This window comes from Protomyctophum parallelum (genome assembly GCF_964188405.1).
Source record: "Protomyctophum parallelum genome assembly, chromosome: 21".
Lineage (NCBI taxonomy): Eukaryota > Metazoa > Chordata > Actinopteri > Myctophiformes > Myctophidae > Protomyctophum > Protomyctophum parallelum.
The window spans coordinates 28,614,586-28,668,127 of NC_139713.1; the positions used below are offsets into that span (position 1 = coordinate 28,614,586).

Here is a 53,542-nt window from a genome sequence, read left to right on the forward strand (position 1 = left end):
TTCAGCCAGCCAGATGTGACCATGTGTTTGTGACGAAAATCTACACTAATAGCTGAATAATAGGAGGTGAGAGGCTAGCGCCTGAAGTGTGAAGTGAGGGGCGCTCTTGATACATCATCATACATCATCTCATTCTGGCCAATCACAATTTGCGTCCTCACCTTCGTCTTCAATGTTTGTGTTACACAATCTTTGTGTTTACACAAACACTCAAAGCTGGCCATTTATTGTCAATGGCATTCAATGTTTGTGTTTGCACAAACACTCAATGCTGGCCATTCATTGTCAATGGCAAATGTTTGTGTTAGGACAATGTTTGTGCACTGTTTACACAAACCCTCAAAGCTGGACATAGGAGGGGCTAGTGCCCCTCAATAATTTTAGTAATGTCCACAGAATTTGAGGATGAAAAATGATGATTTGGTAAGAAACAGACACAAAAAACAGGAACCAACCAAGCATAAATCAATACAGCACGCTTTGCAAGGAATGAATCACAGGTGACTAAGAGCATGAAGGAATTAAAGGTGGAATTAAAATCTCCAGCCTTTACATCAATAAATAATACATCCTGTTTTCTCTCCCCAGGGCACCACTGAGCAGAGCTTTGGAAGAGGATTTGAAGGTTTATTTTTTTTAATGACAATGATATAGTAATCTGAGAAACCTAACAAATTGTGGCTTATTCTTTTGCCTTTATGGGACTCCTCATATATGTACAGTACATATAATGGTCACGCCCCTAAGATATGTGAGAGCGCTCACACGTGTCTGCAACCAAACTGAGGGTGACAGCTAGAGTCAGGGGGGAGGGAGTCAAGGAAGGAGGATGAGAGAGAGAGAGAGAGAGAGAGAGAGAGAGAGAGAGAGAGAGAGAGATGCCAGGAAATTAAACAGGGGAAAACAGGGGAAGAAAATCGTCAGGAAATGAAATAGACAGGGAAAACAAGCATCCTCATGGAGGCATACAAATTAATAGGACATCTGCACTGCCCTGGTTGTCTATTTAAATTGCTATTATCTTTGACCTTATACCATCATCGTCTTCGTCATCATCACTACCAGCATCATCACTGCCACCATCGCCACCAACATCATCATCATCATCATTATAAGACAATGAAATAGCGATTAAAACAAATTTACAAATTTAGCCATTTTAAGCATTTTCCTATGGCAGGTTGCAAACATCAAACACCGTCCGACGGTGTAATGGTGCACTTATAGTCGGCTACAAAACAAAACGAAATAGGCATCAGCATTTCACCAGAATAGAAAAATAAATTAAAAAGTGAAACGCAACGCACCTCTTTCTTCACATTGCGCAGCAATTTCTGACGTGTCTCGGCCTCTGTCACAGAAGAAAACATGTGAGGATTCAATGACCATATAGGATAGCCTAACTAACAATTATCCCATGGAAATAAAATAATAATAATAATGCCATACCTCCCATTGCGTCCGTCTACAGCAGATCAGAACGAAGATAGCTTGTTTGACGATTGTCCTCTGTGCACTGTAGCAGGTAAGACTGGTTGAAGGCGTGAGGATGCGGATTGTCGGCTGTATTCTAGCGACTAGCTCTAAACCTACTACCTCTCTGGACCAACACCCCCCTTAAAGCAACAGTGATCGGTGCCCAAAACCAAATAGGCTACAGATGAGATTGCTAACAGATTGCCAGATCTACCGTCCATAAATGATAGGCTTTATATATTTTTTCTTTTTGTTTGGCTTATTATGGGAGCGTGACATTGTTTCCAAATTCTCCATACATCAAGTTGCCATAAAAACAAGTTCCCAAAGATGTTAACAACAAATAAAATAAATAATGTATTAATTCCGGGGGTCATCGCCATGTTAATGGCTTGGTCTGGTGGACATTTTTGTCAACATTCCATTTTTGCCACGGACATACAAAATGAGTGGAAAATAATAATGACCAGAAACACATAATAGATAGCCCTGAATGACCATAACAGGTCTGTAACTCTGAGAGTGTTGGAATTGAACCAAATGGACCCTTACAGGTCTGTAACTCTGAGAGTGTTGAAATGGAACCAAATGGACCCTTACAGGTAAATTTTGTTCCATTTGAACACTCAGAGTTAAGGAGGTCCTTGCAAATAAAATATTTTTAGAACCACTAGTAGGCCTACTAGTTGGACTCATAATGTACCATAGTGTCGTAAAGAATAATTGCCATACATATTCAGAAAACCTGGAGACTTGACATTCAATAAGTGATCAAAATGAGAACATTATAATGGTGTGAAAAAGTAAAATGGACAAGACCAAGTCTTTGCCTGCACGGACACATTTGTCCGGGTATGATGGTGACCCCTGATTAATTCATTAAATTAAATAGCCTAAAAACAGCAGGTTGTAGAGCTATATAATAGGCTATATAATATCCTCAAATAATAAAAGAAGACACATTTAAATAATTTGAATTAAAATACATATGGCATTAATTCCACTCAAACGCTGAAAGCAGCTTAATGTATAGGCCTATATGTGGCCCTTATAAGGACGGAGCATGGTGTGCTGTGCAAATCCATCCGTGGTTTAGGTTTACCAAACATTAGCCTCCCCTAAACTAAAGATTATTTGATAAAATAACATAAATATATGCTCACACACTTTAATGAGCATTATAATTTTGTACTGTAAAAACAAGTAACGGCATCGGCGCTTAATGCGATTTCTCCCACGTTTCCGTTGTCTCCTATCATCCTATGCTTTATGCATCTTTGAAACATCTCACCAACACCCGCAGGCCCGCACGGCGTGAACGGAGGGTATGTACATCTGCATCCCATGGAGAGTGGAATAAGTACCCAGGGACCCTGGGGTAATAAGCGACGTCCGAACTTCAGAAAAGCTTAACCGAGGGTTCCAAAAGGGGCTAGGTGACGTCCAAGTAAGACACAACTACTGAACAATGAACAATGAACAATGAACAATGCATTCCAGAAACGGAACATTGTTATTGCCTGTTGTATTGTGATGACCACAACAGGCTTCTATTTATTACGGTATGTACTTTTTGTAAGACTTAAAATGTGCATGTTTTATTTATTTTAATGTACTTTGTTTAATTGCAATTATTAGGCTTATTTTATTTGTATTAATATTATTATTCATATTTTATTTGTATTATTACATGAGTGTATTTGACTGTCAGCTAATATGGTAAAGAATTGTGGATTATTATTTCCCCCCCACCTCAAACTAATCAGTCAAGGAAGGAAGGAATGAAGGATGCACCGAAGGAGGTAGCGAACAAGGACGAAACGGAGTAGGTGAACTTGTCGGTGTTCGAATGAGACCCTTGCTTTGTTACAGAGCGTAGGGGAGGGGATTTGGTAGTTAGTTTGGTAAAACGCTAGCTAGTACTTTATAGGCGTCTGGCATATCCTGTTCTGTTGATGGCTGTCTAAATAACTTATCTCGCAAATATTTGTCTTGACCGGAGGCTTTTCATCGGCAGAGAGAGATGTCAAAGCGGCTGCGAAACAGGGAGGTCTGCGCTGATTGCAGCGCCCTGGGTATGATGTCAAACAAGCTACATGTAGCATTAGCTACACGGCTAACATAGTAACACCACTAGTCGTCTGTCTCCAACTAATAATCAAACGGATCAGCATTCAGCAGCGGATAGGAAGCTGCATTGCTAACAGGACTACATGAGCTCATTTGTTGAAATATGATTACAGATTTGTGTTACACAATGTCAACCAGGTCAGATCCAGCTGCTACATCTGTCAGTGCACTAGTATCAATTTGAATCAATGAGTTTAATTCTTCTACCGTAACCATACCTCTAAATTACTTCCACATGATTCGTTAGGATATGTGATTAATAACACAAGTAAATAAGACATTAAGTTAGCTAATAGCACATCATTATTTTCATTTGAGCGTTATTTTCTAGAGAGAGTTTATTTTATCTTGATTGTTTTGTTCTACTTTTGCTTTGGCAATGTAAATGTTTTCTCATGCCAACAAAGCTCCTTTGAATTGAATTGAAGTGAGAGAGAAAACCACTTGCATACAGTTGTATTAATTCTGGTGTGATATTGGATGTGTGTTGGACTTGTCACTTGAGAGATATTATAGTTAATATTTGTTTCTTAATGATGTTTGTTGGTATACCATGATGGCACACACATAGTTGCAGTTGATATTATAATAATCAGTGTTGAATTGATTGAGGTGTTGTTCCTGCTTTCAGAACCACACTGGGCCTCTGTGAATCGCGGTGTGTTGATCTGTGATGAGTGCTGCAGCATCCATCGAGGTCTGGGGAGACACAGCTCTCAAGTCCGACATCTGACTCATACACCATGGCCTCCCTCCCAATTACAGGTTAGAGGAGTCATACAGTCAACAGTAGCCTACATTCTAAATCAACTGTGATGTACGGTTGTCACTGGTTGGGTGATACTGATTGTTTTAGTCACTGGCAATGAAGATCACAAATTGACCGAACCACTGTTTTAGACCGAACCAATTGTTTTTCATTATTATATATATTTTTGGGTGTAGATGGTCCAGACATTATATGGCAATGGAGCCAACTCCATATGGGAGCATAGCCTTCTGGATCCGTCTTCTATGATGAGTGGGAAACGCAAGGCCAACCCACAGGATAGGGTGCAGTGAGTGTGTTTTTATATATAAATAGTTTGCATTGTGTACATATGAACCTGTTCAATTTCCATGGCATTCATTTGTAACATTGTTTCCAGTCCCATCAAGACTGAATTCATCAAGGCCAAATATCAGATGTTGGCGTTTGTTCATCGTATGCCATGCCGTGAAGATGATAATGTCACTACAAAAGACCTAAGCAAAGTAAGAGATAACTTTCAAACCCATTTGTTTTTAAGTTGTGCAACCACTTCCTTAAGTGACTATGTGTGTGGCTGGGTCGGTGGCTGGGTAGCTGGGTGCCTGGTTATGAGCACGAAAATAGCATGGTTGTTCCTCACCACCTGTGCGCAACCTAACAAACACACACGCACATTAACTGCACCACTTACTTCACACGGATGTGATTTTCACTTAAAAACATTTGTGTCAAAAGAAGCCAAAAATCTGTAGAAGCGGCGTTATTTGTAGCTCACAAGAAAAGATCTTCTAGGTGAAACAAGTGAATGAGTAACACATTCCCCTCGCTTAAATAGTTTTTTTCTTGCAATTTAGTCATTCAAATTCTAGTGCCTTGTCACTGCTAACTCAACAATGGAAAGAAGCTCCTGTGGATTTTTGTGTTATCCTTTTAGTAGGGATGCACCGAATATTCAGCCACCGAAACTATTCGGTCGAATATTCGGTTCGGTTGATTTTAGAGCTTAAACGGAATAGACAAAGAAACAGGGTTACCTTTTGTAAGTTGTAACCTACTGTTTTGTTTTTGTTTGTAATCATGTCTTTTGCCATTATCATGTAGCTCTACAACAAAGGTACGGCCACAAAAACTGGTCAAATAAAAAATAAATTATATATAATATGAATCCTATTCGGTTTCGGCCAAGAATTTTTCATTCTGTAAATCCCTACCTGCTGTATTGTTAGCAATCTTGTTAATGAATAAATCATTCAACCAATCACAGTTGGTCCTTGTTCCACCCCACTGAACAGGCTGTAAATAAGGGGCACGTTGTGAGCTTGTAGATTGCCTATTGTCTAGTATAAGAGCATGGGGGACCCCGGACAATTTTACGGTTTAATTGGCTAAAAATCAAGTAGAGTGAAACTTTTACTCATTTTCCTGACAGCAACTCCATTCGAGTGTTCGGACTGGAAACCTGGAGACTTGTCTAAGACTCTTATCCTTGGGAGCACAGGCCAACTTCTTCCATCCTGTAAGTTGGATGAACAATAAAACTAAAAAGTAGCTGTCAGAATTCCATAATTTATTTGGCTCAGATTTATGTAATCTTAATCTTATATATAATTCTGTTGTATCTCTTCTTGGTTTCTTCCCCAGGAGAAAGGAAACACACCATTGCACATAGCAGCAAAAGCCGGACAAATGCTCCAAGCTGAACTTTTGGCAGTATATGGAGCTGACCCTGGCGCGCTGGACAGTAGTGGGAAAACCCCCGTCGATTATGCAAGGTAAAATACCTTTTGGTTCATCCTACTGAAGTTTTGAGGGCTTTTTATGTAGCAAGCCTGTACTGTATTTCACTAGTCAGCCTTCAAGTGTGTGTGTGTGTGTGTGTGTGTGTGTGTGTGTGTGTGTGTGTGTGTGTGTGTGTGTGTGTGTGTGTGTGTCTGTGTCTGTGTCTGTCTGTCTGTGTCCTTTATTTCTAAATGCATATTTGGCTAATTTTTGTTTTTCCATCCAACTGTTTATTCACAATTCTTACAGACAAGCTGGACATCATGAGCTTGGAGACAGGCTAGTGGAGATCCAGTATGAGCTCACTGACCGGCTAACATTTTACCTTTGTGGGAGAAGGCCAGGTAAGCAGAGCTATTACTGTGTGTATATATAAGAATTATTTTGGTGGTTTGCAACCAGTCCTCTCTCATTGGCTGTTTGTTTTCTAGATCATAGAAATGGACAACATTTTATTATTCCACAAATGGCAGACAGGTAAGTGTGTGTCTTACTTTACATCATAGTAGGAATACCTCTGCAACTTGTGGTTTCTCTGTATGTGTACATGGTAGTATAGATTTGTTACAATGTAATTACAAATTAATATTTTTCCTATGCTGCATTGTCCTGATGGATAAGAAATAAGTAAGTTTGTTTTGTGTCATTATCATAATACTTGGTATTTACTGTATGTTGAAATGGGTTGTCTGCCAGACATGTAAGATAAGTGTGTTCTGTAGCAGCCTGGATTTGTCTGAATTTGCAAAAGCTGCAAAGAAGAAACTCCAGTCGGTAAGAAAGATTTGTACTTCATCTAAAATATGGGTCTGTTTGTGTGTCAATTATTTCAGAATTGCACCAGTGTGTCTCTCTTGTATTTTCTTCTAGCTAAGTAACCATCAATTTGAAGAACTGGCCATGGACGTTTATGATGAAGTTGACAGAAGAGAAACAGATGCAGGTGAACTAATATGTATAATCTAACTATGTCTATTGTAGGATTAAAATGTGTAAATGGTGTAGACAAAAATAAATACATGAATGTAAGTATTGAATCCTGTCATATCTCATTTGCTGCTGTTTCAGTGTGGTTAGCTACTCAGAACCACAGCACACTGGTAACGGACACAACAGTGGTGCCTTTTCTGCCTGTCAACCCAGAGTACTCTTCTACCAGGAATCAGGTAAGTTGCATTGTTTTTGTTTTATAAATGATTCAGTTATGGTCAATATACATGCTCCTTCCGACATCTAAAAAATAAATAAATAAAAGCTTTTCGAATGTTTTTTCTAGTTCAGAACAGTCAGGACAACTCGGTGTCTGAAAATAATGTCGAAAAGAGCACGTATTGCGCTTTAGTTGGCAAAGGATGTCATTTTAAGTAAATTTCTATGCCAATGATTAGCATCCCCACTATAGTTCAAAGTTACCATTTAGCTTTAGCTAAGGTAATTTTCCATCTAAAGATTTAAACATTGCTGCCATGTTTACCCTGTCCTGCCTGTATATACATGTATTTCTCAGGGCCGTCAAAAACTGGCAAGATTCAATGCTCATGAATTTGCCACACTTGTCATTGATATTCTAACTGATGCCAAACGTCGGCAGTGGGGTAATTCCTGTGAAAATCCCAAAGGTACAATATTTATTATTCAAATCTAATCAGTTTTGGTTGTCATTTTAAGTTACATCATAATTTGAACTTTAATAATTTAAATTTAGCTTTGCCATTTGAATTAGTTAGACAGCCGTTTTTAGCCAGCAGAGCTTGTGTGATTCTCTTATTTGTCCTCTTGTCTACAGAGGATGTAGAACTCATCCTGAAGGGAATGGGCAGTTGCCATGGCAGTGAGAGCCAGGACAACGACCAGCCAGATTATGACAGTGTGGCATCGGATGAAGACCTAGAGAGGGAGGCCACTTCTGGGGATAATTGCAATGATGGGAGGGCCAAGGCAAGTGGTGGTTGTTATGATACAACTCTTATATCTTATAATCTTATTATAATAGAAAACGTTCCAAACATTCTTTCCTGTTGCAGAGCTCAGAGTCTTCTGACCTCTCTGATGGGCCAATCACAGTGCAGGAATTCATGGAAGTGAAGACTGCCCTCACTGCCTCGGAAGCCAAAATACAACAGCTTCTTAAAGTCAACTGTCACCTGAGCGAAGAGCTGCGAATGATGCAGAGCAAGGTTGGCTTCTATTCACCTGAGTTTTTGGAATGACTCATTCATGTCAAGTCACAAGTGTAACCTAATAAGGAATTGCAAGACGGAAACCTCTTCCCTCACTTGAACCAGACATGTGATGTGTGCAAACTGTGCATATCTCAAGGTCTAGTGTAATGTAGGGACAGGTACAGAGAACCGGTACCAATTTGGTGACAGTTCCTGATTGGTTAGAACCAGTGAGCTCCTCGTATTTAATGACAGTCAGGTCTTTCTATCAAACTTACCGAATACCGAAAAAAGTACAGAATATATTTGAAGACTCATTCTATTTCTATATTCTGTCTAAGGAGTTTCTCTAGAACAATATGCAGCTACTAGAAAGAAGAGAGTCTCTACTTTCATCGGGGGGGGGGGGGGGGGGGGGGAGAAGAGTGTGTAGTTATTGGCAGTTGAATATAGCTTGTTTTCACCGAAAACACTGGGAACAGAAAGCAGATATATATTTTTTGAATAGGATTTGATAGGTGATGACTCATGTTTTTTCTGGTTGTCCTCTGAGGAAGACATAGATTAACTCACAGGTTGCGGAAGAGCGCCCTCTATCGTAAACACCTATGTTGGTAGCTTCAACTACAATAATATGATTGTCATGTGCAGAAACACCGGTGTGAAAACCGGTTGCTCTTCCCTAACTCTTCCCTAAACGTAACCATAACCTCACAAATACTATGACTAACCTCACCGCAAATATGCCTAAACCTATCCTCAAAACCACACCCATCTGGGCGAACACCTGGGAAAGGGAGAGTCCAACTGCTCACAGGGCTTCTTGCTCCCATGTTTTTGTAAATAAGGGGAACCTGTTCTACAACCTATTCTGCAGAGATTGTGCTTGAGTGGCCGTTGATTTTTATCAGTATATTGTTGACATTTTGTCTTGGAAAGGAATGAGCCTTATATTCTCATTAGAACAATGGGAGAGATGTGTGCTTCAATAACGGACCACTGCTATAATTAGAAAAGGAAGTGCAGCTGCAGTGATAGAGCAGATCGCTCTGCAGGAGTCTAGGCCAGGAGGTTTCAAAGCCTGAGACAGTGGCTTCCCCTCCCTTTCCTATGACATTATTATTAGGCTACTATCTTTGCTGGCTAATATGTAAAGACTTAAATGTGTTTACTTGTGTATTTAATCGGGCTCCATGCCAAAAAGTTATATAACTACTAAAATGCAGGAAGCTACAGTTCAGCATTAATGTCAATATCGGTCTAAAAATGATTATTACAGAGAGAAAATAAAGACCTATCAGACCGGTCTACCAAGGCCTCGTCTCCATTATGTAAACTGATACCTCCAATTAAAATAAGTTTGCTATGCTACTACATAGCATGTACCACTGCAAACTTTAAGATTACACAAATGCAAAGATACCGTTGCAGATTAATGAGCATGAGAGGAAGTAGGAGAGCTGTAAATAATAGAGACCAAAAGTAAGAACTGCTCCTACTTTTCATTGTTTGTATGCTATATTTAGCCAAATTTATATTCTAACTTCAGATTGATCATCCCAACTAGCTGTCTCCCTGTGCCTCACAATTTAAAAAACCCTGGCCGCTGTCTCGCCAAAGCTTTTGTAAGGAGATCATCCCCCATTGAGAGTTGATGGGAATTTGTCTATATTTTTGTCTTTGTTCCCTTCAGCTAAACTCTCTGCAGACTGAAAACTCAACACTGCGATGGCAAACCCCCAGTGGTCTACAGCACTCACAGGAGCCCTCTATTCGACCCCCAATCCGTGGAGGCCGCCCCATGTCCATGTATGAGACAGGTTCTGGTATAAGGCAGTATCCCCACAGAGGTGAAACACGTCGCCATGAGGATGGACTCATTTTACAACCCCTCCCAAGCAACGTAAGTATACAGCTCCCCATGGCTTTTCTGTCCTCACAATCGGAACCAACGGTACCTCTATAGGTTTTTTTTTTCTCCATTCATTCAATCATTCCCCCAGTAGAGTATGTTGTAACTTGGTTTGACCCTTTTCTAGATTGGGAGGGGTCCTTTGGGTACGGCATCCTCCTCCCTCCCTACCTTCCCCTCTTCCCTGTCCTGGTCGTGGGATGAGAGATCTCGAAGGGTTAAGTACCGAAACTCAGCTCAGAGGCAGCCCCAGGGGATGGGAAATACTGCCCCTTTGCTTGTCCCATATTCTCTCCACTCTTTACCTGTCTTATAACTGTGCCTTCACTGCCTCTCAGCATAGCCTGCATGCCTGCATGCACTACTGTGCATCTGCTGCAGCTCACTGATCTGAACTCCTTCCTGCTGTCCAGCAACAGTTAACCCAAACATCTTTAGGCTCACGTAAACATATCGGAACTGCTTTGTGTATAGTTCCCAAACCTGTCTAAAATAAAGAAACGAGGAAATCTGATATCCAACGAAGAGAAAATAAGGTAATGAATTACGATGGTATGATGATCGGTCACGGCCTTGGGGCACAATTTGACATTGGCATTCTTTCAGATCTACTAACGGCATCCACTGCTGTGCATACTGCATTACACAACAAGGATCCATCCACTGCTGTGCATACTGCATTACGCAACAAGGATCCATCCACTGGTTTCACATTTCTTCCCCAACTACTTGGAAACCAAATGACGTCTGATAATATCAACATTGTTTTCTTTTCTTTTCGTTTTTTTTTTGTCAGAAATGCATGATTCTGATTCAATTTGCATCATAATTAACTATCATTAAGTAATTGCTGCTCATACTTAAAATTATTTGTAAACCTTGTCAATGTATAATTGAAGATAATCAGCTGTTCTCATTTCTAATATTATCTATCTACTGTGTGTGTGTGTGTGTGTGTGTGTGTGTGTGTGTGTGTGTGTGTGTCTCCCCACACCATTATAGGGCTGCAGTCTAGAAGGACAGAGTAGCATGCTGGAGAATGATTATGACAATACACCCAATCACACAGAACTGGACGACACTAGGTAAGAATTTCTCAAGTATAAATAACCCATGTTCCCATGCATGTGACAAGGCATGAACACGACTAAGGGCCTTATTTAGAATATTTCTGGTGCACGGAACAAGCACCCTGGGGGCATGTCAAACTCCAGTTTTGCTAGTTAGATGGAGCATAATCTGAGTGCAAAGTAAGGTGCAAGGCACAAAGGGGTTGAATTAAGCATGGGTGTGTTTTGGGCATAACAAATTCAATCAATCTGTATCATCTCCCGTTGCCTTTAATTCACCATTTGTCAGCCTTCTAATTGGTCCCTGACTGACTAACCAGCAGGCTGTCTGCCTTGTTCCGCACTGGTTCTGCCTTGTTTATGTTGAATTAGCTAAAACATAGTTTTTGGAAAAAACAAACATGATTTGCCCAGTCACCATTCTGCACCTGTGATGTTCCTTTTTACTGACACCAAGTTTAAAATAAGAATTTAATGCACAGAATATCAATACGAAGCAACTGAAAAACACCTTATTTCAATGGTAGTGGATGGAGAGAGAGGATTTTTGTCCAACCACGAAACGGAAACCAATGGGCACGACCACAGGCGGGATTTGACAAAGGGTGAATTATTTAACAGCCGAAGCCGCGATATCTCACGTCTTTGTAATCAAGACCCGGTGTCTGCTGAAGTCGCAACTTTATAAGCTTTATATCAATATGAAACGGCTACACTGAAAATCAACCTTTAGACCTGTCCCAGTTGCTAGGCGATGCCTTTGTAACCCCCAGCACAAGGACGAGTATGTGCACACACCATAGGGACTCATTCAAAGTAGAATCTTTTTTTGGCTGTTATCTCTGAAAAATGTGGCACTGTCCGTGTTTTTTTATTTATTTTATGTTCTTTTGTGGCTTTCGCATTTATTTTGCATTTAATGGGGAGAGAGATGGGGGGAAGACATGCAGTAAAGGCCGTTGGGATCGGGAGTCGAACCTGCGGCACCCTGCCAGACTGCCATGGTGCCTGGACCACTGAGCCATGGCCCAGGCTGCTGTCCGTGGTTTTGACCAGTCAACCGAGTTCGGATGTGATTTGTGATTTTCCATCGCATAGCTACTGCTAACATAAGCTGCTTCACCAAAAGCAGTAGGGTTTATTAATTGTATGGAGAGCATGAAGTTGCACATTCCATGGCAAGTCGTTTTTCTGATATTTTCTTTGGGATCGAAATGTTTGTTGGACAGACCAATATATTGCTTACTAATATTTTCAGAACCCTGGTGCTAGCAGCTCAAACGAAATATAGAAATTGCAGTATTGACTGCTAGTGCTGCACACCATTATGGAAAAAGTGTTACCGGTAAATCCAAAGATAACCATCTTGTAAAAGGAGAGTAGTCTACCCACCTTTTTGTATTTCTTTCTTTATTAAGGCAAACAACTGTGAAACTTGGAGAGGTCTGCATGACGTTAGTTCCACCTAAAGGCTGAGGAGTATTTCGTTGACACTAAAAATACTTGCCCAGGCCAGGGTCGGACAATGTCAGGTCTCTGCTCTCTATGTAAAGTATCTTGAGACAACTTGTGATTTAGCACTATAATAAATTGGAGTTGAACTGAAGAGAGAATGAGTGTCTATTCATCAGGTCAAAAATATAACGGTGAATATTAAGCATAACCTGTTTAACATTTTGAAGAAAAAACAAAATTGTATAGAAAAACACCTGTCCTCATTCAAATCAAAATGTCCAAAATCAATGTTTTCAATTGCCCAATAAGTCACTACATTGCAATGCTTTATGGTTCACCTTTTCATGCAACATGACTGGTATTCATGATTCATCATAGTGAAATATTGACCTAAACATTATACATTTTGTTTTCATCTTTGTCATACAGTCCGAGCTCAGCCTCAGAGACGTTGGAGCCAGAGGAACAGGCAGAGGCGGATGCCACACTGCCAGGTACTGAGGACGTCATCTGTAAGACAGAACAGATTACCAAGAACATACAGGAGCTTCTGAGAGCTGCCCAGGAGAACAAACATGACAGGTATTCTAGAACAGTGATTCTCAGCCTTTTTAATTTAAAGGACCCCCAGTTTGATATTCCACAGACCTTCATATACGTGGGGTCCCTGGACCCTACATTGAGAACCAGTGTCCTATAAAACCTGAATCTATTTAAGTGGCGTCTTAGCCAGCCTATTTCCCTGATTTCCTGCTCTCCTCTGTTACCATTAGGAAATGAATTCACTCTTTGTTTCCACTTTGCTTCTATACCCCCCACCCTCATGCGCTTACCTCCCTCATCTTAATGATTTCCTAGATGTTGGGTTGTTTTGGTCAGGGCTGTTTTTCTGGCCTCCCCTGTGCTGTGAGAAGGCTGGACAGCATTGTTCTCCAGCCTCAGTGCCCAGCTCTGACAGAGTTGCTGACCGTCAGAGCTGTCTTTGTGTTCTACTGCCCCACACTGACAGAAGGGCAAATGGTTTTCCCTCCTACTTCCCAGCTCATACTAGCTCCCGGTACTCTGACCCTCTTTCCCAGACTGTGTTTGTGTTTTGGGGGTGGGATTTTATTAAAGGCAGCTGGCAGAAAACGGAGCACGTGATGATGATAAAAAACCCTTATGAGGTGTCAGAAACGCCATTCAGCGCCACTGCGGTCTATTGGCCAGATTTAAGTAATTTATTTGTTTTTTCTGTGTGCTGCTGAACAATTTCCTATAGTGTTTTTTTTTGTCTCTAGTGTTGGTTAGGGTCTCTAGTGTTGCCTAACTTCTAAATGAGAAATATTCCTGGGCAGCTCTGCCTTGTCTTATTTCTCTAAAACATTAAAGGAATTCTCATTGTCATTGGCCCTTTTTACAGGTCACCTTGTTCTGTGTATACCAGTAAAATACTGAGACAGAATGCAGGGTCATTTTTGTGCTGTCTTTATAAAAGTCACCATCTTGTGTAGTCTAACGTCCTTTGGATTCAAATGGTTTAGCATAAAGCCTTCAGACCTTCCCCCGTTTGCTACGTACTAATCCAGTGTGGTATTTGTTCTGCTTTTGCACTTATGTGCTGAATCTCACTCCATGCTGGTTATCTCATAGGAACTTTGTGGCTTACTGTTACTTCTGCTTTACTTTACTATTTTTATCATTTGTAAATTGTGTCCTAAATAGCCGTTAGCTGATCTACAAGATGTGATGCGTTGTGAGCTTGTTGATGATCTTTGTTGTGATCTTTAAAAATAAATAAATAATAGTAGTAGTAGTAGAAGTGTTGTGCTACTAAGCCTGTATGTTGATGTTCATACTTAATATTTTGGATGTTTATCATTATTTCCTAAGATTATCCGAGTTATAATCGAATACAAGAACAATGCTAAACTTTATCTGTAAAATACACGCTACTTTGCTATGTAACTATTGGCCTTATCCCCGAATTTATTGGTCATATTATATAATTCATGTGAAATATGGTTTGGTTTTCATTCATTCAAAACTGAAGTGAAGTGACAGATTTTATACCAAAACTTTTCTGTTTGGTCATTCTTAGGAACTTAAGGGCTGCTTTTGTTTTTTATTATGGAGGACTTTGTTGTCTCCACCAGGCCGAAGGCATGGGGAGAGAGTATGTTTTGCACTCCGTCCGTGCGTCCGTCTGTGTACAGCTAATCTCCGGCACCGTCTGCCCGGCCGCTGCTGTGCACACACACTCCCTGGATGCCAACGACTAAGTTCTGCCCCAAGTTTTCCACAATGGCCTGTTATAGCGCCACCATGAGGCCGATTTTAGCTAAACACATTTCTTTATATTACTCGTACAGAATTTATCCATACATCACGCAAATCACTATACACTATCTACAGATTATTGCACAAAAACAAACTTAACACATGTTCATATTACTCCTACACATTTTGTCCAACCATCACAAACGCTATTATCCCGGTGGAGATATTGATCAAAAGCAAGAAAAACATTCAGCACTCGAGACAATGGCTGCTACAACATGTTTATGGTCGGAGAAAATGACTATTTTCTATTTTATTTTGCTACCAATCTCAATCTTAGTTGCAAAAATATTAGATCTAGCTCACAATGCGAGATTGCCAATCAAGTATAAATAAAGCTTTGCATTTCCACTCTGCAGCTTTCTGCCATGCTCAGAACGGATTCATGTGGCTGTGAAGGAGATGGCCATCCTGTTTCCTAAGGTAAGCTGACTCCCACCAACAGCAGGGAACCCCTACCCTGTGTTCAAGGGATTCAGCATTTGTTTTGTAAACGGCCAAAGGGGGATCCAAAATAACTTGTGTGAATGGTAAAAGCCTCATTAGCGACTCAGTTTTGTGGTTACACATAAGCACACACATGCTATACAGTATACAGTGTTTCTATAGTCATTATGGTGACAAAGGCTAAAGATATGGCATTTATTGTGTCAAATAAATTGTAAATGGTGCATTTATCTAGCGCCTTTCTCCAGGGTGCTTTAAAATGTCCTTCACATACACCCTTACATTCACACTGATGGTGGCGGAAACGATGCAAGGTGATGGTGAAACCAGCTGATGAATTTGAGAACCAAAGTCAACGATGGCTATTTTAGTGTGTACTTTAGCGTTACCCTTATTGCGTTTACTTTCTTTTGCTTACAGAGGCCATCCTCAGACATGGTGCGAGGGTCTCTTTTCCTGCTCACTTCAAGTGCCAGCCGGCTTCATGTCGAGTGCCAGAAGGCCACGCCTCACTGCCCCTGTCCCTCTGACATGCAGCTGGTCACGCAGCAGGTCATCCAGTGTGCCTATGACATTGCCAAAGCTGCCAAACAACTTGTCACAGTAACAACCAAAGAAAACAACAACTGATTTAATTCCAAAGACATAACATTATTTCAGATATTCAAAAGTTGCTACTTTTCAACTTTTATCAGTGTTACCATTTTAGTTTGATTGAATTATGTAACACTCAAGGTGTGTGTGTGTGTGTGTGTGTGTGTGTGTGTGTGTGTGTGTGTGTGTGTGTGTGTGTGTGTGTGTGTGTGTGTGTGTGTGTGTGTGTGTGTGTGAGAGAGTGACAGACAAATTCAGTGCACAATGGCACATCAATCCAAAGCTTTATTTATTTTCATATCATGATAATGGAGAAGGAAGTTTGGTCTTTGAAGGCGAATGAGATAATATCTTACTGCGTATTATTGCCTCAGAAAAGACAAGAGGGTTGTATTCAGATAAGGATTTCCAAAGTGCTCTGTTATACAGTACATACTGTATTTAACAGTAATGTCAAGTAATGCTTTGGTGTGTGACGTTGACGTTAGTCTCTTTTCATTTAGCCATTTTTAAACAATGCAAGGTTATCTTGATCTGATATGTATTTTGTACCCCTCTTGAGAGTTAAACGTTTTGTTGAGTAAGCAGGTTCTCCTATACGTTTCGTATACTAAACACCATGTAAACAGCCAGTGGAGCATCACCTACCTAAGCTGGATTTATACTCAAAGCATGAAGGCGTTGCTTCTTTTTGGCAACCGACAAAATGCTTTGGTGTATAAATTTGGCTTTGTGTTCAAGACTTTTCTCTTAACTCTGTGTAACTGGTGCAGGTAAAATGTTGAAGCCATAAGTTCAGTTCAATGTATATTCAGCTTCCATAGCTTCTTGTTTAATATAGGCCTACCATGTTGATTTTGTGATATATAATGGAATCGTATGGAAAGGCTTTCTGGCCAATTTTAATTCCATTGTGAATTTTATATGTATGCAAATGTAAAAATATAAATTGTGTATCCGATTAATCCCAATACTATTATATTTATAAACTCATACCTCTAACAAAATGTCAACATTTATTTTTCATAAAACTTGTTTAACATTAAGCATCTTATAGGCTTGTTTGTTGGGAACATCTCTGCTGGCAATTAGTTTGTATAGACTATTGAGCAACCTTTTGTGATACAATATGTTTAGTTTGGTGCTCACCCCTGTTTACTCTTGTGCTGCTAGTTGTCATCAGTTATGTGAAGCTACAATTAAGTAATTACAGGCTACCCTAGGAGAAGGGGTACTTACTTTACTTGTGGAAGTTGGGGTTATCTGATGATATGGTGTCGAATGTCATGATGAGCCAGACAAAACCCTGGGATTTCCCCCGTAAGATATATTGCCACTGTGGTTGAAAACAATCCTTGCCTTTAGGAAATAAAGTGTAATTCATAACCCAGCGGTATCGTGGTTTTGGTGTTTTTAATCCGTGTCTGTTGCGTACACTACCTGTTGCGTATACACTACCCCCTGGCTCTGTTGTTTGTGTTTGTTTGTTTGTTTGTTTGTCTTGTATTGTAACAGTATATCATGACTGACTGACTGGATTTGTTAATAAAAAAAACGGGGAAAAAACAAAACTAAAAAAATAACTGCCCACCTGCTGAACAGAAGAAACTGATATAGGGGCGCGTCCATGGATGTGGGCGCGTCTCGCGTCAGCCTGAATGTCGTCGTACGACGGTGTACCGCGCCGATAATATCCGATCTTCAAGCTCACAGCGCGTCTCATCGCGACGCTTTGTAAGCTTGTAGATCGGATAGATCGGATGTTTTCGGACTATGTTCCATGAGACACGAGGGACGACAGTTCCGGGTTCCTCTAATCGAAAGCTATTTATCTACTGTTCGTTACTTCTCTACGAGGGCTTCAAGGTTTTAGTTCCAGTTGCACTATGGCTCTTTTACTGGACAACCAATTCAAAGAGCTGCCTGCTGATCATGTACTTGACACAAAGTTGTTTCTGGAGTCAGTATCTCATCTTCCACCTTTCTTTGGTAAGTACACCTGGAATTGCGACTATATCCCTTCGAACCGTGCAGCCTTAGCGAATAATACACTGCCATTGACTCCCCGCCTTAAAAACGTATTTATCAATAAAAAACAAATGTTCCCACCAGTTTATTGCTATATACGCGGCGTAACAATGTAATACATGCATAGGGTACCAGAAAATACATGTGGGAGAGACAGATGTGAATTCTTTGAGTGCTTTTTTGTAGTGAACATCGCAATGATCGCACTGAACAGAAGCCTACAGTACACACATTGGCGTCATTGTGACTTTAGCCTGTGAAAGGACCCTTTATTGACCCCCAGATGATTCGCTGCATTCTTCACTGGTTTCTAGTCAGCAGCCCCCATGGCACATCCCACTGGCCTGGGTATTGTGAGGACTCATTCATATTTAATTGTATTTGGCTCAAATGTCTCTGTTCTGTTCCTCTTTCAGACTGTCTAGGGTCAGCAGTATTTGCACCCATTAAATCAGACATTAATGGCAACATAACGGTAAGACCCTGGAACGCATACATATGAATTACAGTGTTCATTATAGTAGTAGCTTACTGCTATATGAACACTACACTGTAATTCCTATAGTATACATGCGTAATAACAGTAGCCTACTACTAGTTGGCTACTGTTATGATAGCAATCTGAGTCTTATTTATGTTATAACAATCTGTATGGCAGAGTATTTTAATAGAATATAACTAGCACCACTGCAATGATTTTCCCTACTCTTCCTTCCATTGATAAATATAGATCCCATGTTGCCAGGTAGAACACATAGTTGACAAGCAGTACTGCCTGAAGCTTATAAGCACAGTGTTTCTGTTTGCCTCCTGGTTGAGTTGTAGATATTTGGTCTCTCACATGGCAGATCCATGGGCAGACCTGGGTTCATATGACTATATAGAACATATAAAAGATACTGAATTGCAGTTTTAATATCTATGTCTTCTGACTTTGGGGTGAATTTAGGAAAATGTACTAGTCAATACATGTTTGTGTACTGGTGTATACATTTTCAGAAAATCAGGGGAGTTTACAACAAGGATCCTGCCAAGTATGCAACTCTCCAGCAGATTCTGGAGAGCGAGAAGGAAACCCATGGAGCAGAATGGCCAAAGGTTGGAGCGACCTTAGCCCTCATGTGGCTGAAGAGGTGGGTAGCCTGCAGTGTGTAGAGCCTGTGTGGTGTGTGTTGAATGTTAAACTGAGTGCACTTCCCAAAGGCACATTATCATCAACTGTGAAACAAACAGCATGTCTGGACTACAAGTCTAGTAAAATCAAATATCACAATATTTTATATACCGGTATATAATATAACATGTCATCTGCTATTTTTGAAGACTTTTTGAAAGTATAAAGCTATTAAAATAACACCATGATTACAAGCAGTCATATGATATCATGATAACAAAAATCTCAGATGAAAGTCTCATATCACGAATTGTGATGGTGTATGTATTGCCTAATGCCTCGCTGTAGCTAAACTTTATGACCAAAGATGCTGTTCTCTTGCAGGGGTCTCCGTTTCATCCAGATCCTGCTGCAGAGTTTAGCAGATGGAGAGAGAGATGAAAACAACCCAAACCTTATCCGTGTCAACATCACCAAAGCTTATGAACAGGCCCTGAAGAGATATCATGGCTGGATAGTCCAGAAGGTCTTCAAGGTGAGTACCATGGTCCAGACTCCATATTACAATTTACAATTACAATTTAGGCATTTAGCAGACGCTCTTAATCCAGAGCGATTTACATAAGGTAAGAACAAAAAAGCATGGCAATACATCACATACATAAAGAGTAATATTCAAGAAACATGCGTAAGCTAGGAACGTGACAGTGGAATCTCTATATAATGAAACTATACATATATACTATACTATACTTATATACTATAAAGTGCTATGACTACATACAATGCAATTCTAGTGCTGTCTACATCACATGCAAAAGTCTGTATAAAATGCTATCCAAGTCTACAAAAGTGCTATCTAAGGGGCTAGGGTAAGTGCTACGGGCCGTGATGGAGTCTGAACAGGTGGGTTTTCAGACTACGGCGGAAGATCGGGAGTGAGGTTGCAGTTCTGATTGTAATGGGAAGTGCATTCCATAGTTTTGGAGCCAGAAGGGAGAACAGTTTGGGACGTGTCGAGCGTTGTCCCGGCGTTTTTAGTGAGGGTACTTCCAGCTTCCCTGCGTTGGCTGATCTGAGTGCGCGGGAGGGTTTGTAGGGTTCGATCATACTTGCAAGATATGGGGGAGCCATACCTTTGGTTGCTTTGAATGCCAGCATCAGAGTTTTGTATTCTGTGCGGGCAGCGACCGGGAGCCAATCAGACATAACGTGCAGTTTTCTTGTTTCGTATACTCTTATCCATTCGTTGTATTGCTTCTATTGTTGTACTTTTACATGGTATAATAAGGCATACTCTGCCTCTGCCCTTTCAGGCCAAAGAGAACTTCAGATATACCTATTGTAATATTATCAATAGCTCACTGTAGGTATATCTGATCTTAACCAATTTCAACCTGAAGTCCGTATTTAGGGCATGTCATTGTAAATCTTTAAGCTACTAATAACTAAGAGCTTGTTTGTAAATCTGTTATTTTCACCATGAGACACCATTGTATGAAAAATAAGCCTTATGACACCCACGGTAGATTTTGTAGTTTGTTTTCCAATTCAGATTAACGAAAAACGACAGCAAAGTAATAACACGCCAATCAGTGTATTCTGTTTAAGACTGACCTTATAGTGATCAGGATGAAATACGGTACTGTAATAACCTTATAGTAATCATGATTTAAGCAACACAGCTGTAGCCAATAAGTTTAATAATGGGTTAGATTTAGTTGTGCAAATATTAATTGACAATACTACTATCTCTACACACTCACACTGGCGCACCCATGGCTCGTCTATGCACACCTAACAATCACACTGGCACACCCATTATTAATTTGATTAGCTGCAGCCATGTTGGACTTAACACGCTTCAGTGCCGCGAACTCGATGCAACGGGACACTCCAGACCTTTACTCCCATGTAATGGAAGCGAACAGGGAAGTTGCTGCGTCTGATGTGTGACCGGCCTTGTTAACCTGAACTGGAAAACAATCTAACAACATCAGCCTATGGTTCCATGCACCTTTTAAGTCTTTAGATAAGATCTATAAACACTGGGTTTGTGCTTTGCAGGCAGCGTTGCTCGCCGCACCCTACAGATCAGATTTCCTCAAGGCACTGTCAAAGGGTGAGGAGGTGAACGAGGAGGACTGCTTGGCCGATGTGCGTCAGTTCTTGATCAACTATACCGCCACAGTAGATGCCATTTATGGGATGTACTCGGCTCTAAATGCAGAGCTGGACTATGCTGTTTGATGTCACCGGGCGGACATACTGGACTGGACTGGAGTATCCTGCATAATTCATTCTCACAAGCCTCTTGTTTTGACCCCTCTCAGGTGTCACAGCATAGTCCAGGATTGTCAGGATCAAAGTGTTTCCATAAGAATTTATTTTGGTTCCACTCAGTTTTAACATTTATTTTTTACCACATCCCTCCTATACAAAATATCAATACCTTTGTTCTTAAAATGGTATTGGAATGTGTATGTTACACCAGAAATGTGTGTCTTTTGGTTTTTGTGTGAAGTATAGATACAACTGCAGGACTTTCACAGCTATGGTGTAGCTGTGTAACACATTGTGTAGCCTGCTGCTCAGTCACAGCAAGCTGTTTGAATATTACATAATGAGAACCAAACTGTGTTATTCCAGGTGCTATCTTAGGGAGAGTCAGCATCAATCAGATAGAAAACTCCATATCTCCATATGACAGTTTTTCCCCAATAATTCAAGTTAGTATATCTGTACTATGTGGAGATGTTAACATCCTCATGCAATCAGGAGCTCATTTGATTATTCTAATCCAGTTAGTGCCTTTTGTGAAATTGCTGCTCCATGATGTGAGATTCACTGAGTTATAGTGAACGAATCAATAGTTGAATGTAGTGTTTTGTCCTTGCGTTATCTTGCTAATTGAGAAAACTGCTTACATTTACCCTCAACTCTAAACTCTATGTTGGCAACTCTATGTTGCCAAGATGGCAATATAACCTCCGTTCTTAATCACTGGCTGCTCAGTGTCATCATGCACATTTCAAGCCCAGAATGCACATTTAAAGGACCATGTCACCCATTTTCAACCTATCTTCATATAATTTCTCCTCACTCATGCTCATTATTAGATGGAACCACTTCTGTCTACTCACTGCTCTGTGTCTCAGAGGAGGGCTATATACTGTATGGACAGTTCAGAAACCTGTATACCAGTGACATCATTGGTAGGCAGGTTTGGTAATTGACTAATTTTGTTATTATTATAGCCAGAACAATGGCTTCTATTAGCTTGGATGGAATCACCATCAATTATGTCATTGGTAGGCAGGTTTTTGGAACTGTCCATACCTCACCAATGAGACACAGAATGAGGGTGAGGGCCAATTATACAAAAATAGGTGAAGTGCTCCTTTAATGTACTGTTACATACATTGGCTACACTAGAAAGCATTTCTCAGTTGAATAGAAAACATGTTCAATGAATGAATTTATTTATTTATTTATTGGTGTGATACAGGCCTTTGTTTTTCTTTATACATGCTTGTACTTCACTTATGTATGTGTTTGTAAAAAACGAAGTAATTTTTAAATCGATTAAATATTTTGTGCAATTTTAAGAATAAAATAGATTTATTTGAAATTAAGTAGTTAATTTAGTCTGTCTACTACTACTCTAACCGAAACACAAGCAATTCACTTTTCATCCTCTGGGAGGAGACATTTGCTTGGTTTTCCATTTACTGGATGAATACCATGGCATGGATGTTTCCATAATAACTTGCCTAGTTTAAAGAGATTGCAGTTTGTTTGCACCTTTTTTATTTTCTGTGTTTAGGTGAGACATGACCTTTGACATGATCCCATTTCTCGTTTGACATGAGTTTTGACCTAAAGGTCAAGATTCAATTCATCCCCTGCAAGCAGGCAAGCTCTATTATCAGTGGTAAAGATTTCAGCACTTGCACATTTACACAAGGGTTCAAATCCGATGTAGAACATGAAAGTTACATAGATAGTGCCGCTTTAAAGCAGTGCCAGTTAGTGCCAATAGACTATTGCTGCCGTACTGTATATTAGGTGGCCTTGAACAATGTTTTTAGTGTGTCAGTTTGACTTAAACCTCGGCCTGCGGCTAAATGGCAGCAAAAGTTGATGTTGCACAACAACGTAATTTGACCAGACGACATTTCAAAGAAACTATAGATAACTGGGGGAAATCCATCCACTTCAAACTCTTCTGTCCTAATCTTCCAGATCAACAATCCTCTTCCTCCCCTGACTCTCTTCCCAATCTTCTCCTGTTATCTGGGGTGCAGATCTACACTGCGGGCCCCACTGGGACTGTTTTGCTGCAGGCCAGAGCCGCTCCTGTTTTCCTCCCAAAGGGATCCAGGCAGCCAATGCCTAATTAAGGCCTTAGGCCACATCATACCACGGTGTCGCGAGCTGAAAATAGCTGATCTTCAAGCTTACGATGTGTCGCATCCGCGATACATTGTGAGTTTATAGATCGTCTATGTTCGGCACTGCGACACCGTTGTACGACAAAGAATTACATCAGGCTTTAATCTTTACTGACTCTGAGCGGGAGGAGCATGGCCTGTATTCCTGCAGTTTTATCAGCAGCACAGCTGCCTCTAGGCCCGGTCTGAACAGTCTGGCACATAGGATGAAGAGAGGCCCCCGAGCAAAGCCAGGAGACAATAGGCCTAAAGACAGGAATTCAATTACAGAAACGTCTCAGTGACAAACTGAGACTTGACACCAAATCACACTAAAGATATACAGTACATTGTCAGGCATTCAAGGAGACAGCCCTATTTTATTCTAAATTGTGCATCTAATTATAATATTAAAGATTCAATCCATAACTTTTTGTGTGAATAAAATGTATGATAGTGTAGTATGCTAATGCTACTAACACGGCGGTCCATACTCTTTTGAGACCTTTACATCCTGTAGTTGGGTATAGGGCCACTGTCGGTTGACAAGAGGTATTGTCTAAAACTCAAATGGAAATATCTCACCTACCTAAATATGTTCCCGTTTTTGTTGATCCAAAACCAAAAGGCATCTTAGCCAGTGCTGCTTATAGCAGGTACATTTATGAGCACATTCAAAAGAAGCAAACACATATGATCAATATTCAAAGCCTGATTTATGCTTCAGTGCCACTCAGCAAAAATAAATAAAAAAATGTTCAATTGAAAATGTTAATTTCCAGTTGAAAATCTTATTTTTGTGGAAAAAAAAAAAAGTGAATCATGACAATTTGTCGCCAAAGCATAAATCTGGTTTTAGTATTCAATAGCTGAGATGTCATTTCTGAATAATGGGATTGGGATGATATATATTATTAAAAGTAATATATTCTTGCACATTTATCCTGAGGGATTTCATACAGAAATGCAAAACCACAGAAAGAGGAGATGGCCTTCCCATTTCCATATATATGATTCTTTCAAGGTTTCACTGGCTCCTGCCCCAAGCAAATATGCATCTATTCTAGACTATGATAATGAAGTCACTGTAGGGAATAAATTCCTCCTTCCCACTAATATCAAAATAGAAACAAATTTTCAGTGTGATTCAAATAGTCAATAGAATCAAATCATATGGTAATATGATTTGCCTAGTTATTATTGGGACCGTAGGTCGCATTTACTATGACAACGTGCATTTCCCCTCAGTTAGTTAGTCCGTCACCCCCAGGCAGGTCATGCCTCGTGACATCACAAGACATCAGAAATGGAGATCCCTGATGTCATCAATATTAAGCCCATATATGGGAATGCCCATATGTGGAGATCCCTGATGTCATCAATATTGGCCAGAATTTTACATCTGACCTCAAACCCTTAGATCTCCATATATGGAGCTGACCTGTTCTAGCATTCCATATGTATGTTCTCCCATTTGACTGATACCTGTCCATTTAAACTCTAGACGTGACTGCCCCAAAGTTATTTTAATTGTGCAGCCGCGTCCGGCAGCCGGCGAAAAGTTCTCAACAGGCCCGGCCCTACCTGTGCCCTGTCTGGAGTGTACAGGGTTTGATGAGGGGCCCTCATCAAACCCTGTACACTTAAGACACTGCCCCCGCTGCCACCCTTAGATATCCATATATGGAGCTGACCTGTTCTGACATTACATATGTTGATTTGACCTCATCAAACCCTGTACACTCAAGACACGCTCCATATATGGCCAGTACAGAATTAATTCCATATGTTGATCTGACCCCCATGCCCTACCATTATACAAAATTGCTCAAAAATGTATTCCTGTTCTGACTGAAATGTAATGTTGTGTATAATGTAATAACCATAACATGACATGTACATAGCTTAGAAAAATGTATTTATTTGACAATCTTAATTAAGAATAGGCAAGTGGGTAAGGGACTAGGGTCATACATTGCAAATGTAATAATTTTAACAACATACTCTATGGAGAGGGCTCACATGTATAATAATTGCACTTTGTAATCATGGAGACAGTCTGCCATTTAACAGAGCTCAATAGGCTGATGAATAGTCAGCATTATTGAACTAGTGCAGAGACAAAGATCTACTCAGTCATACAGTTCAAGCCATCAAGTCTAATTTTATACTTGCTATACTCCATGTCACTCGACGAAAATAACTGGACTTCAACTGAAAATCAGTAATTTGACACAATGACATCACATTTCCGGCTGAAAATAATGTATTTTCATTGAGCGAGGCTGCGTAGGGCTGGGCAATTAACCGGGAATTTATAGAAACCAGCATTTAGAACTAAAAATGGACTTAATAGTGCTCATGTAGGCTAATCAAATAATCAAGAAACAGGTTTTTTAAATATATTTTATTTTATTTCTTATTATATCAACATGAAAACATTCTAATAGATTTGTTACAGTATAATCGACTAAATCGACTTGTCTGATTAACCACCCTGTGTTATTAGCGCAAATAGCAGATCTACAAGCTCTCAATGCATCACAATAGGATGTGTTGTGAGCCCTGCTATTTGTCATTAATTAATTGTAATCGAGTTTGAACTAATTGTGACATTGATTTGAAGTTCATATCGCCCAGCCCTAGCGAAGTGGTCATATGACGATTGTACAGATTAGCTGTCAGCCTGTCACGTATATAGCCCTACAAAGAAGGTATTGTCAATGATTGGGAAGGCCTGAGCTCTCCAGTGTGGCACTCCAGTGTGTCAAGGTGTTGTGAGACAGTTTTGGTCACAACGATCCAGTGAAATACATCTGATGAAAGGAAAATAAGACAATATACCTATTGGCCATGCTTTTACCTTCAACAAAAACAAAAAGATACCGGTAATCAAATGAAATGGCAGATCCTGCATGAACTCAATGCCACGGCATTGATTTGAGTATGGATGTGTTACAAATAATATCCTGTGCTGTGCACCACTCCGTCGTTTTAAATTATAAATGGCTTAAATTTGACCATAACTACCTAACTGATCAAACATGACAATCCTGGATGCTCAGCCTCACATGTCACACAAATAACTTAAAACAAGTAAAATATTACAAAGGTCAGCAGCACCTTCTGCAATGGCTAATTTAAGGAACTAGACTGCAGTTTGACTGGTATGCCAGGAATCAGAGAAGCCAACAAAACATAAACAACATGCAACAATGAAGCAAAACAAAATTAAGTTAAATTACTAATAAAAAGAAATGTCCTCTAAAAGTAGCTGCATAAAAAGACGTACCGGTATGTCAAAACATATTCACATTTTTCATATGTATTAAACAATTACGAGACAAAATTCCCATATTTAAGTTAAGTTTCAATTTCATTGAAATGCACAATTGACCATCACTGATTATTGTTTAAAAGATGAGGAATATATATGCCAAACTGCACTCTGTCGAGACGCCAACTCGCGCCTTTCACACAAGTAGACCATGTATGGGCTACTTGTGTGCAAGCAGAGCATGCCAAGGGGTGCGCACACCACTGGCATCACCGCTTGATAAATTATGATATATTGTGTCACCATCAACAGCCAATAAGAGAGCACCATTCTTGATGACGTAACCAAATGATGCTGGTCCCTAATTGGGCAAGAGAGGACACCGACATACATACTGTACGTACATACATACATACCCAGCTGATCGCAGTATACTTTATTAGATATTGAAGCCTGGAGTTCTGTCCATTTCATCCCATAAATGAATGTTTATTATGGCACCCTATGAAGAACTACAGAGGCATTGCCTGCAAATAATCTATAGCCATAGAGTTTCTAAAGACCGAAAACGGCAAAACAAAAAAAGTTTCATACTGACTTGGTGCACAGCACTGGGATTAGGAAATGCAAGCAGGCATACAGTATATGAAAGGTCATCCAAAATATACAAACAAGAATAAAATCTTGAAATAAACCTGTCCCTTGAGTCATGATTAGCATTTACCTTTTCAGGTTTGTAACATACTGTAGAACCAGCTTCTACAAATACATGCACAAATAAAGGATGTCTTATTCTAGGATGGTCTTCCAAAATTGATACTCTTCTGCCCATAAAGTATGTGAAATATTTATCTTTTTCTGTGCTGCAGTACCAGGTCTTATCTGTAGACAGGAAGTTGAATGTGGTTTTGCTGGTGGTGCTCCATTAGTGGAGGTATCCCCATGACTTCGTACCCGCGGCCCAGCATGCGCTCTTTGATGCAAGGAGGGTGGATCTCACTGATCAGGCACTCCAGAGACTGCAAGCTGCTGCTAAGCACTGAGGCATGGCACAGGCTTGTGCTGGGCATCCCACAACAGAGGCTTTGGTCTGTGCTGTAAGCCAGAGGATGAGTAGGCGGGTGGAGCTGGGGCTGCTGATGTGGGTGGTGGTGGTGGTGATTTGGATGAGGCTGTGGGTGGGAAAGCCCTACTACATCTCTAGGCCTTCCCATTGAGTGACTGAGCTCCTGAGAAGTGTAACAGTCACTGACAGGGGTTGCCAACACACTGTTCCATGGAGGAGCAAAGTACTGTCCAACGGAGAACTCCCCATGCATAGCAGCACAGTTCAGAGGGGAGGAGCTGCCTCGCTCCTGCCCAGCCCCGTTGGTGTCTGCACTGAGGGTGTGTGGCCTGTATGATAGCTGTGTGGAGAGGGCCAAAGGGAGGCAGGTTTCAGGAGAGCGGCAAACCGTAGCCTCCGTGCCACTGCGCCTTTGAGCATTGTTGTACATCCTCAGTGTCCCCTGTTGATAGTGTTGTTGTTGCTGTCGTTGCTGCTGAATTTGATGTTGTGGCTTCTGCTGCCACAGTCTGTAGTCTCTTTCATCTAGGTACCGAGCTTTGGCCATATCGGCACTCTGGGTAGGTAGCACTGCACCTGAGAACGCCAGGCTGCTCTGGTGTGGCACTCCCAAAACATAGCCAGGGTCTGAGCAGGCCACAGCTGCTACAGCTTGGAGTGAGGGGCTGGCTTGTGACTCTCTAACTGGCTGCATGGCCTGGCTGTGTGGTACTCGGTTCATCTGTCTCATTAGGCTATGTACCTCTGCTAGCTCAGATTGGGGAGCCAAGCTCTGATCTCCCGAGGTCATGATAGCATTGGAGGAAAGTGTCTCATTAGGGACATCACAGCGCTTACAGGAGCCTATATGATAGGCCTTATGCTCATGTCTGGTAACTGTGTAGCTGTTGTTCAAAGGATTGTTATATGGTGCAGCTGCAGTCTGGGCTGGGGAATGTTTAGTCCTCTTCCCTTCACAATTTTTCACCACACCCTTAACCATCACAGAAGCATTGATAACGGCCAACAAACCTCCTGAGTAGGATTGTAAATAGGGGCTGTAATGTGTGCCTGTGGTGTCTAAGCCATTCACTGTCCTGTTAAGATGTTTGTGCTGGGGTACCCGGATATTGGATGGAAAGATTTTGATGGATAGAGGGCTGCTGGCTGTCTTCTGGGCGAAGGCATCCAATTCGGCAGGAGATGGGTACCGAGAAGTCATGGATTCTGGCTCACCTGAAACACAAGCAGAGGGAGATCATTATTGCTGGGCTGATAAGTTGACAAAGGTCATTATAATTTCATATAGAGGAGATAGTGAGCCTAACCAAAATTTCTGATTTCTGACATTAATTTGTCACAAAGGAATTCAATAGAGGGGCGCTTTACCAACATCACATATGATATAATATGACATCAATTTAACATCAGAAAATAGCAGTTTATAAGAATCGTGGTCCCTTATCGGCAGAGGTTTTCCTCTGACATGCATATGCCGATTTGCTCAGTGACAGACAAAACAAACATTAAACTCTGTTAGTGTTCATTGTTAATGGCATTTAATGTTTGTGTTGGAGACGAAACTAACATTAAACTCTGTCCATTGTCATTTTTTATGTTTGTCTAGACAAGACAAACATTAAACCTAGCGCCCCTCAATAAATACTACAATAAAACCTTTATCATTGTTATGGAACCTTTTCTATTTTTACCTCCCTCCCTCCCCTAAATCCTTTTAAGAGAGGAATAGGAGACATCTGAATCTCTTTTAAACTCATTTGGAGGAGGGGGTTACCTCTGGCACTGTTTGATCAGTACTTTATTAAATTAATTCAGACTCATTTCAACCCAGAATCTGATTACCCAGGGAAATCAGAGAGGGTAGCAGAGGCAACAAGGGAGGAGCTAATTTTACCATTGGCTCAAGTGGGATTCATTTGGAGATATCAAGCCACTCATCATAGGGCAGCCTAACGCCTGAATTATACTTACAACTTACGTACAACTGTGTATACATTAGGCATAAGTGGAACTTGATGCTGCTAAACGTGAGAAGAAATAGCAAATGTTGTCTAAAAGTGGTAATTAACTTTGTATCTCAATGGAATATGTGGAAAAACATTGCAATTCGTTAAATCATGACTGAAGCCATTATGAGCTTGGCTGAAGCAGGCTAATAGTTTTGACTGATCATTTCTTGCATCTGACATGCACTATTATAGAGTACCAAAACGCTGTAGTTCCAATAAGGTTATCCACACATATAAAAATACATATATTTTTCATAAAATAAATGTATATGTTGTTTGCTTATACTAGTGTTTTCTCAACGGGGCGGTACAGCACCCCCATGTAAGATCTGATATTTGGAACTCGATGAGATGTTTTCTAATTTACATACTGTAAAGAACACAATACAAAATAAAGCTAAGGGGGGTAAGGGACGTGGGTAAGGGACGTGGATATTGGATAGGTGGCACTGGCCCAAAAAAGGTTGAGAAACATGGACTTATACCAAGCTTTCTCTTAAGTATTCATCAAGTGCAAATACTTTGTGTTCAAACATCAAATCTGAGTTTTGACACTTAATTATTAAATATTTATTATTATTATTATTATTATATATTTTTGGATGCGATAGAACACAAAGCGGAACTCATTCTCAACTGATTTCACAACAGCAAATCGGCTCTTCCTCTATAACCCCTGATAATGGTCAACATGGCGTCCCGATTCTGGGAATATCGACTCATATGTGAAGATTAAAAATATATATCATTTATATACACAGCTAAAACAGCAGATGTACAAGCTCATACAGTGTTTGATGCTTTGCATTGTAAGCTTGTGGATCTGCTATTATCACTTCGTCGTACGACTAAGTATGAAATACAGCTTAAGTGGTTAATCCTTCTATGAACCTGAATTGACACTAATGTAAAAGCCTGGAGCTTTAGCTGAGGAAGAAGTTGCAACAGACCAGCAGGAGAACTGCTATTGAATGGTGTACGGGAAAGCTGAGGGGACAAACCTAGATTGGATTTAAACACCATTATTCAGGCAATTTCATGGCTGCTTAACTCACAGCGACAAAGGAGAGGCGGAAAAGGCGCTCCATTTAAAAGCAATAAATCACCTGGCAGAAATTACCACCACCCTTCAGAACGACACTTTTATGGAATTCCTGACATGAAAAGTAAAAGTGCCGAAATTAACCTAGATTACACCATAGTCAGCGGAAATCATGGCAGTGAAGAGAACAAAGCAGTAATCTGCAATAAAAGGAAAATGTGGTGTGGGAAAAACACAACATTTCGTTTTTAATAACAAAATCCATTTGAAGAGGTACTTCAGCGATGCAGGGGGAGAGCTCAATTGTTGTTCCTGTTTGAAATTGATTTGGGGGTTCATTTCATTTCAGGCCCACAACGAGCCTCCAACTGTGAAAATGATTCAATCTACAAGATCCATCTCATGAAGGAAATAAATTGGGTGTTTAAAATGGAAGAAAGAGGTGAGGTGGAGTGTTCAAGCCATCCAGCCGTCTCCCAGTGGAGAATGAAGAACCGCAGCATGGTGCCAGCAGCATGAGTGAATTCCTCAGAGAAATACAGCACAGCAAAACACTGCTTATTTATGTATCACAATATAGCACTGCCACAGAAAACAAGGGCATCTGGGAGTGTGTAGAACAGATGTCTACACAACCCTAATATACCAACGCAAATGACTGTACAGTCTCACACCTAATCTGCCAATGGAGATAGTGGTGGGAAGGAGGAACAGGAAGAAACCAGTGAATTATTTTAGATAAAGTGTGGTCTATGCCATTTAGCTATCTGTATACACAATTTACAGATGGTGGATTCACTGGTACAGGTCAGGTACAATTGATTATTATAATGTATTTCCATGCTGCACAGCACAACCACAGTAACTTGGTAAATTGCCTAGATTTTCAACTACATCCCAACTCATTAGCCTCTTAAGTTTCACTTTTATTTGGGAAATGTAGGCTTTCATGGCCAGAGTGCTTCTGTTTTGTGGCATCATGCATGTAGTAGCAACTAGCAAGACTTGATTTGCCTACTTCATGATGGGACATACTCTACATACCATCCATCCGTCCATCTATCCCTCTATAACATACATCCATACATACATGTGAGATATTTGGTTTACTAGTCTTAATAAGAGAAGGTGACATCACCCACCTCTACTTCTAAATGGAGTAAAATTAAGATTTCTGCTTCAATACTAACCACCAGCACACACAATCATACATAATCTGCCATGGATCATCTCACCCAATTACCACAGAGAAATAAATACTCTAAAAACGAATCCTGTCATTCGTGCCACCCGTCATTCACTAGAGTTTTAGTGTTTAGCCCTGAGCTGTGAGATTGGCTTGATGTTCCATAAACACTTCAAACAGTTTGAATACTAACTCATCTTCAAAGGGTGTCTCACTCCTTAAATCCAGAGATTACAGTGTCAGTGCCATGGAGACACATCTCAGCTGTACCACCCACTGTGGCTAGCTTAATGTAGCGGTACAGAAATCTCATTGGTTACACTTTCCCCATTTAACAATCACATATTTATCATTTTCAAAAACACACTGGAATACTTTTCGATTTGATTAGAAAAGCCTAATCTCTTCTCAATGTCATGATGAATAAATATGAAGATCGTCGCCATTATATCCTACAGTATATAGGATCACTCTGTCAAAACAAATAGATACATTTAATTATTGTATTTTCTGAAAGTCATGTCACCAGTTCATATGACACTTTACTACACATAAATAGAGAAACAATTAAGGTGCAGCAGCCACTGTACAATATTATTAGTTATTACATTTAATTTAAGCCAAGTTGTCAGCTCTGTAAGACAGAAATGTACTGTGGAAATGGCTGAAGTCTAACTTCAAATAACTCATAACATAAGGGTGCATAGCACAGCTCGCCAATTCAATTAAATGATGAATGATAATACAAAAGTGAGGAAAATATGCTGTCTAGAAGGAGCCCCTGGCCTTTACTTCCAGTGCTAAAATGTATGGACCTTTGTCATAAGCAAAGATACAAATAACAAATACAGTAAATGAAGATAACTGTTGCTGCAATACAACTGCTTTGTTTGGAATATTGATGACAACGTTCTCTATAAAGTCAGGTGTCAGGTGCGCACGCACGCACGCACGCACGCACGCACGCACGCACGCACGCACGCACGCACGCACGCACGCACGCACGCACACACACACACACACACACACACACACACACACACACACACACACACATTACACACCAGGTTTGTATTGTTGGGTAAGACAGAGGAGGTAATTAGTATTCTGATCTTAAGCAGTTAATCACCTGTAGGACAGACCACAGTCTCATACTTGAAGTCCTCTCCACAGTCAAATCCATTACTGAATTTAAAATAAATAATATTGTAGATTCTATATATTATATATAGAATCACTTGTTTAGCAGTCAACCTTGGCTGAGGGCATCATTTTGCACTTACACATTTCATTTCATTGCAATACCCATTGCCTTTTCTCACCCAGATTAGCATGTGCCATGTACATGCAGGGTTTTTTTTCTTTTAAAATGTATCCCAATTTTAGTCCTTAACCCAAGCCTCATTCTTTCATTTAGTAGTCCCCCCCCCCTATTGGCTGGGTCTAAACAACCCATGTGTCTCCTCCAATACTCATGCCATCATCAGCAACTTCTTTCACCGTGAGGACGTAATGCACGCTGAGGAATGCTATTCCTCTCAGCTCTGCTCCGTCATGTCACAAACCCCTAGGAGTTGCTAATGCAGTCCTCCTCGCCTGATTTCCCACCCGCGAACACGGCCATTTGTGCCCGTCCATGACTCCTTTCATGTCCTACCCTCCAGGTAAGACATGAAAGTTGAGGATTGCAGCTTTAAATGAACACTCAACTATGTTCTTCTGATACGAAGGCATGTACTGCACAGTATGTATATTCTCTCTGAAGTATCAGCGTAATGACACTGATGCATGCCTCTAGGTCAGGGGTCCCCAAACTTTTTCCTGTGAGGGCCACATAACCTTTCCCTTCTCTGATGGGGGCCGGGGTCAGTTTGTAACAGAAAAAGTGTGACGATCGCAGGGGTGCCTAAACGTAAACATTTATTGTTTTCTAGAAATCCACACATAACCACACTGTACATGCAGCTCTACAGGGCTGCATAGTGCTTGTACTGTACATGCAGCTCTACAGGGCTGCATAGTGCTTGTACTGTACATGCAGCTCTACAGGGCTGCATAGTGCTTGTACTGTACATGCAGCTCTACAGGGCTGCATAGTGCTTGTACTGTACATGCAGCTCTACAGGGCTGCATAGTGCTTGTACTGTACATGCAGCTCTACAGGGCTGCATAGTGCTTGTACTGTACATGCAGCTCTACAGGGCTGCATAGTGCTTGTACTGTACATGCAGCTCTACAGGGCTGCATAGTGCTTGTACTGTACATGCAGCACTACAGGGCTGCATAGTGCTTGTACTGTACATGCAGCACTACAGGGCTGCATAGTGCACGTACTTCTTCACAGAAAAAGGTCAGGAAATAAACAACACTATTTGTGAAATAAATAATAACCAAATGACCCTCCCTGGGTTCTTCTCAGAAAAAATAAAGTCAGGAAATATATATAATAACACTATTTATGAAATAAATAATAACCAAATGACCCTCTCTGGGTTCTTCACAGAGAAAATAAAGTCAGGAAATATATAATGACACTATTTATGAAATAAATAATAACCAAATTACCCTCTCTGGGTTCTTCACAGAAAAAATAAAGTCAGGAAATATATAATAACACTATTTATGAAATAAATAATAACCAAATTACCCTCTCTGGGTTCTTCACAGAAAAAAAGTCCATTGAACATTAACTTTCTGTTGTGCCGTGCACAATCTTAACAGGTAAAGTTCAGCTTAGTTATCAGAGCAGAATCTCTTACTTAACTCTTCCATCGCCACTAGGGGGCGCAAAAAGGCCCTGACTGCCAGTTTCGATAACATTTTTTATTGTATTTTTTAGATTAATACATTTAAGATTTCAGCTATTTGGCCTTGAATGTTTCTTGGTTGGGAGGGGCCCTCCGGCCCTGAGCAAGAAACCTGCTGCTTAATAACTGTTGTGGCACCATGCTGAGTAAAACTGGCAGGCTTTCACACAAAACACCCAATACTGACTTCTTCTGTCCATGCAGGGAAGAATGTCCTTGGAGAAAGAAGTTTGGGAGTGGGGGCCAATCCCCAATTACACAAGCAGTGCATATGAACAGTTCTCAGAGTACAGATGCAGAATATCTGCATGAAAAATAATAAAATAAATTATATATATATATATATATATATATATATATATATAATAAATAGCAGATCTACAAGCTCATAGCGCGCGCTATTTTTTAAAAATCGATGAACGACTGACATGGAAACGTAGCCTTTTCTGAAAACTGTCAGGATGTAGAAGACATTTTTAGAATCTGATCTCAGGTCAAAATTGGATATATATATATATATATATATATATATATATAGAGAGAGAGAGAGAGAGTATATACATATACATACAGTATATATATATATATATATATATATATATATATAGAGAGAGAGAGAGAGAGAGAGAGAGAGAGAGAGAGAGAGAGAGAGAGAGAGAGAGAGAGAGAGAGAGAGAGAGAGAGAGAGAGAGAGAGAATAATGAATGGCCGTAACACACTGGAGGGATGGAGTACAGCATCTAGCATTCATCATACCATCCATAGATCTATGGTCTTTCATAACCCCTGAATCCACCCCCATGCAATCCCACACAGCGCTTTCTGTCACGGTAAGCTGGCTAATCTTTTTTCCCATGGTCACACTTAAAGCAATTCCCCACAGATTGGAGTGGAGACCTCATTGTTTTGGAGCGGTTTGAGTTAATCACTGATTTATGGGCAAAACAAGCCCCTGAGCCATGGGCTAAAAACAGGAGTTGGACTGGCTCATTGCATTTCCACACCATGACTTCTCTCCTGCCTCAAATTCCTTACACACCCAAAAGACCAGCATGAGGAGACAAGCACAATGACCACTATTTTTGCAATATCCATCCAAAAACATTGTCAAACATAAATTTAAGCTGCAAGCAGTGATGACCTGTGTCTGTGCATGTTACGGGCAAATGTCAACCAATCAGAACTGGGAGCAGAGCTAAGTAACTCTAATGAAGGAGAAGTATTTTCACCAGTGAGGTGACTCATGTCTCTGTACAAAAAACTGTTCAAAGGTTATGGCAAAAGATATAGATGTGAAATATTGATCAATCAGAATAGGAGGCATGTCAATGTAATAAAGAACAAGGACTTTAAACCGAGTCCAATGAGGTGACCCACAAGTAGCTACAACAAACTGTTCAAATGTGATGGCAAATGATGGACGACAAGGAATTTAAATCGAATCAAGTCTGTACGACAAACCGTTGAAAAGTAACGGTTGAAAAGTAATAGCGCCCACTGTGCCTTTAACCCGTTAGATGGGCGGGTTCACCATGGGGTGTGTGTCACAATGAGTGACACACAGTGACATAGGGAACACAGGTGCAACAAGCCAGGTTGATGGTTTGGAAGGTATGGGCACAGGCTAGAGATCACACGGTTTTTACCGTCTCATTTTATTTTGCATAAAGAAAACTGCTGTAATACCTAATGTGTTGAATAAATGGGAACCTCACACTACAGCAGTCAGTGCCTGGACATTATAATTTGAACGCGTCAAAAAGGGTTTCTATATACATGCATGTGCCCAGCCGAGTGGCAAAGTTTGTTTGAGCTTGCTTGTACACTACACTACACTACAGCTAAGAGCCATTGATCTGATCACACAGATGTTTGGAGGGAGATCTTGTAGGGTAAGTAGGCACACAATTTTTGATTTGTGTTCACACATTATTATTGACTGACACCGTCACGCCCCCCACCACACGTATAAAATGCTAAACTGGTAGACACTGGTAGACATAGACAAGATTTTTCCGTCAGATGAAAAGAAATATCCCTTTCTGGCCAAAAGGTGCATTTTATACATGTGGTAGGGGGCTCAGAGTGCGTCCATTAAGGAAAGTAGGCTTTCTAATGACGCAACCTATCTTTGTATTGGTGAGTGAGTAGGTAAAATGTTCTTTAGATTTTCACTACAGAGGAGAGGCTGGTCTGCATTTCATGAGAGCTAGAAGCCATCAGTCCCATAGCCTTAATGCAAGGCAGAATTAAGCATTAGGGCTATGTGGACCAGAGCTACTCCAACGTATGGCTTTCAAAATTACGTCATATGGCAGCCAAGTCTATGTACTTTTAATGTTTGTTTACAGCACCTTAAACAAACATTACCAGGCACTTCATTTAAAATTTAAATGTTGAGTGAAAAGTTAATAGTCTGTTGGTATTGAAGGTGAACTAAACCTATACTTTTTAGCCTTTATGTTGCATGTTGTGTGTATTTGTTTTAAGTGTTAGTTGTTTAATCCAAATCTGTTTATGTTCATGCTGATTATTTTCTAATTGGATGTTAATTCCTGCCTTTATTTTCCAATCCTACTATATAATAACAAAATCTCAGTCAGCCAGCCAGTCACTGTCTTTTCCACATGCTCAGTGGCTTGAGCAGTTGGTGTATTAAGGTGACTTCAGACCAAACAAACTTGTTCAGACTAGTCAAAGACTACTTAAAACTGCCAGATTGCAGCATTTTTTTATCTGCACAAAACTAGTCTGCCAACGAAACATTATTTTCCCCCATGTAAATTGCAGAAAGCAGCCCGCGACGGGAGCTTCTCGTCGGGAGTCTCCTGTCGACAACCTCGCGACGCTTCCAAGCTGGCCGACAGCCGACCGTCGGTGCAATGTGGAGGTAGCTTTAGGGTAAGTAGTCGGACAACGCGCTTCCGTCGCTGTCAAAACAGTAGCCATGACCAAAGCACAGAATGCTACTGAGATCTTGGTAGTGTTACTGGTACTGTTCACACCAGTGATATACTCTTATTTTGTTATTTACCACAAGAATATTCCTAATGTTTTAATGTTTTGTGTGGCTCAACTTCACAAGATGGCACTCAATACGTGAAAAGCAAAGTCTCTGTTCCCATGACAACGGTTTCTATGAACACATTAGTTCTCGATAACCCCACTCATTAGAACAATGTAACTAATTGACCCTACCTTCGTTCTGTTGTTAGAGACCATATACTGAGCAGGCAGAACAAGGAGATGTATTGACTTCAATTCAGACTACCAGTGCAAGTGGAATGTTTTTCATTTAATTTGTATAATTTCTTGCAATATCAGTCAATGACGTTCAGCTGTTTTATTTCATCTCTATGTGAAATCCTGACCCAGACAATGTTCCAAGCATTTGGTCTCCATAGTCAAACATTTTGTGCAGTGCGGCACCTCACCCTGTAGAGGCCTGTGCCCTAACAGAGTTAGTATTGCCATTAAGATGCACTACTAGCGTTTTTCTTCATATTAATGTATCCACATAAAGAGGCGTTAATATTAATGCCCTGGGTTAGCCGGGGCCTGCCAACTGGAGCCTCCGTGGGGAACATAAAAGAGACCGGGGAGGGTGGGGGGCAGAAAGAGACGGAGAGAAAGAGAAGGGTTGTGGGAGAGCGAGAGAGCGACCTCGAGTGCTAGGCTACTTGCTAAACATCCATGAGAGTCCTTTTCAGTTCAGTGGGGTAACTGCTCAACCTGGCAATCCAGTGTAGCCATTAGAGAGATAGAGAGATGTTGGAACAGAGAAAAGACATACAGGATGTACTATAACACCAGAACACTCACTCCCACTAAGCACTTCATTCACTCCGGCCCTTCCGTGAACACACTCAAGTACGTGTACACACACACACACACACACACACACACTCACACTCACACTCACACTCACACTCATTCGCCCCTTTTTCTATCCTTCCCTCTCTCCATCTCAGCAATCTTTTCATCGAGGGGGTGTTGGGTTCGCAGAGCTGAGTAGCCTCAGGATTGAGCATTTAGATATGTGTGTTAAGAGGAGATTCAGGCAGATACGTCTTTACACCTTTGTCACTCCTCGTTTGTTTATGTGGACCTTTACTCAGTTCGGGGAAAGTGCTTGTCTCAAAAGAAAGCCTGCAGGAAGCACAGGCCAGTAGCGTGGGAAGAAACCATTCCCAGTCACCACACTCAAGCACAGAGATATACAGTAGTGTTAGGGTTACGTGGTATGCAGAACTTTGCACAATGAATACTGGAATCCTGTTATTTCTTCCTCAGCACTTGACCCCTAGCGTCCCTCCCTATTCTGGGCATGTCATATAGCCGAACATTCTGTGAAAATAGCAGATCTTCAAGCTCACAACTGTTGTGAAGTGCTGCGAGTTTGTAGATTGGCAGTACTTTTTCTCCCATCTGGCAATGTTTGAATTGTCAGGGTGATGCTGGAGGCAAATGGGTGCTGTTTAACTTTTAACACACAGTGGAAGCTCAGGGGAGAATGGGCCCTGCAGGTAAACAGGATGAGAAAAGCGCTCCTGGTTCTGCCTAAGGCAAACTAGGCCCCTCTGTTCTAGCGTTTAGTAGACAAGTGCTCCACTGATTCCCAATTAATATTTAATAAAAGAAGAGACAAAAAGGCATTTCCCCCCAGGGTAGAAATGAAGACATGGGGGTAATGGATGTAGGAAAGTCAACCTCTGAAATTTGAGCACAGCTGAGGATATAAGCCAAGGCAAGATGTTGGTTATTTATCTTCCTGTCACTATTAACCATAAAATGCCAAGAAGATCATAGATGACGTTATGCTAAAAAGTGTTACTCTAGCCTAGGTATTATGATCTTTAATCTATTCTTACCATTCAGGTCCACAAAAATATGTCATACTGTTAAGATGTATCAAGTTGCATACCCAAGGAAAAGTACATGATGAAGCTTAACTCAAAATGGCTAATGGCTAACTCAAAATTAATACTTTAATAATATTTAGAATATCACAATGAGAACCACTGGTTTGATATGAAATATCACATTACATAAGAATGATTCATGAACATGGTCCAATGACTCCATATGTGCACATGTGGTTTTATATTTCAGTGCAATTGAAAAAAAGGTATTTTTTTCAGGGAGGACAGGGTGTTTATAGAGGTTGATATCAAATGTTCCTAAACATAACTCTCAATATGTTTTGTCTTTTTATATGCATGTCAAAGTGGCTTGGCATTGTTCTCCAAGAAGGAATTACAGCCTGGGTATAGCCAAAGTGTACTGACTAGGCCTGAATCAATTTTTATAGTGTGGCACTGAAGTGCCCTAGTCCTTTAGAACAGAGTTGTATGTAACCTATCTCTATATCTCTGTCCTCACAAAAGTAAACTGATGCGACACGCAGCAAAGGCCGTCAGGACTTGTGACTCGCCATCAGGCTGAAAGAGATGTGCGCCTTAACCACTAGGCCATCGGTGCCCCAGGCAACATTATCAACGTTAGCACAGAAAGCTCATAATATTAGTATGCTAGCACATCATGGGTGATCAGGTTGTTCAGGATATGCATACCATATCACCGTAGCCCAATGTAAAAGGACATTGGTAAAGCAATTCTCCCACTGCAGTACAACCGAAGAAATGTTTGCAATTGCCATGTAAACTATACGTATGTAAGGGATGAAATTTGGCTGATAAATATTAACTATTACGAAAGCTATGTTGTGGTATATACTGTATACCAATTCATAGATTTATCATTTATGGTAATGAAAGCAAGAAAGTACCCTGCCTTAGTGCAAGCCCTGTGTACTTGACAATTTTATACAAATCTTGGAAACAATCGATCATTTGTATGACTGTACTCTTGATTGGCAACAAATTCAACACTTGTCACCAAATGATCAAGCTCACGCAAATATAGACTTAGAAAAAGGCCAGCACAACAGTCATAATCCAGGTCGAGCTAAACACTTTCCTTGTTCGTGTGTCTCTGTGAAATGACAAACCGTACATTTGTACACAAATGGAAACAAGTAGGCCACATAGCCTACTTGTGCGCAAGCATGGCGCGCATTCCGTGCAAGTACTGCTACTAACTACTGTCTATTACAACTGCTGTTCTAAATCCTTTAGACACATTATTGACATTATACCAACCTTGAAACGTACTAGTTACGTCCCCATCAACAGCCAATAAGGGACCACCATTCTTACCCTGACATACATACATACATACTAGAGACCAGCGGATGGTAAATGGTGCATTTATATAGCGCCTTTATCCAAGGCGCTTTACATGGATGGCGGATTTAGCCGCGGATGCCATGGTTAACCGCAGTTTAGGGTCGGTTTATGGTCAATGGAATATATTATTAATTAATATTGGATAAACCGCGGGTGAAATAATGCTGGAAATAAATTAATGGCATCCATCTATAGGTTTTATAACTTTTAATATTTTCCATCAGGCACAAATTAGACGCCTATATTGGCTAAGGAAGGAGTATGAAATAAACTTACAACTAACTGAAACAGAAGGGAAGAATATAAGTTTGGCGTGGGACTCGGTGCCATGGGAGCGAGGGCTGGATATATGCCACATGAAAAGACGTTCGTTGCGAACGTGAATGACTGAACGGACGGCAGCCTTGTTGCCATGGAAATGGGAATATACAACCCTAACTTTGGTGAACTGTCGGCAGTGGTGAGTGACACAACTTATAAATAGCCGATCTACAAGCTCACAACGCGTCGCAGCGAGCCAGCGACGCGTTGTGAGCTTGTAGATTGGCTATCCCTGCAGCGGATTTTGGGTTGTTGCGGATATATAAATTGGATTAATTAATGAATGCGGTCGGATAACGGGCAGATTATAAATATGCACACTCGGATTCGGGTGACAAAAAAGCTCATCCGCTGATCTCTAATACATACATACCCAGCCGATCACCAAACATACCTTAGTCACGTCATCAAGAATGGTGGTCCCCTATTGGCCGGTGGACAACACCGACATACGCAGCCGATTACAGTATTTGCGCGCTCTGCTTGTGCAAGTAACGAGAATTTGAAAAGCTCATAACACATCGCTGTTTGCTATTCATCACATAAAATATATGCTGTAGATCCTAAATAGTAGCAATTCTAGCAACAGCTATAAATGTCACTGCACAGTGCTGACAGACACTGTCTTGTCTAGGTTATAAAAATCATCTGATATGGCCTCACCTTTGTGAGCACAGGGCTGTGGTGTTTGTACAGGTAGCGACAGTGCTAGAGATGGGACATCCAGGATTTTGGGAGTGCAGACCAGATGCTGGGATGCCAGGTTCTGTTGTCTCTGGATGCATGCCAGCATAGTGGCTCACTGAGGCTCTAGCTGCTGACAGCTTTAGGGAACCTGCTGGGTGAAAGGAAAGAAACTGTTACTTTCCGTCTAGTCTCTCGAGACAGAGTTGTTGGCTCACACAATTTTCAAACGCTTCCACCTTACAGTCTGTACATGGGAAGTGCTGAGAATACGTAGGAAATGCAGTGCATGCCCCCCCTCCCCCACTTCCATTTCGCCTTTGCAGTCACATAAAGTCCTACTGGAACCCAAATTAGTTGAACCCTATCTACCTTGCTGTTTAGCAGAAATGCTCATTTGAAATATTTTTAGACAGATTATTTTGTGGGACTTTTACGAGGCGGATGTACAAACTCTGTATGTTTTAACGAAGAAGAGTGGAAGAGTTCTGGCTTGAGAGACTACTTTATGGCCCCAACAACAGAATGCTGACCTTAAAAGTTGATAATTATGTTGATTAAAATAAAAAAGTGATATTGCAACTCAACCACAAACTAATTTAATGCACAGATGCATTAAATTATATTCTCTTGAAAAGATCTCTCTTTTACTTAACCACACAAATAAAGCATTGTGAGCTTGTAGATCATATATTTTCAGTTTCACTATTCATCATACAAGGTCTTAAGTAGATATTAAACCGCTTACATAAAACTAAGCACCCACTTTGGGTGCTTATCTTATTAAAAGTGAGGATCCCCCCCCCCCCCTGTGAGCTGCTACAAAGTAATTATCATTTAATAGTTTCTATTTCCTCCATATGCTTAGTTGTTATGATGGCAATTTCCCGTTTTCAACCTTGTTCTGTCAGTTTCTGTAACACAGATCATTTACAAGGCCTTCTGTAGCCTACAGTAAGGCTGTGCCCTTCAATCTCTCCCTAGCCTGGAGCGCTGGGCTTCTTAAATTGCTGTATGAATTGATAGCTGTATTGATCAGCAGTGAAAGCCAAAAGTGGCAGGTTCTCTAAAACGGGTTGTGCTATTTGCAGAGTTAAGTATTGTCAGAGGTAATGAGTGGCTATGTCTGACAGAGCTGCGGGCTCTTCTCAGCAGTGCTGAGAGAGACTATCATTCTAAATAGAGAGCTGCGTATTATCTGAACCTGTCATAGATAAGTGCATCTACAACACCCCCTTTGATCATCTGATAGAGTCAGCAATTCTATGTGCTAGCATGGCAAATGTAAAGAACTACCGGTATCTACAGTAGGGCCATCTCAAACCAGGCATACTGCACCTGATTGATGCCCCTTGTAGATAGACAGCTGCTAACTGCAAACTATGCAAAATATTACAGCCAAAGCCATACCCATGCTATCAAAAGATGATCTCTTAGGGGGAGCAATTCATACACTTGCATTGAAACAAACTACTTTCATTCTGTTGAAGTAAGCTAATAGGAGCCTGCAGCACACAGCTGCCAGACTGCCTTTGCATCTCTCATATTCGTTTTTGTCTGTTTCTACTGTTTTATTTTCTCCCTCAAGGACCAGAGGGCAGCTTAAGTGAGTCAACCACAGGATGGAGTGCTCAGTGACTAGCTGCAGAAACATGATTACCTCCATGTCAAAAGAATAAAGGAACAGTGTTTTTTTTATTTATTCTCGCTTCCCTTTTTCTTAAGGCTGAGTTACACTTAGTTGCATGCAGGTTTTGGCCACCGAAAATAGCCGATCTACAAGCTCACACGGCAACACTTGGTGAGCTTGTAGATCGGATATTTTCAGTTCACAACACCAGCACGCAACCAAATATATATCAGGCTTTACGCTTCCACGCCTTCTGCCCCTCAGTGACAAGCTCACTTCAAACTGCTCAGCTTTTCTCATCTGATCACACACACATGGCAACCTAAAAGCCTTGGTATAGTCAGACTTTTGAAAAGCAAACCAATTTCACAACGACCCTTCCATTACCACACAATTTGTCAAAAAGAGGTATGAGCAGAAAAAGCAAAGAGAACAGAGGAAAGTGGAAAGGTATCTCCGGGGAAAAGCATTCAGTATTTTACTGGCAAAGAAATTAGACGAGAGTCAAAATACCTTCCATTACCCTCCAATTTGTTCCTATATGAAAATAAATCAAGGTTGGGACTAATGAAGTATACCATGGGGGTGCCCAGGACGTCTGTACACGTCTTAGGGAGAAACCCCCCTCCCTTTTTTTCTTTTTTTTTTTTAATCGGATAGGCACCACAGGTTTTGAAAGAATGAAAGGGCGAAAAAGATTTCACTGAAACCAGAAAAGTGAAAATAAAAAACATGTAGAAAAGTTTATTTTCAATCCCCTGTCATCTAAAGATGTTTTGTGAAAACGTATGCCTAATTCATACTAGGCTACTAGTCGCATGACAGTGTGACTAGTTGCTTGCTTGAAAATAGCTTGAAAATCAGTGATTTTCTGTGAACGAGACATGCAACAAAGTACAAATTTGGCTTTGGGCTTACAATTGCCTTTCCTGACTAATGACAAAGGGACCTGCGATCAAAGTAATGTGAGAGAGTAGAATGACAGTATCATCTAAGATCTCTGTGATGCCATATTTGTTGTGCAACACATTTTGTGGAGTGCTGGATGGCGCCCTCCAGGAAATGTGTTGCACAACAAAAGCAAGCTCCATGCCTTAGTTATATTCCTTGATGTATGGTACTTTATTATATTATGTCTCTTCCACTGTAATTGGCAAACTGATATCTCAATTCAGCTTGTGATAAGTAACTACAGAAGTAACTACAGACATTTTTCTGCAATGGTAAGAAGATAATATTCTCTGGCAGTCACAAGCATAGCTCAATTAAAATTTAAATAAGGCTACTAACACACAAATGTGCCAACTGTTAAGCCATGTTGCATTGTATCTCATTTTGTTGCACTGCCCAAAAAGCCTTCCACATTTCAAACAGCAGCAAATCTTCATTTGCTCCTGATGGGATACAATCTCCATTTGTTCAGCTCTTTCAGCACTTTTCTGTGACCGTTATTAAGCTTTAATTTCCATTTCCTATAAGCTAACATCTGCAAGCTAGGTTTCCACAGTCATGGATAATAGGAAAATAGGACAAAGTTTAAGCTGCAAGGACATTCAATCCTTGCCAGTTTGGGGTGACATCAGAGTGGCTGATAAGCAGCGTTATCAAACATGATGTGGTTCACTGAGGGTCTGCCAGAGAGATAAGGACCCTGCACTCTGCAGTCCATCTTTTGTCTCCCAAGGTTTTCTGATAATGACGCTCTGGCAGACAAATTGGCTCTTTCCATCAGTGATAGACTCTGGGGTCTCTGGGAAAATGGCATGAAACGTAAAATGTCTCATTTTTATAACCCATTGTCATCCTTGGGCTCAGGACAGGACTAGGCATGAGAAGATATAACAAGGTCAGTGCAGGAGCAACAAGGGAAGTGATGAAGAGACTAGATGATGGTTGTGATCGTTCAAATAGGCAGGAAACTGATCCTTCCTCTTAAAGACTAACAGAAAGCAGATGGCTACCCCTAAGGACCTTCAGAGAATACCATTGACACAGCTTTTGATAAGACATAAACAACCATATATCTCTTTGAAATACAAAATAAATGGCTTCAGGTAAAATATAATGTAATGTAAATGTAAAATATATTGAAGTACAGCCATACATGGCAACTTGATGTACTGTAACAATAAAGAGACAATATGATGTAAATGACACATTATGAAGAAATTCACCCAACCTGCCTGTAGAAAAAAACAGGGATGTTACTGAGCATCATGAAGGTACCGAAAGACCCACTCACCTCAGAAATCGACAACATTATGAAAATTACAAAAATATAATTGTCCGGGTGAACATTAACCATGTTTAGTGTTCTAGGGTTAAGATTTAATTTCTATTCACTTTAAAATGTCTTGTCCCCTTTCCTTGGCTGACAATCTAGGCTGAAATTGAATCACGTTTCTGAGGAAATAGTTGGCCATATGCACTAATACCCGGCTAGTGCAGCACTCTTTCTTCCTCCCAAAATGCAGCAGAGACATATTTAGATAGTGGTAAACATATCAAAGTGGGGCATAAAAATGTGTAAAGCTAAAGCATGACACCCTCCTAAAAGCTCCAAATTACTCATGGGCCTGACCTTCAACAATCTTTCTTCTACCACTAAACGGCCTCATGGGTATGAGCTGGAGTAGCCCAGGAGACAGTGTTTGAAATTATTTGGCACTTACATTTTGTTTGGGTCCTGGAGCAAAACTATATTTGTCCATGTATGCCCTGCCCCTACTGTTTGGTCTTCACTCTTGACTCTTGGGAAGGGGTAGACAGTAGACACGTGTCTGTTCCGATATATTATATGCATGGAGTCACCAGCCACTTCTTAAAGTTAAAGTGACAATGAGGACTTTCAAAGGGAGGGTATAATGCATGCAGAGGAACACGCTATACTTCTTAGTTCCACTCCCTGCTAAACGGCACCCCCACCAACCTGTAGGATACGCTAGTAACAGAAAATGACTTCCCCAACTGCTTCCCACCCACGAACACCCCAATTGTGTTCACTGGAGTGTCCGGCCAAGATGGCACTGTGAAGGATTCAAATCCCAGTCTCCACAGGGGTGGACAGGAAACATACCCCTGTGCCACTCAGGGAAAAAAACAAAGCCCCAGTTCCCCATATTCTATATAGCATTTTCCTTTAAAAGTTTAGGCCTTCTCGCTGATAATAACCAAAGTCACATTTTTGATGACTTACATGTGCAAGCATGCCAACGATGTGGTCTGTATGAAAATTGAAGCACAAAGTACGCTACAGGAACACCTTCGTTAATCTGTTATAATGCTAGAGACAAAACAAAACCTGTGATCATCACAGTTAAAGATGATTCTAATTCCAGAGGTGCATTTTGCTGTGAGTTCAATAAATACATGCATATTGAGCAATAGTAAAAACACAAAGCATTTAATTCACTTTGTGGGGCTAAAATGGGGCAACTATAATTACAATAACGTAACTGCGTACAATTGCCAATTGCATTTTGTGTTATTATTTAAAGTGTACTATTGAGTAATACAGGAGACAAGTGAGTCTGACAGACAGACCTAGAAAGCAGGCAGTGATGCTGGAGATGTTGCGTTCATCTCAACACACTCGTCCACACCAGCTACCCCCACCCTCTCATACATTTTTTATAGATTCTATTACTCTAGGATTAGGATGATAAGAGCCAGCCTGGTTAAATTCTCTATTAGTTTGCATAATTGGTATCAGAGCACCATATAAGAGAGACCTAGATTTCTCTCTTATGTTCTCCCTCTCAGAAAATACAAAGGCACAAAGGTTGAAATGCAGAACATCCAAACATCCCAGAGCCTCTCTGCCCTACACAATAACCACGCTCAAGGCCTGCCACTGATAACAATGAGACTCATTTCCATTGAGATTAGCTCCTGTAAAAGGTATTACAACAGTGTTAAGCAGGGCTTTCTATACAATTCATGCAAATGCTCAAAATACATCAAATAAATACAATGACTGCCTCTAAAGTCTAAACTCCCAGAGACGTAACATTCAAGGTTCGATTTGCAGGGGGATGAGGGTCAAATCCATGCTTCTGCGTTTGATATACCACACATGTCTCCTTTGGTCATTCATTTTTATCGACAGTTGGGATATGCAGTATCACTGAGAAGCTGTTGTGCTACTTTCAGTAAAACAGGTATTTTGAGTAGAGTATCAAAAATGTTTACACATCACACATCCCGTAGACTAGAGCAATAAGAGGAATAATTAGTGCACAAGATTCAGGAATGCATAACTAACTAGAAAAAGTGCCCTTCCGGGCACAGGTCTCCACCAGGTTATCCACAGATCCGTGCAGTTAGAGGTAAAAACACTTTTCGGCCAGTTATAGCGCCACCTTGAGGCTGAGTTGAAATTGTTCATGTGGCATTTCGTCCTCGGCCTAGTGGGAATGTGGGTGCACAATTTCACGGAAATCACGCGATGTGTTCATGATTTGCAGCATTTTGTTTGAAACTGAGCACTCCTGTGAACTTTGGAAGCCAATCTTAACCAATCAGGATGGAGTCTGATAAATCTGAAAGACCCGTTTCGTTGAATGGCTCTAGAGAGACTGTGTACCAATTTGCGTGATGTTTGGACAAAATCTGTAGGTGTACTGTGCAAAAACTTGTTTTGCACAAAGCGGCCTCCTGGTGGCGCTATAACAGGCCGTTCTGGAAAGTTTGGGGCAGAGGTTCATGTTTGGCATCCAGGGAGTGTGTGTGCAAAATATGGCATCGACCGGGTTAACGGTGGCCGAGATTAGCTGTTCACGGACACACACACGGACACACAAACGGACACACAAACGGACGGACGGACACGCGGACGGACGGAGTGCAAAACATACTCTCCCCACATGCCTTCGGCCTGGTGGAGACAACAATGCACTGGCATTGTGTTATTTATATTTTTTATTTTTTCAGTCTGGAACCTGCCACTAGGCTGTCTTTGTCCTTCCAGTACTAACTACTGACCATGATAATGAGCACTCTGAGTTTTTCATTGAAAGGAATATTGTGCTGTGTGTTGAAAATTCTGTCACTGTTGTCAGTAGTAGAATTCAATTTGTGGCTGTCCCTTTCTTTTGCTCCCTAATCTACTGGAACTGCCTCTATTTGCTTAAAATAAATCTATATTTGGCTTTCTATTATTTGCTTTAGTATTAAACTGCAATGCAATAACTACTTCCCATTTCCAGAAAGCCTAGTGAAAGTTTTTGTTATGCAATAAACTATTAATTAATTCTAAATGGAAGACATTTTAAAATAAGGATTTTTTTCTTTCAATAATGCATTGCATACACGTGTATACAGTCGTTCAACAAGTTGCATTACTCTCTAAAGTGTTTATGCTTAACTTTAAACCCTGCAGAAGAATGTGGAGCCATTAACTTGGACCAGCCAGGCACAATCAAGGAGTAGGAGGAGTTGGTCAGGAGTATGGCGACTTGTACTCACTCAAATGTGCCCTTGCACTCAGACAGTAACAACTAACAAGGTAAGATTAACACTGCCTGCTCTGCATGGGTTGATGTCTAACTGACACTCAGTCGGTATTAAGAGGTAAACATGGTCTTATCTGATCATTATCATACGTGTGCGAACTAGGGCACCCTGACTAACCTTTGGGTTCATGAGCTGATAGAGAAGCTGTACGTATGTATATGGAGTGTCACTTGCTACATTCATTAGATTTAGTTTAGGCCTCACTTTGACTGCTGCCAGTGCAAATGGACAACGGGCAAGTCAGCCAATCAATCAATATAGATTATAGAATAGATATTGGTGAGAACAGCTCTCATACCTTTATAAACAGTTAACAGACAGACAGATCCTTTCTGGGAAGCAATTTGATAGAATCTAGGTTTGAGGTAGTTATCGAAAACAACATAAATTTGACTGGTATATCTCATAAATGTATCTAAGGTCTGAAATCTATCTTGCTTGTATATTTCACTTTATCAATATCAGGAATATTTGAACGACATGTTTTCTTTCTTTGTATCTCTCTACTTCTTCCCTTTGTAACAGCAAATGATGGGAGCTGCAAACCTGTGATGTGACAATAAACAGAAGAACTATTAGCCACTATACTAACTTCACCAGACCTATAGTACAATGTTTTTAATTGCTCTTAGGCTAAACTATACTACTACTATAACGTATTCCATAAAAGCGAACATAGCTTGCTATAGCTATGTGAACGATTCTCACTATCAACCAACCCTGTCTTTATACCCACCCCCACTCACCAAGCCCTCTCCTCTGTACAAGCAGGGCCGTTCATTATGCTGTTAAGGGTCAATGATTCCTTCAAGTCATTACAAATTTTAATAAAACAGAGAACTCAAGAGGAATGATTGGGGAAATGCTCCCTGCAGGGCTCTTACATGATGGCAGCAGCAAACTTATTTTCCACACTAAAATAACTAAGCTCTCTATGAAGCATTATGGAAAGACCAATGTATTCTCTGAAAAAGGGCTTTGCTCCTAATAAAAATAACCTCCTGTGACTGCGACATTAAGAGCAGATTGCAGATATTGCATTAAATGCAATCAGACAGTGTGTATCTGTATCATTCATGAGAGGTAGACGAGACAGAGCACCATAACATAGACAACATAGATGACATAGCCTAGACCTACATACTATAATGGCACATTTATGCTCCATCGCATGACGGCGTCGCACGCCAAAGTATGAATTGAGCTTAAATAAGACTGCCAGTCTGTACCCCTCTCCAATTGACCTCTATGGCGTAGTCCTTAACCCCCCACCCTTAACCCCCTGTCCCTCTGCCCCCTCATCCTATTAAAATGAAAAGACCAATTAGGCAGATTTCAAAAGATGGCAGGCTGCCTGTAATTACACACGACATGCCTTAGTAGATAAAACTGTGCTTACTATGGGCGCACAGGAGGAACTGCTTAGCAACAAAGTCCTGACATTATCCCTTGGAGGAGAGTTATTGTGGCTCTATCTCTTTCAGAGATCACTTCTGCATTGCATGGCACAATCACTTTTGCATTGAATGGCACAAAACTCACAGTACTATCTACAGGTTTTGGGGGTACATCTAGGCCGGCTCTAGTTGCATTAAACATGACCTTCCTAGTGGCTAAGTTTAAAATACATAATAGTCATGGCAGGTAGCATAACGAAATATCACTTTGAAATTTGAATTGAGTGAGCCTGCAGAGGCTATATCACAGGCTATAGCATCACTAATAACTCAGGTTTGATGGGAGAAGGCAGCCAGATGACAAACCACGTCGTCTACATGGAAATGGAGATAAAGAGCTGATGGAGATCAGTGCCAGTGGGGAAACCCTGGATAGTGGATACCTATAGGCATACGCCGCATACATGACATTTTGTAATTACACTCAAACAAGACTGCATTAGTCTTTGAGACATGGCTCAGATCCACAAAGCACATATTGCACAAACAGCTTGAATATATTGTTGTAATAACTAATAAAAAAGGGTAGAGAAAACTAGATTTGTTTTACTGAGTAAATGCCCCCCACTGAGTAATTAATGTTTTGTCAAATACAAGCAGGACGTCTACCATAACTGGCATGGCAGGTGTGTCATTCTCTGTCTGCTATTACAACTCTGGGTTGGACACATACCGGTATGTTTGAATTTAGATTAATCAGGCTACATTCAGCAAACGTACGATTCATTCGATATTTTATAATGCAACCCCATAATACTATGTAAGAGGGGCATACCGTTATTTATATGTTTATGCCCCCTCGTTCCCTGTGTTTATAGTTTGGGTCAGGTAGCCTAATGGCAAATGGGCACTGTGGACTCTGCTTAATGTATTGCAGCCCTTTTCTCCTTTATGGTCAACCTCTTGTGGGAAGCTGTGACATCCCGTCATTCTGTCTAATAAATGATCTGACAGAGACAGGAAAGCATGCAGGATAGAATTTCACACCTGGCCTATAATCTATATGGCCCTCTGCTGCAGCCAACCTTCAACCTCGGCTGCCATCGGTGCAATGAGGTGCGATGATCCCACCTCCGGCTTAGACAATAGAATTGGAAGCTAAGCCTTCGGAGGCAGCTTTGAAGAGCCAATAATATACTTCAAAGCGTTTCCTGTAACCACTGAGATTCTGACACACAAGCCCTCCTTTTATTGCAAGCTGCACCTCGGTCACAAAACCATTCACGTCTCACTACTATACAGACAAATGGACTATGTCAGACGTCACCCTTTTGAATCTTTTGCATTAGGTCCGATTCAAAACCGGGCAAAGGGTTCAACAGCAAACAACTATTCAACAATGTTGCTAACGTGGAATGATTATGTGGGGGTCCCTTCCCTCTAAATCGAACAAAATCTACCATATAGTGAATAATTATATGCCCAACTATTTTCAGGGCAGACGTTTTAGTGCAACCCAATTGCAAATTTGTTCTAGTCGCTTCTGCAGGCTGGTCCAAATGTCTATTCCCTGGATTGCGTTTATGCGAACCCACAAGAGCGCATTACTACAACAGGACAAAACAAATGTGGGCTAAGGGCGAGACGCTCCTACGACCCATTAGTGCGTACTGGGCTGCTCTGACAGACATTAACGCACAACAGTACACTGTAGTAGGCTACATGATCTTTGTAAACATGGGATTCCCCCAAATCAATCTGTCATCTATTGGCATGATGCAGATGCACCTTCATTGGGCTATCATTATTCGAGCACATATAATTATAATGAAATTCAATGGTAATTCACCTGCTATCTCCATGCAGAGCAAACCAAACGATACATTTCTATATCTATACACTTACCCCTTCTTTTTGCAATATGACCACAGACAGACTTGACAATGAAACGTGAAATGCAACTAAGTAGCAAAAAGTAGAACATAAGCAATTTCTTACAGAGTTTTATCTTATCATAAGGCTTGTTTATCTTTGGTTCGCCACGGTTGATTGGTTGTTCTCCTGATCGGAAGGCGTATTTCCTCTGCAAAAGCAACCTCGCCAACGATGATATCCCGATGCTTGATGGAAAGCTCTGTGGAACTATCCATTGATGAGGTCAATTCCATCAAGTGTACTTTGTCGACGTGAATATAAAAAAAGAAAAATAGGCAAATGTTCACGATTATATTTTACGTCCCTCCATCTCTTCTCGGCAGCCGACCACGGACGACTCGGTACTAGGGTATAGCGAGTGTGATGTCGGAGTGGAACTGCTGCGTTCTCTGCGCTGTTGAAACCGGCTTCAGGCCAATCAATCAAGAGTATACTTGCATATTCCCACGACTCGGCCAATCATTTGAGAGAGAAGGCGTCAACCGCGGTGATGCCAATTACGTCGAAGTAAGCACGTTGTTACTTCGCGGAACATTTTAAAGGAATACTGTAGTTAGATGGTTCCTTTACACTTTACAGTAGCAGCAGCCAGTCGCAAATCATATTTTTCGTCATCACTCACAAAGGAATGGATAGCCACATAAGTTAATCACAATCATTGTACATTTGTAATAGTGGTAGCATGCATGTGCAGCATGTCACAACTAAAACATGCATCATCATACCCAAATATGTTTTAAGACTTGCCTACATCAC

The 53,542-nt window shown here is 40.8% G+C and overlaps 4 protein-coding genes across 8 annotated transcripts in view; 2 read left to right on the forward strand and 2 right to left on the reverse strand.

Annotated features, from left to right (window-relative positions):
- Window positions 1–1,370, reverse strand: part of sgsm1b (small G protein signaling modulator 1b) — a gene marked incomplete at its 5' end in the record, with an annotated part of 18,464 nt that extends 17,094 nt beyond the window's left edge. Inside the window, one exon of the mRNA XM_083793659.1 lies at window positions 1,308–1,370. Coding sequence (XP_083649785.1) covers window positions 1,308–1,370 — 63 coding nt within the window. The remainder of the gene's footprint in view (window positions 1–1,307) is intronic.
- A 1,922-nt stretch (window positions 1,371–3,292) lies between these two features.
- On the forward strand, window positions 3,293–17,485 carry LOC310879345 (ARF GTPase-activating protein GIT2-like). 3 transcript variants are annotated; one of them, XM_083793952.1, is made up of 20 exons: window positions 3,293–3,551; window positions 4,238–4,371; window positions 4,552–4,664; window positions 4,755–4,860; window positions 5,787–5,873; window positions 5,999–6,129; window positions 6,386–6,480; window positions 6,568–6,613; window positions 6,859–6,910; window positions 7,007–7,079; window positions 7,205–7,302; window positions 7,644–7,755; window positions 7,923–8,074; window positions 8,161–8,313; window positions 9,992–10,201; window positions 10,338–10,427; window positions 11,213–11,295; window positions 13,165–13,317; window positions 15,414–15,477; window positions 15,922–17,485. In XM_083793952.1, exons 1-20 carry the CDS (start codon window positions 3,500–3,502, stop codon window positions 16,129–16,131), a joined length of 2,214 nt encoding a protein of 737 aa, XP_083650078.1. In that variant the 5' UTR covers window positions 3,293–3,499; the 3' UTR covers window positions 16,132–17,485. The 3 variants fall into 3 exon arrangements, with proteins under 3 accessions (XP_083650078.1, XP_083650079.1, XP_083650080.1); XM_083793953.1 differs by having other exon boundaries at window positions 6,862–6,910; XM_083793954.1 differs by lacking the exon at window positions 10,338–10,427 and having other exon boundaries at window positions 3,294–3,551.
- A 358-nt stretch (window positions 17,486–17,843) lies between these two features.
- On the forward strand, window positions 17,844–24,097 carry LOC310879354 (glycolipid transfer protein-like). 2 transcript variants are annotated; one of them, XR_014571000.1, is made up of 6 exons: window positions 17,844–18,084; window positions 18,540–18,598; window positions 19,123–19,256; window positions 19,622–19,772; window positions 21,305–23,171; window positions 23,483–24,097. XR_014571000.1 is itself a non-coding variant. In XM_083793969.1 (5 exons), the coding sequence occupies exons 1-5, from the start codon at window positions 17,982–17,984 to the stop codon at window positions 21,485–21,487; spliced, it is 630 nt and encodes a 209-aa protein (XP_083650095.1). In that variant the 5' UTR covers window positions 17,844–17,981; the 3' UTR covers window positions 21,488–24,097. The 2 variants fall into 2 exon arrangements, 1 of the variants encoding a protein (XP_083650095.1); XM_083793969.1 differs by having other exon boundaries at window positions 21,305–24,097.
- A 2,901-nt stretch (window positions 24,098–26,998) lies between these two features.
- LOC310879351 (protein FAM222A-like) lies at window positions 26,999–53,116 on the reverse strand. Of its 2 annotated transcripts, none has more exons than XM_083793966.1 (3): window positions 52,850–53,116; window positions 42,290–42,461; window positions 26,999–29,228 (listed from the first exon to the last, which is right to left on the reverse strand). In XM_083793966.1, the coding sequence occupies exons 2-3, from the start codon at window positions 42,417–42,419 to the stop codon at window positions 27,826–27,828; spliced, it is 1,533 nt and encodes a 510-aa protein (XP_083650092.1). In that variant the 5' UTR covers window positions 42,420–42,461; window positions 52,850–53,116; the 3' UTR covers window positions 26,999–27,825. The 2 variants fall into 2 exon arrangements, with proteins under 2 accessions (XP_083650092.1, XP_083650091.1); XM_083793965.1 differs by having other exon boundaries at window positions 42,290–42,464.
- Between the last annotated feature and the right edge of the window lie 426 nt (window positions 53,117–53,542).

Coding starts and splice junctions, on each gene's coding strand:
- LOC310879345 (XM_083793952.1), top strand. CDS start 3,500: ATGTCAAAGCGGCTGCGAAACAGGGAGGTCTGCGCTGATTGCAGCGCC. Junction 4,372..4,551: donor GGCCTCCCTCCCAATTACAG/GTTAGAGGAGTC, acceptor TTTTGGGTGTAG/ATGGTCCAGACATTATATGG. Junction 6,130..6,385: donor ACCCCCGTCGATTATGCAAG/GTAAAATACCTT, acceptor CAATTCTTACAG/ACAAGCTGGACATCATGAGC.
- LOC310879354 (XM_083793969.1), top strand. CDS start 17,982: ATGGCTCTTTTACTGGACAACCAATTCAAAGAGCTGCCTGCTGATCAT. Junction 18,599..19,122: donor ACATTAATGGCAACATAACG/GTAAGACCCTGG, acceptor ATACATTTTCAG/AAAATCAGGGGAGTTTACAA. Junction 19,773..21,304: donor TAGTCCAGAAGGTCTTCAAG/GTGAGTACCATG, acceptor TGTGCTTTGCAG/GCAGCGTTGCTCGCCGCACC.
- LOC310879351 (XM_083793966.1), bottom strand. CDS start 42,419: ATGCTGGCATGCATCCAGAGACAACAGAACCTGGCATCCCAGCATCTG. Junction 29,229..42,289: donor ACAGCCCTGTGCTCACAAAG/GTGAGGCCATAT, acceptor CTTGTGTTTCAG/GTGAGCCAGAATCCATGACT.